At 33.4% G+C, this 72,089-nt stretch overlaps 2 protein-coding genes and 1 long non-coding RNA gene across 5 annotated transcripts; 1 reads left to right on the forward strand and 2 right to left on the reverse strand.

Annotated features, from left to right (window-relative positions):
• Positions 1 to 2,202: 2,202 nt before the first annotated feature.
• LOC143057626 (monocarboxylate transporter 12-like) lies at positions 2,203 to 17,813 on the reverse strand. Of its 2 annotated transcripts, none has more exons than XM_076230969.1 (5): positions 17,383 to 17,813; positions 6,584 to 6,727; positions 4,654 to 5,421; positions 2,606 to 2,656; positions 2,203 to 2,464 (listed from the first exon to the last, which is right to left on the reverse strand). In XM_076230969.1, the coding sequence occupies exons 1-5, from the start codon at positions 17,570 to 17,572 to the stop codon at positions 2,244 to 2,246; spliced, it is 1,374 nt and encodes a 457-aa protein (XP_076087084.1). In that variant the 5' UTR covers positions 17,573 to 17,813; the 3' UTR covers positions 2,203 to 2,243. The 2 variants fall into 2 exon arrangements, with proteins under 2 accessions (XP_076087084.1, XP_076087085.1); XM_076230970.1 differs by lacking the exon at positions 17,383 to 17,813 and adding an exon at positions 16,929 to 17,188.
• A 5,184-nt stretch (positions 17,814 to 22,997) lies between these two features.
• LOC143057627 (monocarboxylate transporter 12-like) lies at positions 22,998 to 43,858 on the reverse strand. Of its 2 annotated transcripts, XM_076230971.1 has the most exons (6): positions 43,719 to 43,858; positions 35,967 to 36,202; positions 30,358 to 30,501; positions 26,174 to 26,941; positions 23,731 to 23,781; positions 22,998 to 23,191 (listed from the first exon to the last, which is right to left on the reverse strand). In XM_076230971.1, exons 2-6 carry the CDS (start codon positions 36,157 to 36,159, stop codon positions 23,013 to 23,015), a joined length of 1,335 nt encoding a protein of 444 aa, XP_076087086.1. In that variant the 5' UTR covers positions 36,160 to 36,202; positions 43,719 to 43,858; the 3' UTR covers positions 22,998 to 23,012. The 2 variants fall into 2 exon arrangements, with proteins under 2 accessions (XP_076087086.1, XP_076087087.1); XM_076230972.1 differs by lacking the exons at positions 35,967 to 36,202; positions 43,719 to 43,858 and adding an exon at positions 33,165 to 33,425.
• On the forward strand, positions 42,390 to 56,368 carry LOC143057628 (uncharacterized). The gene is made up of 3 exons (XR_012972758.1): positions 42,390 to 42,639; positions 43,159 to 43,209; positions 56,047 to 56,368. It is a non-coding gene; the product is annotated as an uncharacterized LOC143057628 (long non-coding RNA).
• The last annotated feature ends 15,721 nt before the right edge of the window (positions 56,369 to 72,089 follow it).

Here is a 72,089-nt window from a genome sequence, read left to right on the forward strand (position 1 = left end):
AAATAAGTCAACATGACCAAAATAGTCAATTACCCCTTAATGGGTTATTGTCATTAAAACGTGTTTTTTGTACATTTTTTGTGACAGTCTTAATAACTTTTTCAGGAATCTTCTGTGAAACTCCTAGGCCAAATGCTTAAAACATTTCTTTAATGTTTCTTATGGTTTGTAGATTGTATTCGGAGATTACATCCAATCAAAATCATGGCGACAGTTTCTAAAAATCGAGCAAAGGGGTAAAAGTAAGGTTTTCGATTTCGTCTCAAAAACTAAAGCTGTAAGAGCAAAACTGACATAGGGGTGAAATTGTTCAACAGATATATAACCTGTCAAGTTAAGTTCAGACCAATAGGACAAGTAATTATTTTGGTAACTGTCCAAAAATAGTAATGTTTTTGGAAAGGAGTAGGTCCGGTAAGGGGTGATTTTGGCCTCACATTTCAGGCTCATCTAACGAAAGGTTTTGGACACTTTATAAATACTTAAGCTGGGGTCACACATACACGATTTTTACTGCACCTTGACAGGACCATTCTCGATTAAAATTTGTCAAAAGTCTGACCAAGATCCTGTGAATCGTGGATAGAAATTCAAACTTTAATTAAAATTTGTAAAACAAAAAATTATCTAATCACGACAACAATCAGATATTGTCCAGGAAACGTCGATATTCAACCGTTTCCAAGCGAATTCATCCTGATAATCCCGTTCTCAATCCGCTTCTTATCCAATTTGTATATTTCGTCTGGTAAAATTCGACCGAGTCTGTCACGACTGCGTCCCGATTCTACCGAATGAATCCGACAGATATCAGACAGTGACCATATAGTTAACCGACGCTGACGGAAGTTATCCGTTCGAAAACTGTCGGCAAACTTGGGATGATCAGGTACTGTCGGAACGTAATCCTATCACAGTCCGCTCTATCGCATGGCAAACGGCTTTGTCTGGTCTCAGTCGCATTGTATTCTGTAATTGTCGAGACTCTGACGTGGGTATCATTGACGAATATCGTATTAATAACGGGACTGTTCCGGAACGGTTTCGGCAAAAAAGGTTCGCAATTGACAAGATCTGGATGCAATCTGGACTCAATCGGCAGAAAAACCGCAATGAAAAATTTCTCCAGATCATTCCCGTTCCACAGGACACCGTCGAGAATACACAGAACTTTGTTAGGATTTTGATCCAACAGCAGAATCTATCACGACATAGGCCCGATTGTAATCCGACTAGACAAAATCGGCTGAGTTTCCCCGAATGTTACGGGACGCACCTAACTGTCGGGGTACTTCGCCGAACTATTCGGATTCTTCCCGACCCGTAGGAATCTGTTACGAACTCAAACGACTGCGGTCAGACAATGATAGGACATTCCAGATAATTGAGGATAATAATACGACTTTTTAACTTTTCGTGTCGTATCTGTCTGATCTCAAACGGGAACAACAATCGACAATGTGTGAACCCCGCATTAAGTATCTATTTCAGTTGAGTCAATAAGTTTATGTGAAAGATTTTAACCGATTTAGTCATTACAAAACGCTCCGATGCAAGCTTAAATATGAGAAATCATCAAATATGGCAAAAAATGTCATTTATCAGATGTGTTTTTGTCAAAAATGAAAGTGGCCACATCCGTGTTCGTCCCCAACCTTTATATATGATATGTATTATCATCATATACAACTTACATTTTAATATTATGAATGAACGCAAATGCGGCCACTTTCATTTAAGACAAAAACCGTCTTAAATATAACTAAAATGCTAAAATTGTGAAGATTTCAGTAATTTAGCATGACTTTATGATGCTAGTACTCGATTATGTGCATTGTATTGTCAAAAACAGCCCATATTTATGTAACAGAAGCTCTCTACTTGCCAATAAATAACTAAAAGTTTACATTTTAACAATTTTGTAAAAATGGTATAGTTGGGGCCAAAAAAGAGTCTTACTGGACCTACTCCTTTTACAGTTTTTGGTTATGTATAATCGTTAACATTATTAAAGGAAGTGAGAAAGTATAAGATCTACAAATGAGTCGAATGCCTAAAACAGCAGGATAACAATACCAAGCTTTAATGTTCCTCTTGTTTTTGTGTGTGGACTATAGATATGACATATATGCAGAAGTAAAAATTAACCTATAGCCACAATCTAGAACCGTTGAATTTACAATAAAGTTTCATAACGTTAAGAGCAGTAAAATATTCTTTATTATGTAATTCTATATTATGTTTTACTGTTTGTTTATAAACCTAATACCGAAATTCACATTTTTTATTTCTTCAATCAAAAAACTATCATTTTCATCTGTTTTATTACTAGCTAGAATAGTTTGCGTATTTTCATCAGCTGTTACAGTAAATTCAAAGTCATCAAAACTTTCTTTGGTGTCCACTGATCCTTGGCACATTGTACAACAAAGACAACTAAATCCTCCCATAATTAATAAAATACCTGAAATACATAAAAATATCATATACAAGTCATGTAAAAACTTCAAAAACAAAGATTACATCTGAAATTTACAGTTGTGTAAAAAAGATTTATAAGCCTTATTTTTCTTTGCTCTCATTAAAAATTGTAAGTTGTACATACCTGCCACTATGAATGAATCTCCATAAGTACCGCCATAGTTAATGATAACACCTTACAAATAAAAAAAAACAGATACTTATTATTCGTTCAAAATATCTTATCGCTGTCATTTGGAATATTATATGAACATGTCCTTCGAAAATCAGGTAATGTCTATTACTTGGCAAGACTGAGAACAAATTCATATTTATCAAACTGCAAATGAAATGAGCAGAAAACAATTTCTAACGCTTTATGCATATCTAAAGTCATTTGAAATTTGTAACCAGCATTCTCGTTTTATTATTTTTAGCAAAATTACTTCGATGACGCTAGTTTTCATATCTCTTATCACCAACCTTTCTAATTGAAAGCATATATTGAACAACTTAAAACATTTTTAATATTTGTATTTTTAACTTATTTACCTTTTCGTGGCTAACTGGCTTTGCGTAGCTTAATCACATCTTTAACCAACTTAAATGACAACAAGGGAATATATTTGACTGGTATTAAAATGATTTGAAATGGATTAAAATAAATTGAAAACAGTTTTAAATTTCGATTTGATTTAATTTAGGAATCTTTTTTTTAAATAGGGTTAATATATTTTTGCCGGTCTATCTAAATTATTGTTGCTAGTGTATGCTGATGATACTGAGTGTGCTTATGACAGAATCACCAGTAGATCTCTAAAAGCAACATCGTTTTTTTTTTTTAATTATTTTTCAGGATAGAAATTAAAAGTTATTGCCGATAAAAGTCATGCTATATTTTGTTTTCTAGAGGAACTCTTCCGAGAAACCTTTTTTTAATTTTTTACCTTGAACGGAATAGAACTAGAATGGGTAAATACTTTATTTATTTAGGGTTAGAATTGACCCGGAAAGTGATCTTTACGAGAGCGAAACAGTCCATATATATATAAGAAAACAAGGCTTTCTCTGAGGTCCTGAAATTAGGCAGAGCTGCATGGCATTGTAATCAAAACAGAATACGAGTTATTAGATAAAATGATATATAACCAATTTACTGAATGGGTGCTAAGTTATCGAAGTCCACTTTAAATTTGGTAAATTGATGTTTCATTTATAAACTTCTACACCATCGTTTATCATTGGGAGATATCCTGTAGACATTTACATGCAAAATAGAATGATATCATTCCGGGCTGAACTTCTTTGTAGAGAAGAGTCTATAATTGTTTATAACTTATGATTTCAGTTGTCAGATGCATTTAAACGGTGATCGGTATTTACGGTTACATGTAGATCACATACAAACACGCTAAGTGAATGCGGCTTTACATATAGTTGGAGCACACAAACTTTTATGAATTTGAAATGGCAATGTCTGGCAGATAAAAGAAATCTTTAAGATACATTTGAGCAGAATTGGCATTTATTGTAAGAGGGTTCACACACAGCTATAAATAACTATAATAGAGGAACGAAAGATACCAGGGACAATCAAACTCCGAGATAGAAAATAAACTGACAACGCCATGGCTAAAAATAAAAATATAGAGTATTTCAAGATAATTTTAAATTGTAGTTTTATTAGACTTTTAAATAACAAAAATATTGTAGAATTTTAAAGATTTCAAACAACAAATAAAAATATCCTCTTGAAGCCAGTACTCGTTATCAAAAAAGATTTCTTACGCTATTCGTTAACGGGAATACAGAAAATACAAAGTCATATTGTAAACAAAAATATACATGATGTAATTATATCTACCTAGTTTTTGGTGGGGTTCGTGTTGTTTATTCTTTAGTTTTCTATGTTGTGTCATGTGTACTATTGTTTGTCTTTTGTCCTTTTGTCATTTTAGCCATGGCGTTGTCAGTTTTATTTTCGATTTATGAGTTTGACTGTCCCTCTGGTATCTTACGTCCCTCTTTTACACCCGATCAAATAATTTTAATTAAACACCATTGATGTCTGCCAAAAAAGAACGAAAGATTATTTAACTTTGCAAATTTATTAAATTCAGAAACTTATTAGTCTTAGCATGCTTAATCTAGTGTAAAATTATGTATGAAAAAAATATAAAAGATAAAACTCACCTGCTAGAGGTGGTCCTATGAATGTTCCAACTCCACAATATATCATGAGATAACCAACACCATGTGCGAGTCTCTCATGTCCTAAAATATTTATAACTATAGAATTCACAACTGCCCAACAACAACCAGAATATCCGCCAAGTAGGCAGGCAAACATCACTTTGGCCGTTGTATATGAACTAAATAAAGGGAAGATTATGGTACCAAACCCTAACAAACTAAACACTCCAAAAAGCATTAGTAACTCGTTTATGTTATGACTGTTATTAGCCATACCAAATAATACCCTTGTTACACAACCAGATATACCGGCTATTGATAAAAATATAGACACGTCCATTTTCGTTGATTTTGTATGGAGACAATATTCAGGATAATGTATGTAGAGTAGATAGATACTAATATTGGCCAGGAAGAATCCTAAACATACACACAGCATTGAGCCACTCCGAACAATCTCCATATAAGACGACACCGAATCACTGAAACTTTCCGTACGATTTGAATTGGCAGTTTTCATTGCAAGTTCTGTTTTAGATGGTCGAAATATGGCACCGAACACACAGTTTTGTAATGCAAGGCCTCCTAGTAATAGAAAATATCCGGAATAATTATATTCCTCATATATTAATTGGAAAACAGGAGTTAAAATAAAAGGTCCAATTCCACCACCTGATATAGCTATGCCAGACGCCATGTTACGTTTCTTTTCAAAATTAAACGCTATCACTATCAATCCAGTGTTATAGCATAACCCAAATCCTATTCCTGAAAAAAAATATTCAGATGTTTAATGTCATGTTCAGTACTATTTGATAAAATGTTGCGGTAAGGTTTAATTGCTTGAGGAAATGGGAGTGCATGAAAAGAATCACAAATCTTGGAACGACCGAAAATCTGACCATTATTGTCAATTAAAATTAGAGTAGAACTTGCGGGGTTCGAATTAATAACTTCAGTGTCAACAGAATTAGTATACAGTAGATTGGCAATAAAGACCATTTTGACAACTAGGCGCCTTCTTGTTTCTACAGAACTTCTAAATGATGCTTAAATGAAAAATGAAATAAGTTTTTAACTCTCAAATACTAGTATTTCTTACAGACGAATATATGAGTTTTCGTATGCAGATGCTGCACATCTGTTCTTAATCAGTATGCTATTAAAGATTTCTGTTGAGTTCGGTCGCAGTTAGTGATACCTTCAAATGTGCTTGAATACGTTTCATATTCATATATTTTGAAAGATTTCATACTGCTTTTTAAAAATATTGAGATTCTGTTTTTTCGTTTCGTTACGATTTTTTATCTAAACTAACATTCTCTGTATTAAGGTGCCAAGATTTAAAAGACCCCTGAATTCTGATGTGTCACACCACTTTCACGTCCCAATATTAACCTGTACTCTGCAATATAATAATAAAAGCATATAACTTTAGTGCGGTTTATTTTCTGTCTTTATAGTGTTTGATGTTGCTTTTGAATACAGGTTCCAATTTTTCAGAATTAAAAGAGTTATCGTATTCATACCAAAAAATAAAAATGAATGATAGTAGCTAACATGACTAAGAAACACGACGATAGTTTCCGGGTGTAAAACGCATATTTCTTTTTATTTGTGATAAGTTTCCATGGTACTTGCGAATGTTTGTTATCCATTCGTTTTGTAAGTTAACCTTAGTCGTACTTGGCACATTTTTTTGGATTTTTGGGTCATCAATGCTCTTCACCTTGGTACTTGTTTGGCTACGTAACTATTTTGATCTTAGCGTCACTGATGAGTCTTATATAGACGAAAAGTACATCTGACGTATTAGATTATACACCTAGTACCTTTAAGAGCCAATTAATATATTCTAGCATTTTATTTTGTCAGGTGTTATTGACTCATTCTATTGAATCTACCTTGGAATTCGATTTTCTAATTTTACCTGCAAGAATTCCAAATGTAAAAAATGTCCATTTGATATCCTCTACAAAGCCTGTTAAGACAAGTCCTGTGGATAACATGAGTGACCCTAGTATCATAGCCACTCTACAACTATATCGGTTGATGATGGTACTGGCAATAGGTCCTGAAAACATAACAATAAGCAATTGCGAAACACTAGGCTCAAGCTTGCTTTTTATAACAGAAATATCACAATACGTTCTAAGCTGGCAGGAAGTTGACATTATCCAAACATACAAACTATATTTGTACCATGGAGTTTCAGTTTTTGCTAATCCGTTCTCGTCTTAACGAAATATTAACATTTAGAGGTTAAGCAAACACCAATCAATCAATCAATCAATCAATGTGATTCCATATTAAATTTGATAATGAAAGCCATACATCTGCAAATTTACCATAAAGAACAGAAAACGACCAATTGCTAATAATTAACAATTAATAATTCGTAACAATTTACATTAATTCCTTATATTGTTCTTTTTTGAGTTTCTTGACGATGCTGTGTTCTCTATGACTATATTACTATGAATTTAGTGTATTTCGTTTTGTCGTGGTTGAGAGGGTATACGTACTAGTTATAGGGAAAAAAGTTGTATTCAATTTAGTATTGTACGACTTTAATATAAAATACGAAAATATATATATTGGGTGATGGTGTTGTAAAGGTAAATAGTTAATATAATTAGAAAAGTACATACCCCCCCTTTTTTTATGGAGCATGGATATGAATAGTAATTTGAGATAATGCTGAAAGTGAAGAAATGATGATACCGACGTTTATATTTCAATTAAAAAAGACAGAAAATATGTAAATAAGAAACAAATCTCATCAAAAGATAAAATCCCTATCAACTCATCGATGCACGATTGATCCTATAAATAAAAAGTGTTCGTGTAATACATGTCCAAATAAGCAGCAACTCTTGAAGAGCATGATTTTATTTTTTTTTAAGTATTTGTCTTAATATATACAATAACAGAACAAAATCCTTTTTTATATAACATTTCACTCAATAATGAAGTAGAAAATTCATTCTTTTGATACATTTATATTGTTATTGAATTTAATTATAAGTTGAATTCAAATCTATCAGGGGCGGATCCAGTCATTTTAAGAAAGGGGTTCCCACCCCAGGAAAAAGGGGGTTTCCACTATTTGTCCACATTCACATGCATTGATCGTCCAAAAAAAGAGATTCCAACCCCCGGCACCCCTCACCCCACTGAATATTAAATTCATGTATTTGACAGCAAACGTGCGATTTTCACGAAATGTTTAAAGGGGGAATGGGGAAATGAAATGGCACATCCTGCATTTTTTCATCAAAGTAAAGATCACAGCCTGTTTATTTCAAATCCATTAAGGCCCCCTCCCGCTTTCCGTTTCACCCATAAAATTAAACGTTAGCTTACTTACCACTAAAATATTTCTTAAATATATTACATTTCAAAGAAGTTGCATTTTAAAAAAGTCTCAAACTTGATAACATAAATCTTATACTTGAAATGGTTTCTTTTGTTTTTATCAAATTATTAGATTCCTGATTTTTTTTTCTGGAAAAAAAACTCCGTTGAAGTAAAATAAAAACTAGAGGCTCTCAAGAGCCTGTATCGCTCACCTGACTCTACTTTAGTTTTTGAAATCATATAAAAACAGATAAAATTTGGTTATAAAGTAACAACACTTGGCCAGCACCTCTTAAGGAAAGGACTATTCATGCTTTGTTTGATTTCATTCAATTCCCTGGTTCTCTAGAAGAAGACTTTTGTATGCATTTCCCATAAGGTCCTATGTTCAACTAAGCCCCCCTGCCCGCTGGCAGCCATCTTGGATGATGGATCGGAGACAAAGTAACAACACTTGGTCAGCATCTCATAAGGAACATTCATGCCATGTTTGGTTTCATTCCATTCAGTGGTTCTCTAGAGAAGTCATTTGTATGAATTTCCAATAAGGTCCTATGTTAAACTAAGTCCCCCGCTGGCGGCCATCTTGGATGATGGATCGGCTACAAAGTAACAACACTTGGTCATCACCTCATAAGGAACATGCATGCCATATTTGGTTTCATTCCATTCAGTGGTTCTCTAGAAGAAGTCATTTGAATGCATATCCCTTAGGGTCCTATGTTAAACTAAGTCCCCCGCTGGCGGCCATCTTGGATGATGGATCGGTTACAAAGTAACAACACTTGGTCATCACCTCATAAGGAACATTCAAGCCATGTTTGGTTTCATTCCATTCACTGGTTCTCTAGAAGAAGTCATTTGTATGCATATCCCATAGGGTCCTATGTTAAACTAAGTCCCCCGCTGGCGGCCATCTTGGATCATGGATCGGCTACAAAGTAACAACACTTGGTCAGCACCTCATAAGGAACATTCATGCCATGTTTGGTTTCATTCCATTCAGTGGTTCTCTAGAAGAAGTCATTTGTATGCATTTCCCATAGGGTCCTATGTTAAACTAAGTCCTCCCGCTGGCGGCCATCTTGGATGATGGATCGGCTACAAAGTAACAACACTTGGTCATCACCTCATAAGGAACATTCATGCCATGTTTGATTTCATTCCATTCAGTGGTTCTCTAGAAGAAGTCATTTGTATGCATTTCCCATAGGGTCCTATGTTAAATTAAGTCCCCCGCTGGCGGCCATCTTGGATGATGGATCGGCTACAAAGTAACAACACTTGGTCATCACCTCATAAGGAACATTCATGCCATGTTTGATTTCATTCCATTCAGTGGTTCTCTAGAAGAAGTCATTTGTATGCATTTCCCATAGGGTCCTATGTTAAACTAAGTCCCCCGCTGGCGGCCATCTTGGATGATGGATCGGCTACAAAGTAACAACACTTGGTCAGCAACCAATAAGGAACATTCATGCCATGTTTGGTTTCATTCCATTCAGTGGTTCTCTAGAAGAAGTCATTTGTATGCATTTCCCATAGGGTCCTATGTTAAATTAAGTCCCCCGCTGGCGGCCATCTTGGATGATGGATCGGCTACAAAGTAACAACACTTGGTCAGCAACCCATAAGGAACATTCAAGCCATGTTTGGTTTCATTCTATTCAGTGGTTCTCTAGAAGAAGTCAGTTGTATGCATTTCCCATAGGGTCCTATGTGAAACTAAGTCCCCTGCTGGCAGCCATCTTGGATGATGGATCGGCTACAAAGTAACAACTCTTGGTCAGCAGCCCATAAGGAACATTCATGCAATGTTTGGTTTCATTCCATTCAGTGGTTCTCTAGAAGAAGTCATTTGTATGCATTTCCCATAGAGTCCTATGTTAAACTAAGTCCCCCGCTGGCGGCCATCTTGGATGATGGATCGGCTACAAAGTAACAACACTTGGTCAGCAACCCATAAGGAACATTCATGCCATGTTTGGTTTCATTCTATTCAGTGGTTCTCTAGAAGAAGACTTTTGTATGCATTTCCCATAAGGTCCTATGTTAAACTAAGCCCCCCTGCCCGCTGGCAGCCATCTTGGATGATGGATCGGAGACAAAGTAACAACACTTGGTCAGCATCTCATAAGGAACATTCATGCCATGTTTGGTTTCATTCCATTCAGTGGTTCTCTAGAGAAGTCATTTGTATGAATTTCCAATAAGGTCCTATGTTAAACTAAGTCCCCCGCTGGCGGCCATCTTGGATGATGGATCGGCTACAAAGTAACAACACTTGGTCATCACCTCATAAGGAACATGCATGCCATGTTTGGTTTCATTCCATTCAGTGGTTCTCTAGAAGAAGTCATTTGAATGCATATCCCTTAGGGTCCTATGTTAAACTAAGTCCCCCGCTGGCGGCCATCTTGGATGATGGATCGGCTACAAAGTAACAACACTTGGTCATCACCTCATAAGGAACATTCAAGCCATGTTTGGTTTCATTCCATTCACTGGTTCTCTAGAAGAAGTCATTTGTATGCATATCCCATAGGGTCCTATGTTAAACTAAGTCCCCCGCTGGCGGCCATCTTAGATCATGGATCGGCTACAAAGTAACAACACTTGGTCATCACCTCATAAGGAACATGCATGCCATGTTTGGTTTCATTCCATTCAGTGGTTCTCTAGAAGAAGTCATTTGAATGCATATCCCTTAGGGTCCTATGTTAAACTAAGTCCCCCGCTGGCGGCCATATTGGATGATGGATCGGCTACAAAGTAACAACACTTGGTCATCACCTCAAAAGGAACATTCATGCCATGTTTGATTTCATTCCATTCAGTGGTTCTCTAGAAGAAGTCATTTGTATGCATTTCCCATAGGGTCCTATGTTAAACTAAGTCCCCCGCTTGAGGCCATCTTGGATGATGGATCGGCTACAAAGTAACAACACTTGGTCATCACCTCATAAGGAACATGCATGCCATGTTTGGTTTCATTCCATTCAGTGGTTCTCTAGAAGAAGTCATTTGAATGCATATCCCTTAGGGTCCTATGTTAAACTAAGTCCCCCGCTGGCGGCCATCTTGGATGATGGATCGGCTACAAAGTAACAACACTTCGTCATCACCTCATAAGGAACATTCAAGCCATGTTTGGTTTCATTCCATTCACTGGTTCTCTAGAAGAAGTCATTTGTATGCATATCCCATAGGGTCCTATGTTAAACTAAGTCCCCCGCTGGCGGCCATCTTGGATCATGGATCGGCTACAAAGTAACAACACTTGGTCAGCACCTCATAAGGAACATTCATGCCATGTTTGGTTTCATTCCATTCAGTGGTTCTCTAGAAGAAGTCATTTGTATGCATTTCCCATAGGGTCCTATGTTAAACTAAGTCCTCCCGCTGGCGGCCATCTTGGATGATGGATCGGAGACAAAGTAACAACACTTGGTCATCACCTCATAAGGAACATTCATGCCATGTTTGATTTCATTCCATTCAGTGGTTCTCTAGAAGAAGTCATTTGTATGCATTTCCCATAGGGTCCTATGTTAAATTAAGTCCCCCGCTGGCGGCCATCTTGGATGATGGATCGGCTACAAAGTAACAACACTTGGTCAGCAACCAATAAGGAACATTCATGCCATGTTTGGTTCCATTCCATTCAGTGGTTCTCTAGAAGAAGTCATTTGTATGCATTTCCCATAGGGTCCTATGTTAAATTAAGTCCCCCGCTGGCGGCCATCTTGGATGATGGATCGGCTACAAAGTAACAACACTTGGTCAGCAACCCATAAGGAACATTCATGCCATGTTTGGTTTCATTCTATTCAGTGGTTCTCTAGAAGAAGACTTTTGTATGCATTTCCCATAAGGTCCTATGTTAAACTAAGCCCCCCTGCCCGCTGGCAGCCATCTTGGATGATGGATCGGAGACAAAGTAACAACACTTGGTCAGCATCTCATAAGGAACATTCATGCCATGTTTGGTTTCATTCCATTCAGTGGTTCTCTAGAGAAGTCATTTGTATGAATTTCCAATAAGGTCCTATGTTAAACTAAGTCCCCCGCTGGCGGCCATCTTGGATGATGGATCGGCTACAAAGTAACAACACTTTGTCATCACCTCATAAGGAACATGCATGCCATGTTTGGTTTCATTCCATTCAGTGGTTGTCTAGAAGAAGTCATTTGAATGCATATCCCTTAGGGTCCTATGTTAAACTAAGTCCCCCGCTGGCGGCCATCTTGGATCATGGATCGGCTACAAAGTAACAACACTTGATCATCACCTCATAAGGAACATTCAAGCCATGTTTGGTTTCATTCCATTCACTGGTTCTCTAGAAGAAGTCATTTGTATGCATATCCCATAGGGTCCTATGTTAAACTAAGTCCCCCGCTGGCGGCCATCTTAGATCATAGATCGGCTACAAAGTAACAACACTTGGTCAGCACTTCATAAGGAACATTCATACCATGTTTGGTTTCATTCCATTCAGTGGTTCTCTAGAAGAAGTCATTTGTATGCATTTCCCATAGGGTCCTATGTTAAACTAAGTCCTCCCGCTGGCGGCCATCTTGGATGATGGATCGACTACAAAGTAACAACACTTGGTCAGCACCTCATAAGGAACATTCATGCCATGTTTGATTTCATTCCATTCAGTGGTTCTCTAGAAGAAGTCATTTGTATGCATTTCCCATAGGGTCCTATGTTAAACTAAGTCCCCCGCTGGCGGCCATCTTGGATGATGGATCGGCTACAAAGTAACAACACTTGGTCAGCAACCAATAAGGAACATTCATGCCATGTTTGGTTTCATTCCATTCAGTGGTTCTCTAGAAGAAGTCATTTGTATGCATTTCCCATAGGGTCCTATGTTAAATTAAGTCCCCCGCTGGCGGCCATCTTGGATGATGGATCGGCTACAAAGTAACAACACTTGGTCAGCAACCCATAAGGAACATTCATGCCATGTTTGGTTTCATTCTATTCAGTGGTTCTCTAGAAGAAGTCATTTGTATGCATTTCCTATAGGGTCCTATGTGAAACTAAGTCCCCTGCTGGCAGCCATCTTGGATGATGGATCGGCTACAAAGTAACAACACTTGGTCAGCAGCCCATAAGGAACATTCATGCAATGTTTGGTTTCATTCCATTCAGTGGTTCTCTAGAAGAAGTCATTTGTATGCATTTCCCATAGAGTCCTATGTTAAACTAAGTCCCCCGCTGGCGGCCATCTTGGATGATGGATCGGCTACAAAGTAACAACACTTGGTCATCACCTCAAAAGGAACATTCATGCCATGTTTGATTTCATTCCATTCAGTGGTTCTCTAGAAGAAGTCATTTGTATGCATTTCCCATAGGGTCCTATGTTAAACTAAGTCCCCCGCTTGAGGCCATCTTGGATGATGGATCGGCTACAAAGTAACAACACTTGGTCATCACCTCATAAGGAACATGCATGCCATGTTTGGTTTCATTCCATTCAGTGGTTCTCTAGAAGAAGTCATTTGAATGCATATCCCTTAGGGTCCTATGTTAAACTAAGTCCCCCGCTGGCGGCCATCTTGGATGATGGATCGGCTACAAAGTAACAACACTTGGTCATCACCTCATAAGGAACATTCAAGCCATGTTTGGTTTCATTCCATTCACTGGTTCTCTAGAAGAAGTCATTTGTATGCATATCCCATAGGGTCCTATGTTAAACTAAGTCCCCCGCTGGCGGCCATCTTGGATCATGGATCGGCTACAAAGTAACAACACTTGGTCAGCACCTCATAAGGAACATTCATGCCATGTTTGGTTTCATTCCATTCAGTGGTTCTCTAGAAGAAGTCATTTGTATGCATTTCCCATAGGGTCCTATGTTAAACTAAGTCCTCCCGCTGGCGGCCATCTTGGATGATGGATCGGCTACAAAGTAACAACACTTGGTCATCACCTCATAAGGAACATTCATGCCATGTTTGATTTCATTCCATTCAGTGGTTCTCTAGAAGAAGTCATTTGTATGCATTTCCCATAGGGTCCTATGTTAAACTAAGTCCCCCGCTGGCGGCCATCTTGGATGATGGTTCGGCTACAAAGTAACAACACATGGTCAGCAACCAATAAGGAACATTCATGCCATGTTTGGTTTCATTCCATTCAGTGGTTCTCTAGAAGAAGTCATTTGTATGCATTTCCCATAGGGTCCTATGTTAAATTAAGTCCCCCGCTGGCGGCCATCTTGGATGATGGATCGGCTACAAAGTAACAACACTTGGTCAGCAACCCATAAGGAACATTCATGCCATGTTTGGTTTCATTCTATTCAGTGGTTTTCTAGAAGAAGACTTTTGTATGCATTTCCCATAAGGTCCTATGTTAAACTAAGCCCCCTGCCCGCTGGCAGCCATCTTGGATGATGGATCGGAGACAAAGTAACAACACTTGGTCAGCATCTCATAAGGAACATTCATGCCATGTTTGGTTTCATTCCATTCAGTGGTTCTCTAGAGAAGTCATTTGTATGAATTTCCAATAAGGTCCTATGTTAAACTAAGTCCCCCGCTGGCGGCCATCTTGGATGATGGATCGGCTACAAAGTAACAACACTTGGTCATCACCTCATAAGGAACATGCATGCCATGTTTGGTTTCATTCCATTCAGTGGTTCTCTAGAAGAAGTCATTTGAATGCATATCCCTTAGGGTCCTATGTTAAACTAAGTCCCCCGCTGGTGGCCATCTTGGATGATGGATCGGCTACAAAGTAACAACACTTGGTCATCACCTCATAAGGAACATTCAAGCCATGTTTGGTTTTATTCCATTCACTGGTTCTCTAGAAGAAGTCATTTGTATGCATATCCCATAGGGTCCTATGTTAAACTAAGTCCCCCGCTGGCGGCCATCTTAGATCATGGATCGGCTACAAAGTAACAACACTTGGTCAGCACTTCATAAGGAACATTCATACCATGTTTGGTTTCATTCCATTCAGTGGTTCTCTAGAAGAAGTCATTTGTATGCATTTCCCATAGGGTCCTATGTTAAACTAAGTCCTCCCGCTGGCGGCCATCTTGGATGATGGATCGACTACAAAGTAACAACACTTGGTCAGCACCTCATAAGGAACATTCATGCCATGTTTGATTTCATTCCATTCAGTGGTTCTCTAGAAGAAGTCATTTGTATGCATTTCCCATAGGGTCCTATGTTAAACTAAGTCCCCCGCTGGCGGCCATCTTGGATGATGGATCGGCTACAAAGTAACAACACTTGGTCATCACCTCATAAGGAACATTCATGCCATGTTTGATTTCATTCCATTCAGTGGTTCTCTAGAAGAAGTCATTTGTATGCATTTCCCATAGGGTCCTATGTTAAACTAAGTCCCCCGCTGGCGGCCATCTTGGATGATGGATCGGCTACAAAGTAACAACACTTGGTCAGCAACCAATAAGGAACATTCATGCCATGTTTGGTTTCATTCCATTCAGTGGTTCTCTAGTAGAAGTCATTTGTATGCATTTCCCATAGGGTCCTATGTTAAATTAAGTCCCCCGCTGGCGGCCATCTTGGATGATGGATCGGCTACAAAGTAACAACACTTGGTCAGCAACCCATAAGGAACATTCAGGCCATGTTTGGTTTCATTCTATTCAGTGGTTCTCTAGAAGAAGTCATTTGTATGCATTTCCCATAGGGTCCTATGTGAAACTAAGTCCCCTGCTGGCAGCCATCTTGGATGATGGATCGGCTACAAAGTAACAACACTTGGTCAGCAGCCCATAAGGAACATTCATGCAATGTTTGGTTTCATTCCATTCAGTGGTTCTCTAGAAGAAGTCATTTGTATGCATTTCCCATAGAGTCCTATGTTAAACTAAGTCCCCCGCTGGCGGCCATCTTGGATGATGGATCGGCTACAAAGTAACAACACTTGGTCATCACCTCAAAAGGAACATTCATGCCATGTTTGATTTCATTCCATTCAGTGGTTCTCTAGAAGAAGTCATTTGTATGCATTTCCCATAGGGTCCTATGTTAAACTAAGTCCCCCGCTTGAGGCCATCTTGGATGATGGATCGGCTACAAAGTAACAACACTTGGTCAGCAACCCATAAGGAACATTCATGCCATGTTTGGTTTCATTCCATTCAGTGGTTCTCTAGAAGAAGTCATTTGTATGCATTTCCCATAGGGTCCTATGTTAAACTAAGTCCCCCGCTGGCGGCCATCTTGGATGATGGATCGGCTACAAAGTAACAACACTTGGTCATCACCTCATAAGGAACATTCATGCCATGTTTGATTTCATTCCATTCAGTGGTTCTCTAGAAGAAGTCATTTGTATGCATTTCCCATAGGGTCCTATGTTAAACTCAGTCCCCCGCTGGCGGCCATCTTGGATGATGGATCGGCTACAAAGTAACAACACTTGGTCAGCAACCCATAAGGAACATTCATGCCATGATTGGTTTCATTCCATTCAGTGGTTCTCTAGAAGAAGTCATTTGTATGCATTTCCCATAGGGTCCTATGTTAAATTAAGTCCCCCGCTGGCGGCCATCTTGGATGATGGATCGGCTACAAAGTAACAACACTTGGTCAGCAACCCATAAGGAACATTCATGCCATGTTTGGTTTCATTCTATCCAGTGGTTCTCTAGAAGAAGTCATTTGTATGCATTTCCCATAGGGTCCTATGTTAAATTAAGTCCCCTGCTGGCGGCCATCTTGGATGATGGATCGGCTACAAAGTAACAACACTTGGTCAGCACCTCATAAGGAACATTCATGCCATGTTTGGTTTCATTCCATTCAGTGAGCTAAACATGTGTTTATTCTTTAACTTACATAATGATTTGAGGCCTTCGGGCCAGGTGAGCTATAAATGTGTTTATTCTTTAACTTACATTTACTGATTTGAGGCCATTTCAGTTTCTCAAATATTAAGCTTGCAAAATGTAATACTTCTTCCTTGAAACGTCGTACAAGTCAGATACAAAACAAAAGTAACAAAAAAACAGGCCGGAAACAACCTGCCGTATAGTTTTTGCGCTTGTAGTCAGGTCAAGGTCCTCGGCTAGCCCCTCGGACGTTGATCCTGACTATTCGTGCAGAAAAACTATCCGGCAACGGTTGTTACCGGACTGTTTCTTTGTTACCTTTGTATTGTATCTAATACATGACTTCCCGGATTCTCGTATAACACTAAAAAAACTAATATAAGTGTGTATTGATTTTTCTCTACGCGTTGTAATAATTCTATTTTAATGATGTACAAGATACACATGATGACGTAACTACAATTACAATACATGACAATATGTTTCATTTGCAAACTATAATGCAAAAAGGTTCATTTACCTGAGCCTGTCATTAAAGCTAAAAATAGTGCAGAAATCCATGTTGTTGTTAATACATCGGCATTGAAGTTTTCTAGTAGTGCGATATGTATCATTCCGCTGGCATACGCTAAATAGCCCATTACAATATGTTCTCCTACTGACCCTAAGAGGACGAGCCATGCCCAACCTCTGTCGGGGGAGGTTGACATTTGTAAATGCAAACACGATTACACTATAAACATTAAACATATGATTTGCTCTTGAGTTGATACGCATCCATGCAAGACTAATTCCTTCGATAATTAATTGTTCTCCTTATGTGAAAGTTTAACATAAACATGATAAAGTATAGGTTCAATATCTATCGTCACAACCGTTAAAACATTAAAATCCAACCTTAGTTTGTATTATTTAAATCTAGCGATTAATTATAGCGAACATTTAGTTTGCAAACAAATGAGAGTTATAACTAAAAACCACAATGTTACATAAGACGATCAGGATAAATTAGTGTATTGTTAAGAAAAATACCAGAATGGTTTATGTCCGAAAATCAAAGTTTTTTTTTTTTCGATATCAGTGTTGTTATGCAATCAGGAAATTGTCATAATTTCAAAAAATAAAATAACTGATTAAAGATCAACTTCTATCTTCCAATCGTTCGTGTATTCTCATTAGTATTCAATTATTTGAATATTATACTGTAACTTATCGCAACTAATTATTTGGATTAAACTGATTTAAGACCTATAATTTAAAATAAAATGATAATGTTGAGGTCATGTGTAACACATAGAAAAGTGTCCGCAACTTTTATTTAAAATGGACTCTATTCAATAATGAAGATTGGAATAGTTTCTTACTGAAGTCATAAAAATCGGTTTTTACTCGCTCTTAAATATTTTAGTTTAAAATCCCAACTAGTGTTTATTCCGAATTACCGTAGGCTCAATCCTAAATGATAATAGAACCTATTTACAGTATTCATTGTTAACATGATGTCGTTCAAATAACGAATAAAATATTTAGCAGTGGACGTTATGTTTATAGTTCGTGTGTCTTTAGTGATAATCAAAAATTTAAAACCGATTTATGATTTGATGAGCTTTTAAAATATCAGAACTGCTGAAAGCCCGCCGTCAAATAAATATTAAAAGCATCATTGAAGTTTATAATTTATTTGTTTTTCAAGTTCACGATTTAATCAAATGCACTATAATTATTTGTATGTTCGCCTTTAATGAACATAAAATAGTGACAACTGGACAATAAACAATTTCGGTCAAATGGTACAGATTTAATTTGCAATAATGCTAGTCATAAACAACCAGCATTGAACAAACTAATGCTTAAAATGACCAATTCATCAACTGCGTTCCCCATCATAGAATCGTCGTAAACGCTATTGATTTTATTTAGGATGTACATGTATTAGCGCTAAAAGACATGCGACGTTCTGGTGTTTAAAAATGGACACGTTTGAGGTTATAAAAACGGGACAAGTTTGGGCAATATTATTCATTATGGACACGATTGGGAAGAATATACTTATTAGTGGTAATCGGACACGTTTGGGAGTGTTACATATGTTGAACATATTTATAGCTTACATTATGCTATTCAAAAACATAGTCTTCTATATACTTTTGCTTCAAATAAAGGAAATAATTTGTTCTTTCGAGTCTACAAATAATTCATATGATTACTTTACACTGTTTTTAGGAAATATATGTTTTCTAAGTACTTTCATGCCAAATTATCGCTAAAGAATGGCTAATTCGGATGGATTTTGTCAGTCATACTTATTGTAACCTAAAACAAGAGTGTAATAGATTTAATATGAATCAGTAAGCATTAACATTAAAGGTCATACTCTTAAGAATTAATTCAACCTTTGATCTTGACCTAATTTTTAATTTTTATGGTCATATCAGGATTTTTACCAAAAAGAGCTGATCAAGTTGTCGATGTAGGATTAAGAAGATCAAACTGCCCCTGAATGGTGTACATTTCCCAAAAAAACGTGTATGGTGTAATGGTGCATGGCATATGGTGCAATGGTAGAAGGTGTATGGTGTATGGTGTAAGTGGAATAGTGTAATGGCGTACGAGAAATGGTATGATTGTGTATCGTGTATATAAAGTGTGTTTATCAAAGGTTAAAACAATGCAAAATATTGCTAAAAACTTATTTTTAATTTTATACATTAAATAACAAAATTGTGATAAAAATTCGTTTTTTAAATATTTAAGGAGATAACTATAAAAATAAACTCATTATAGATCGCACGATTAAAATCTTTGTTTGACAGATTACCTTTTTTTTAATTTCAAAAATAAAAATTAGAAGGATAATTTGACAGCCTTGTTAACACAATATACCAAGACAGCAATATATTATTTTTTTTAAATGCCTTACTTCGTTTCCATTAGCAACACGTTGACTAAAACTGGTGGAACAGGATGTGCTCACCCTTATGGAGCACATGAGTTCACCCTAGGAGATTGGGTCATATACTATGTCTTCCGTTTATGTGTAGTGAACTTCAATCTCTGTGTTAGTTATTTGACTTTCCGTCGCTTGTTTTAGGCCATGGTGTTATCAGTTTTTTCAATAAGGAAACTTTATGTTTTGTCTCTTAAATTCTTATATATTTCTATAATTGTGCTAGACTGCTTGTCTAAAACTCTCTGACTGATCTTCGTGGTTTTAGGTTGTATTTAGTTAATGGTTATCTAATTTAAAACTGAAACGGGAAGTTTATAAAAGTAGGAGATGTTATGTATTGTACACTTGTCATCATTTCTTGTGAAAAATAATCATAGCAAGTTTGTTAAATGACCACTATTTTTATATATGGCTATGTCAGTTATAATTTAAATATAAAAACAGAAATTAAGATGTATTGCTGATGTTCTTTCCATTAACAATCCCAATCTTTCTGATTGGGTTCCATTAATATATTCCTTTCATTTTTAGACTTATACCTCGAATTAGACATACACGGTCATCCCAGTACCAGAATCTATGACCCCACCGTTAGTAGAAATACACCAACTTCTCCTGCATATGGGATAAACGTTTACCAACTTATACTGTTTTCAAGAGCATGCAGTAAATACTCCAACCTTCTGGGACATCTCCGGTGTTTGAGTAGAAAGTTGATGAGCCAGGTGTATGTAAAAGAACGTCTCGTTTATCTGAAGTTACCAAGAATTTGTTGGTAAATATTCCGTATCAACTTCACTGGACTTGGTCTTACATATTGGGAAAATTCGGAGTTAGGTCTTTGTTTTCGAGGAGATTTGTGATTTACACTTATTGTGACTCTAGAATTAATAAGTATGTGTTTTTTATCCAGAAAATTGTTTTATATTTTTCGGAATTCAGGATGACACAACAACTACAAACTTTGTACATGTTTGACTTAATAACTATTTTGATCTGAGTGTCACCTGTTGACCAAACACTTACATAAGTGTGTAATTTTCACAAAACTTATTCGTCGCTCTTTTTTAAGAAAACATGATGAATTTATTTATGAGAGCAGATAGTTGTATAAACACAATTAGTTTATAGTTGTTTATCTATGATGTTCTTTTCTTTAACAATACCATTTTTTTCTGATTTGGTTCCATTAATATATCCCTTTCATTTTTAGACTTATACTTCGAATTAGACATACACGGTCATCCCAGTACCAGAATCTATGACAATAGTTATCAAAGGTACCAGGATTATAATTTAATACGCCAGACGATTTTAATTTTTAAATTATTAATTCCCCCCACCGTTAGTAGCAATATACCTGCATATGGGATAAACGTTTCCCAACTTATGCGGTTTTCAAGAGCATGCAGAAACTTCTTCAACTTTCGGGGAAATCACCGGTGTTTGAGCAGAAAGTTGATGAACCAGGGATACACGTATGTCAAAGAAGACTCGTCATTTTTCTAATATTCCGTATCAACTTCACAAATAATACACGACGGTTTTGAAGTATATATTCTGGGCACTGACGTTGTTTACCATCTTAATTACATGTAATAGTATTCGTTTGCTTGGCTTTATGAATATTATTTTTACTATTTATAGTCTGTTTTAGTGGTCTCCAGTTGACGTGACTTAGTACTTAAACATCCCGTCGTTGTGTTATTGTTCTATGATAAGTTTTCTATTCTAGTCTTTCATTTTTGCTAATATGCTTCAATGTTACAACCTCTGGTTTATATATTTCTTATAACCCCATTTAATCAATCACGATGTTACCATGGTTACGTAATAGAACTGATGTTCAATGGTTGTCGTTTGTTAGTGTGATTCATAAGTGTTTTCTTTTCTCGTTTTTTTTTTTATATAGATTAAACCGATAGTTTTCCCGTTTGAATAGTTTTACACTAATTATTCTTTGGACCCTTTATAGTTTGCTGTTCGGTGCGAGACAATGTTCCGTGTTGAAGACCGTACTTCGACTTATAATGGTTTACTTTTACAAATTGTGACTTGGATAGAGAATTGACTCATTGGCACTCATACCACATCTTCTATAGCTATTTGTTTATATGCCTTTTTGTGTTCTTTGTTGCATTTCACGTGGCTCAGTACTTTTACATCCCGTCATTGTGTTATTGTTCTTTGATAATTTATGTAATCAGATACATGTTGTTATTGTTTGCTAATATGCTTCAATGTTACAACCTCTCGTCTTTTTTATTTTTCCTATACCTTTTTTCTTTTATTTTTGAAAATATCTTTTGTTTAAAATTTGTGTCTTTTTATGTTTCTTTGTGAGATGAGGCAAGGCTTTGTGCTTATACTTCCGTAATTGTGATGGTGAACCATTGTAATTGCCGTACACCTCTTTTTGACATTTTTACTTATTATATAAAAAAGAAGATGTGGTATGATTGCCAATGAGACAGCTATCCACAAAAGACCAAAATGACACAGACATTAACAACTATAGGTCATCGTACGGCCTTCAACAATGAGCAAAGCCCATACCGCATAGTGAGCTATAAAAGGCCCCGATAAGATAATGTAAAACAATTCAAACGAGAAAACTAACGGCCTTATTTATGTAAAAAAAAAATGAACGAAAAACAAATATGCAACACATAAACAAACGACAACCACTGAATTACAGGCTGTTTTTTTTGTTCAAACATTGTGGTCAAGATAATTTTCTGCGACTGTCATACAAGTGAGAGATTTTACTAGCTATAACACTAAGTTAAATCCACATTTTTTTAACTTAAGAAAATACCTGAACCAAGTCAGAAATATGACAGTTGTCCATTCGTTTGATGTGTTTTGGCTTTTGATTTAGCCATTTGATTAGGGACTCTCTATTTTGAATTTTCCTCGTCGTTCAGTTTTTGTGCGATTTTACTTTTTATATATATGACATAAATGTAAAAGTTAAAATTAACCTATAGCTAGATGCTAGAACCAGAGACATACATGTATATACTCATGACAACGGCTTGATAGTATATTAATATGTCTCTTCTAGAACCTTTGAATTTCAAAGACTTTCCACCAATAGAGTTTCATAACACTAAGAATATTTAATTGTTCTTTGCTATGTAATTCTATATTATGTTTTACTGTTAGATTATAAACCCTATATCTATGCTCATATTTTTTTATTTCTTCAATAAAAAACTATCATTTTCTTCGTTACTATTATTAACTAGAATAGTTTGCTTATTTTCATCAGCTGTTACAGTAAATTCAAAGTCATCAAAACTTTCTTTGGTGTCCACTGCTCTTCGGCACAATGTACAACAAAGGCAACTTAATCCTCCAATAATTAATAAAATACCTGAAAAACGTATACATAATTTATTACAAGGTCACATAATTAAATATCGTTACAGAGAGCTTATGAATTTATGAGTTACATATCTTTTTTCATTTACTGAGGTGTGGCTAAGGTGAAGTTTTTTTTATTGGTTCACGCCAATTTACGGGAAGTGTATTGCTATAATTCCGTTATCATTACGTCCGTCTTACCGGGCGTCTGTCCATCATCGGAGGTCAGGTTGTTTGTTTTTGTGATTTTACTCCTCTTATGCTACAGTTACCTTTATTCGCCCTACGCCCATTATTAAATTAACCTCTATCCAAAATTGCAGTGACCAATCATATGCAAGCTCAGAACGTAAAATAATCAACAACCAGCTCATTCTTTTGTAAAGGTATATGATGCAAATGCGAATCAAGCAATGAATTGGACCGGTTTTGAATAAAACAAATTACCATCATATAATTTCATCAGGGTTTTTCATGGCTTAGTATTTGTATGAAATAAGGAATATTTACAGTTATTTTTCTTTTATCTTATTTTAAAGTTGTATATACCTGCTACTGTGAAGGAATCTCCGTAAGTTCCACCATAATTAATGATAAAACCTAAGAATAAAAAAATCAAATAAATAATATCATACAAAACATCTATCATTGTCTTTTGACATATTGTATTTACATTTCATTTCTATTGTAGCTATGTCATGGCAAGCATGTAGCTATATGTCATGGCAAGCATGCGCTCAGAGTCATATTGATCAAGTTGTAATTTAGTCGAAAATGATTTATAACGAAATTGAACCTGAACTTGAAACTAGTAGATTGTATATTATCAACCGACAAAATAGAAACTGCACTCTGTGTAGTCAAATGAAATCGGGGGCGAAATTCATTTTATCTTGGAATGTCTTGTATGTAAGGAGAAAAAATAGCATGGAGGAGTTACAGCAGACCAAATAATTCAAAGTATAAATTTTGATGTCTATAAAAATAAGCCTATTGAACTTTACAATTCATACAAATCATAAATTATCTGTTTGTACTCCAGACTGTATCTAGTGTGAAGCCATCGATATTTTTTGTTGTTCAAATGTCTTTAACTATTTGTATAATCTTAATTATTACGTATATTGTACATACGTAGTTTTATATACCTTGTTAAAATAATGGTTTATTGGAATAAAGATATATTAAAATGTACGAGTACACAACAAGGTAAGTGTAATGGATCAGTTAAATTAGTCTGAGAGTAGTATTCATTCAGTCCAAATCATAGATCAAAAATAAACTGACAACGCCATGGCTAAAACATAAAAGACAATAACAATCAAAACAAAGGAGTAAACAAAGACTAAAAAAAACAAAGGACATTTACATCAACAGTTATAAAAAATAAATAAGAAACAACACGAACTCCACTAAAAACCGGGAGTGAAATCAAGTGATCCGGAAGGGTAAGCATTTCCTGCACTATATACGGCACCTGCCCGTCCTGTTATTTTTTTGTTCAGTTCGGTAATGAATGATGGTTATTATGACTGAGGAAAAATATTGGATATGATTTCTGACACACTTTTGTCATAATAGTCAATCAGCTCAAGATGGCGACCGTAAAATTTCTTGAGTGATGACCTTAAGGGCATACGATACAGTTACAGTGGAGGTAATGACGTTGCTAACGTAAATAATTATTTTTGCGACTTCAAACTATGACATATCGGGAAAAGATTCAGATTTCGACTGATTTTTATCATTCAAACTTATTTTACTTGAAAACAATTTCATGGACCCATCTTTTTTAAAATACCATTCGGTTTGATTACGCGAGACGATTATGTGTGCCAATTTTCATGAAAACCTAAATAGTGCAATTTTTTTTATTTGATAAATGTACATAAAAAAATTATGTCTTTTTCTACATTCATGAACATTTGATGAATGAAAGTTATTTTTGAATAAAAAATGTATTAAAATTAAGGATACTTATAAAATACAGAAATTACAAATTATGTAACAAAAACAATTTGTGTTTATCTTTTAAAACAAAAAAAATATGTCTTTCTTTCCAAAGGGAAAATACGGCCACAAATCCGAATTTTCAGCAAATATACAAAATTTCGACCTTATTTTACTCAAAAGGGATAACTGTATTGTATTGGAAGCTTTAAGGACGTCCATCGGTAATTTTCCTGTCGCAAATTAAGTTTACCTGGCGACGCGTAGCGGAGACAGGTAAACGGGTATTTGCGACAGTAAAACTACCAATGGACGTCCGCAAAGCTTTAAATACAATGCAGGTATCTCTATTCTAATGCAAAACAAAATCATAATTAAATTTCAATCATTATTTCTGTATAAAATCTTCATTAAAGAAAATTCCGCGAATTTCCCTTCACTAGGTGACGTCATAGGTATGCATCCGGCCTCAAACATAAACACCGGGCGTTTTCTGGCTTCTGTGCCGCTTCAAAATGTAACACAATTTGATAAAAGGAAGATTTTTAGGTCAACATGCGAGTTTTTGGCTTATTATTGTAGAAATTACATGTCAATACATTCAGTAATTCAAAATGTCAGCTTCCTTAGTTACAGACAAGGAGATAGAGAATTTTACGCTAACTGTCATCCAATCAGAACCATTGATACAAAATGATTGCATTAGAATTTTTATTACATATTTGATTTAATCAGGTAAAAAATAGTCTACATTGAATTTTTTATCAAAATGTAAATACGGAATGAAAACTGTATCGTGTGCCCTTAATATGATTGATTCATAGCCCTGTCTTAGCAACTTTTGAGAAAGCAGTATTCCTCGTTCAACAAAATCAACGTACTTTGGGCTATCCCTAGAGTAACGTATCAATTGAGACACATTTAAAAATTTACTCCATATGCTGGTGCCGCTGGGATGTTGGACACACAGACAAATAATAGTAAAATAAATTGGCTTTTACTGTAAACATGTGTATGAAAAAATATAAAGAATAAAAATTACCTGCCAGAGGCGGTCCTATGAATGTTCCAGCTCCAACATATATCATGAGATAACCAACACCATGCGCGAGTTTCTTATGTCCTAAAATATTTATAACTATAGAATTCACAACTGCCCAACAACAACCAGAATATCCGCCAAGTAGGCAGGCAAACATCACTTTAGCTGTTGTATATGAACTGAATAAAGGAAAGATGATGGTGCCTAAACCTAATAAACTAAATACTCCAAATAACATTAATAACTCGTCAATGTTATGACTGTTATTAGCCATACCAAATAATACACGTGTGAAACAGCCAGATATACCGGCTATTGATAAAAATATAGACACTTCCATTTTCGATGATTTTGTTTGGAGACAATACTCAGGATAATGTATATAGAGTAGATAAATACTAATATTTGCAAGGAAGAATCCTAAACATACACACAACATTGAGCCACTCCGAACAATCTCCATATAAGACGATACCGAATCACAGAAACTTTCTGTACGATTTGAGTTCGCAGATTTCATTGCAAGTTCTGTTTTAGATGGTCGAAATAAGGCACCGAACACACAGTTTTGTAATGCAAGTCCTCCTAATAATAGAAAAAATCCGGAGTAATTGTATTTCTCATATATTAATTGGAAAACAGGAGTAAGAATGAAAGGTCCAATTCCACCACCTGATATAGCTATGCCACACGCCATGTTACGTTTCTTTTCAAAGTTAAACGCTATCACTATCAACCCAGTGTTGTAGCATAACCCAAGTCCTACTCCTGAAAATAAGCAATAATATTTAGATTGATTAATTGATGGATTGGTGGCGTTATATGTCCCTTTTATCACTATTTGATATATGTGTGCGCGGTTAGTTTTCACTGCTAAATGAAACCACAGTACCCTTAGAGAATCATGGAGCTTGAATTGTCAGAAAAACTGAAAATCCAAGTACGCAAATATTCGATTCGAACTTTCGGGGTTTGAACTAATGATGGCAGTGTTGACAGTCTTGTGATACAGAAGATGGAATACAAAGATCATTTTGGCCACCGAGGCTCATTTTCATTAGAATTGCTAAAGTGTAGCTTTAATGAAAAATTTAAACTAGTTCTTAAATTTCCATCGCAGTCAATAATACATTCAAAAGTGCTTGTATTCGTTTTATATTCTTCAAAATTAAAATATTTGTCAATTACGATGTATGTGTTGTAGCACTAATAGTATACATGCAATAGACTTTTATACATTAACGTCTTTCGACTCCGGATTATACAATTTTTCAACAGGCAACCCAATCTGTAAAACATCCTATTACTCTGTCAAGTTAGACGAAGCAAAACATAAGTAAAATCAAACACATGATTGGTGTAATTTGGGGTGAAAGATTACTGTTTTCCGATGATTTTGTCGTGTACAGAAAACATACAACAGTACACTCCCCCCTCTAAATTGTACCGTTTGTAAACTTGATTCTATCAATTTAAGTTGCTCTTACTTTACAGAGTATCAGGATATCCTACCACAGAAAAAGTAACCTGTCAGAATCAAAAGTCGGAAATATGAAAATAGTCTATTGTGCTGTTATACCACTGTCCTAGGTTGGGGCTAACATGTTTAACCCCGCCACATTATTTATGTATGTGCCTGTCCCAAGTCAGGAGCCTGTAATTCAGTGGTTGTCGTTTGTTTATGTGTTACATATTTGTTTTTCGTTCATTTTTTTATATAAATAAGGCCGTTAGTTTTATCGTTTGAATTGTTTTACATTGTTATATCGGGCCTTTTACAGCTGACTATGCGGTATGGGCTTTGCTCATTGATGAAGGCTGTACGGTTACCTATAGGTGTTAATGTATGTGTCATTTTTGGTCTCTTGTGGACAGTTGTCTCATTGGCAATCATACCACATCTTCTTTTTTATATTGGAGTTATCAATTCAGATAATGCTTAATTGACATATTTACGCTGCAAATATTTAATTTTATTACAGTATTTTCATTTGTATGTTACAACAATTAACTTAGTTATCTGTGTATTTGCTACCTAGAAAACAAACTCGTGTCATGTTATAAAACCTTACGCAAAAGCATACATATGTATTCACTAATTAACATATGAATAGCACACTAATCATCAATCTGAAATTTCAATGATTCAGTCATTTCCTCTTTGTGTTAAAAAAAACACTTATACATGACCTCTTGCGCTTGATAAGACACTCTTTTAACGTAATAATTATAATTATTGTCACAACGGTGTGTTAGAATCTCAAATGGTTTCGCCTTTTAAACAGCTTTCTTATCTTCTTTTCATAAACAGAATTAGGTCAGCGTTAATACTTATATATACATATATATACCAATTTATTATTGATTCGTGTCAATATATTAGCAAGTTGGAATACACCTACTATGTCCCACGCAGATATACTGTTGGTGTTATTATTAGTAGGGATGGCAACGAGTACTCGAGTACTCGGGTACTCGATCGGAAGACCGAGTACTCGAGTACAGTTTAAGTACTCGGATACTCGTTTGCCTGTTATACATCTTGAAATATTTTCTCTTCACATTTCCACTCACTTTAGTTCCGTTGAAATATCACCTTCGTAATACTAAATAGAATCAATTAAGAACATAAATATGTTTATCCTGATGTTTAGTAGTACCAGCAACGTTCTTTCCTTCCGAAAGAAATTTTTAATGTGCACTACTTGTAACAAAAAATAGAAAGTCAAACAGTCTTTCGTCTGAAATTGTTGACCAGATCATATTTCTAAACAATAACAAAATCAAAGTGACCTGCGGTGAACCCTACACAACTGATGCGAGACATTTTAACGGTGTTTGTACAGGGATCAACACTTTCATGGATTAATAATTAACTCATCACAAGCCGTAAAACTTACCTTTGTTTGTTTATCAAGATTGGTATGAGATGTCCTTTTTAATTAATTTATTTACTCAGCATTTGAAATTTAACTGTAATTGAAAAATAGGCGAAAGTACGAGAGCGACATTCAAACCGAAAAGTCGAAAATAAACTGACAACGTCATGGCTAAAAAAAAAAGAAAACCAGACAAACGATGGTGAGAAAAAACCAAAAAAAACACAGAACAAATAAGACTGATCAACACGAAAAAGCACAAGTAATTTGAAGTCCAATATTCTTGTTGACAAATTAATAGACAAGTCGTATCATAATAAATACCAACTCCTCAGGAACAGGTGATACATATATTGTCTAATAACTTAGTCGGACTTTATATTCGAATATTTTTGATTTTATTGGAATTTGGTTCATAAACACGTACACAAACAATAATTGGTATTATCATTATGATATGTTATTTGTAGAAACGGCGGTCGGTAATTCATTGTTTAATTGATACCAAAAAAATCAGAGGAGCAAGCTATGTTTGTAGTACATTTGTCTTATGTTTATAAAAAGTTGTAACAAAAATACTGCATCCCACCTAAAATCTAAACTTTTCAATAGACGTTAAAGATTCATCCGAGTACTCCCGAGTATCTTGACCGAGTATCCGAGTATTAAATTTCAAATCTTTTGACATCCCTAATTATTAGTCATTAAGAGCGTCTCTGATGAGTTTTTTTTTTCAATATGAACTATAGATTTGATTATGTTGATATTGAAATCATTATGGTTTTAGAAATTATGATTTACCTATTTTTGTTTCGTTTAAATCTAGGTACATCAAAACTAGTACACTCTGTATTAAAGTGCCAAGATTTAAATACCCCAACATATTGATGTGTCACACATCCTTAACCTTAATTGTCAACTTTTGTTCTGCAAAGCTATAATAGAGACAATTCTCTTCAAAACGATTTATTTTCTGTTTTTATAGTGTTAATGAATATGGGTTTCATTTTTGAATAATTAAAGTTTCTATTATGATCGCATACATTCCAGGGACTTAATTGAATGAAAGTTGCTATGACGGACAACGATCGTTTCTTTGAACGAAACGCATTATTCGTACCTCTTGTGCTTCTATCGTACTTGCGAATATCTTTTTTTTTCTATTCGTTCCGATGGTTTATAAATTCTAACCTTTTGTTTTGTCCGGGTTTATGGACCCCTCCCCACTTTTGAATTACTTTGGAGTTGTGCGAATTACTTTTTTTGGGGGTTATACTTTTTATCTTGACTGTTACTTTTTTTTACCTGAAAGAATTCCAAATGTAAGAAATGTCCATTTGATATCCTCTACAAACCCTGTTAAGACAAGTCCTGTGGATACCATGAGTGACCCTAGTATCATAGCCACTCTACAACTATATCGATTGATGATAGTACTGGCAATTGGTCCTGAAAACATAACAATGAGATAATGGCTTGCTTTTATATATCTTATACAATAGAAATATTCAAATAACTAGTAGGCTGGCAGCAACTTTATATTTCCCTGCAAACAAAATATTAAGTGATTGTCAAATAGCAGCTTGCCGTTTAGTATGTTTGTGATTTAACTTTTTTATAGATCTTTTACGGGTCATTTTTTAAAAATGTCGAATTTTCAGTACACCCATGCTAAAAAATTTATTTCTAATGGGAATTTCAGTTGTAATGGTTTAAATGAAAGCTTGTCGGAATTGTGATTCATAACATTAATAATAAACACACCTTACATCTATTTTGATAAGATTAAACTGCATTTAAGGCCGATTTTGGGGGTATTTGTGTGCGTACAGTGTCAGAAACACACATTTCAAATGATTTTTTCCTGATTTTCTGATCGCCTTTATATCTTCAATAGAGACTTTTTAAGAACGTTTATTATTACTCTAACGAAAAATCGTAGCTTCTTTATCATTGTATGTAACGTATTATCTACAAACTAAATTCAATCAGCGAACGGGAGGTTGATGTTCATCCTGTTACCGCTACTTAAATCAGCCGTTAAATTATTCTCCCTATGAATATTGAATCAGTCAGTGTTGATTTCAAAAGAACAAAGTAATCTTTACATTTAAAACGCCTCGTTTCTTGAACAATACTGTAGAGAAAAGTAATTTCAAGACATTTAGTGAAAAAAAATAGAGTATACTTTTTTTCATGTCTATGCTGTTACCAACAATTTTGATTAATTACACCAACAGTATGCTTGTAAAAAGTGCAATAACGTGCTCAAACCAAATGCACAATAGAAAACTATAATCATTTCACCAAAGGGAGAAGTTATTTCACAGTAATCAAAAACGAAGAAATTTGTCTATCCTGTTATGTCTATCATGTTACTATGGTTGCTATGGTTACAGTAACAGGATAGACAATTGTAGACAAAAACGTCGTTAAATTTTTTATCTTAACATATAGGTGCAAAACGAATGAAATATTTCGTTGTTTGAACTCATCTTAAGGTTATAACGTCTTAATCTTCCCAATTAAGCATTTGCAGGTGCAATACTGATATCGGTAACAGGATAGACTTTTATATAGTGATATATCAGAAACGTACATTCCTGTTACCAATGAAATAAAGAGAAAAGTAAACTAACTTATGATGGATTTGCTTGATGTTGGGTTTATTTGAAAGGGTGAAAAAATGCCGAACAATATAAATTGCTATCTTAGACTTGCATTACTGGTGGTAATTTTTACAACTTTTAAAAACCAATTTTTAAGGCATTTTTCAGTACAACCTGGAAAATTGGAAAACAATCTATTATTTTACAGAATGAATATATATAGAAGTTTATTCTCTTGAAAACCATCTAATTGACTACGTAAAACAAGCTTAACATTTTATCTAAACCTTTTCTTAATAACCCAAAATTTCTTTTGAAAATGGTAACAGGATAGACAAAGTATTGTACCACCGATCAAAAAATGTTTCAAGATATTCTTGTATAACATCATTAAGATTGCATCTTTTAATATGTTGTTCTTAAAGTACTGTTTGTTTTGATTTGCTTATGTAGAGGGTTGTTTGAATAAGTAACTTTAATAATTTTTTCAATTTCAAAATTCGACATGTTTTGAAAATGACCCATACAACAGTTATATCCAAATATCTACTAGGCTGTGAGTAGGTGATTATTTCCAAGTCTTCGTCTCCGTCGAACACAATTGTAGAATTTACATTTGTACCATTTTGTATTTCTTGTTAATCTGTTCTCGTCGTTATTAAATTCATGAAACATAAGCAAATAACAATCAATAAATCAATATAATTCCATATCTTTTAGACATGTTATCAATACATCTGCAACTATAAACCTTCCAATTACTGCTCATAGAGGAAAACAGAATTCATAGTAATATAAGTTTCTTTTGCATCTGGTTTTCGTCACTCTGTATCCTTTTTTGTAAGGAGGGCGGAATGATTTCAGTCTCGTCAACATGAAAATATTGGGATCGTTGTACAAGGTTCATGACCAGTCGTAAGATAAACTCTCTGGACGAACTTGAACCATGCAGCTACTATTTCAAAGGTCATCCGTTTGAATTGACAAGGTATTGATATAGCAATTGAGTGGAAGAATACACCGCCAGTATTCCCATTGACTAGAAATATGTATTTGGAACTTAAATCATCGTAGAGTAGAACAGATTATAAGATTTGCACACTGCAAAATCTGGCTCGAACAACCAATTTCGTTCTAGATACCTTGTACCAAGTCAGAACTACGACAGTCAATTGATATTTAACAACGTTTTAATAAGTTAAATACCTTAACCTTGCTCTATTTTGAGTTCCATGACTTTGATATACGCTCTATTGCAAGTCATTAAGTGTGTGCCAGTTTGGCAAGAATGTGAGAGTACAATAATACGCAAACAAAATTGTATCCAGTTTAGCAAGGACGTCCTGGACTCTCGCACATCCAATAATTCTAGTTTTGTCCCTACATGTTTAATTAATTCAATATTAACTTTAAAATGATGATATAACTTCAATTACATTAAAAGACTGAAATCTAGTAATTACATTATAAATCGTAGAGAAACAATATTGATTCTTGATTTACCTGAGCCTGACATAAAAGCTAGAAATAGTGCAGATATCCATGTTGTTGTCAATAAATCGGCATTAAAGTTTTCTAGTAGAGCTATATGTATCATTCCGCTAGCATACGCACAATAGCCCATTACAATGTGTTCTCCTACTGACCCTACGAGGACAAGCCATGCCCAACCTCTGTCGGGTGAAGTTAACATTTTAAAATGACATACACGGTTACACAATAATCATTAAAAAAGTAATTCTCACTTGACTTGATACGAATCCATGCGAGAAGAATCCCACTGTGTGTCAATGCTGTTAGTTTTGTTATGTTTATATGTGAATGTTTAACATAGCGTAAATGTTTCGCAATTTGTTTTCAAATATTGTTCATATTGTATAGTAACTGTATCCATATTTTTGTATAAGAATATTAGCTATAACCTGTGATTATTGTGATACAATTCTACTTTTAGTTCGTTTAATAAATTCCTTCATGTGTATTTCTAAATTAACTTTATTTCACCGGATAACAATTAATAGGCTTCCTGTTCTATATTTTATATTTTAAACAATTTTGTTGTTAAAGTCTTTCAAATGTTTTATGAACATTACAGAAGTAGATTTTCATATTAGCAGTCACTTGTTTTTTCAATCAGGTTACCTTTTAAAAGGAAATTGTCTATGTGCCTTTTGTGCTTTTTGTTACATATTTGTTTGTTTTTTGCGGTAATTCAAAACGAATAGATTTCAACTGTCATATTCATGACGTGGTACAGGCCATGTTATATGTATCAAATCAACTCAAAAAGGCTTATAGATAAAGTGAAACTGATCTTGCATCATTTTCATTGGAAAGAAGTTTCAAATTTTAAAATTCCACATTTTACGTTCATTTAAAGATTGAGAAACTTACAATGATATCTTGTTTTACACGCGTTCAGCTATTTTTTATGATTAACAAAACAACCAAAATGAAGTAAACAATTATGCAAGGTCCCTCCAAATACATGTCATCATATATGTTCTTTTCCATTTTGTGTAGTAAGATACCATAAATGACATATATAAGTTAAAATCATAGTACACTTAAAACACAGCACAAGTTAATAATAAGATTGTACAAATCACAGAGTTACACAAACATGAAAATAAAATAAACACAGACATAAACACACAATGCATGCACTGCACTGGCATGAGCTCTTCCGTCTTTTGTAAGTTTGAACGACCTCCCAACTTATTCAGACCATGCCTAGAGTATTTACGTTACTAGTATTTAGAATCTCAGCAGGTCAGTTGAAATTGATAATATAGTAGATTTTAGTACCAAGTCAAGAATATTGCAATTAATACTAGTATCAAAAGGTCCGTTTTTATGTTTGTTGGCGTTTGGTTTTTTTTTTTACAGATCAGTGTTTCTGTTGTTCCGTTGTTTACACCTTTCCTTTGCTTTCAGTTTATAACCTGAATTTGTTTCTCGCTTAATCAATTAATGGCTATTGAATAGCGGTATACTGCTGTTACCTTTATTTTTGTAAACTAGAAAAAGCTTTCATAAGGCATCATTTTTGCAGATGTAGCAGTATAAAGTTTAACCAGTTAAAATGATTGGTTAGTATATCGTTTTTATCATCGTCAATTATATCGGAGGGTGAAGTTGTTGGTTTGCATATTGTGCCCGTTTTAGTTATACGTTGTAATTAAGTCAGCTGATTTGTATTCAATCATTCAATTAAAATAACTTCACTAATTTTATTGTTTTATTGCTTTTTTCGCCATGTTTAATAAGAAATTTATTATGTTATGATGGTTAAAGTAATGTATGAAAGACACAAAATGTTTTGAATGAAAATTCTTTGATAGCTAAGTTCCAACAGCGTGTTATTTTTAGAATTATAGATTTTTATCTGAAGCAATGCTAATTTTTCAGGTAACCTTCCCCTTTATGTCAATTTTACAAATACAACTATGACAGTCTTTGTTTACAGTTTTATCTTGGTACATCTGTTAATTTTAGACTCAATTCAGTCATAAGCAAGTACCGTTTACATGCACATGACTTGCACATTGAAATTGATTAATATCAGAAATGCATTAGATTTAAAACTGTATAAAACATTATTTCAGTAGAAATCTATCAGTATTTAATATAAGTGTTATGTGACTAAACCTGTTCGTAAAATATAAAATAACTTTATTATTTTGGAAAGTATGTATATATCGCCAAAGGAAATCGTAAATGTTAAATTATATTTTTTAAAAGCATGCTCCTAGATATGTTTTAATTTGTATCGATTGAATTGCTTACTTGACAATAGTGTACTATGTGATGCTATCTATATTTAATGTTATATTTATTGTACCTGATACATATACTTAAGCTGTATATATTAATCGATTTTAGATAACATTTCTCATCCTAATCGTCTCTGACCACCTATTGTCCACTCAAGAAGATATGGACATTAATTTAGATTATTTTACCTGGTTTACCTGTATTTCACATATTAATACTTATATACATGTATTTATGTTAAGCATATAATTATTTACCATTCCGTTGATATTCAGCTTAAATCATTAAATAACAAAGATGCTTTCAGATTTTTAATTAAAACATAATAAATGCAATGGAAATTAATCATATATATAATTATCACCTGGAAAATCTTTAACACAAAAAGTTCTTTCTAGCTTATTTATCGCTAGCTTGGAACTTCATTATTTGCACAAATGTTTTATACTTTCTATTATTATCTACTGAAACGCGTCAGTGATTTATCATATTTAATAAATCAGTAGAGATACTACCTGTAATACTCACCTGCAAAAAGAATAAGTGATAGAAATACACCTGCAATCCATGATGTCTCAAGTATACTACTTTCAAACTTTTCGATTATGATCATTTGTATCAGACCAATTGTATAAAAGAAATATCCAGATAAACAGTGAGCTCCAAAATCTCCTACTACCACAGTCCATGCCCATCCACGATCAGGGGTCGTTATGATCATTTGAAAACTAGCTCCAGATGAAATTCAGTACACACTATACCTACTAGTAAAACAAATACATAAAGCCTTATTCTGATATACGTTATTAAACATGTATGGTAGAAGGTAAACCGGTCGGATAATGAACGTCAATGATATAACTAAGAATATTAGATATTAAAAATCTCGCCATGTTTACTAGTTTTAGTTGAATTTATATATATGTAGATTTTAAACAAAGGTAACTTTACAATCAATTTGTATAATATTATTTTCTCTCAGCTGTCAAATTTATTTTCACCAATTTGATTCAAATTTTCATATTTGATGTATAACCATGTAAATCATTCATCCAAATTATTAAAAGTCTTAAATAAAATATTTACAGCGCATGGTTCCCATAATGTGTAGCTTCGTTTCGTGTGTATCTTAGTATATATAATTCATATATCAAATTAAAAACAAAAAGGTATTATGCAGTTTTCAGAAATGAATTTTTTAACACATTCGAAATTAATTAATGCTAAAGAATAGCAACAGTTTAAATAATGTTAAAAAGTACATATGATTATGAATAGCCAGATATACTACTTTCATGTATAGAAAAAAATTGTAAAATTTTATAATGTATAACATCGATGCATTCAAATTTATTATCAAAACAAAATAGATACAATGGAGATTTATTTTGGATGCATTTCTTTTCTAACACAAACTATACAAACGACTAAGAGCGCACATGTCTTGATCATTTGTTTCTAACATATGTTTGCAAAGTATACATCAACTTTGACAAACTATTCAATCGCTAAAGATGCGTCTACAGTTTGTCGTTCGTCGTTTGTTAGTTCAAACGCTACATTTGTTTCACTTGAACTTGATGAAACGATATATTTTTTCTACGTTTGTAAACAATCTGTTGCATGCATAATTGAAAATTCAAACAGGGTCAGTAAAGACTTATTAAACGTTGTATTTGTTTCTACTTTCGTAGCGTTTAGAAAACAACAACCAACGCCACACGACGTTTACAAAGTTTTTGTTAGAAAGAAATACAGCCCAAGTCTTTAAATTATCATATGGAAAATCTTTATCAACAAAATGCTTTCTAGCTTATTAGACATTTGAGGAAACTGTCATACACCTACGATTAGACCTTTTCAACAACACTCGATACCGACTATTGATACCTACGGATTAAACATGTTAAAGTAGAACTAGAGGGGTCGTATCAAAGATAAAAATCATTCATGTATAACATGCATGTACAAAACAAAGTACTAATGTAAGTACAGATGTGGTTGTAACGATGTTATCAAAAATAAAAAGAACGAATATTTTGCATATAGCTTTTGTGGATATTTTATTCTTCTCTGTTCTTTCATTTAGTACTTAATCATGTTAATATCATAAGTTTATAAGTTAAAAAAAATCATCTCTCTTACAAATCTTTAAAACAAATGGTCAATCTTTTTTTAATTTGAAACTGTTGCATTTTCGGTAATGTGATTATTGATATCTAATCAAGTTGTCCGATTCTTCCTTGGAAGTTTGCTTCGTTTGTAAACCATCATTTTCTATTTTTTGGAATGTTATTGATGACTCTACATTTTAGCAACCCCATAGCAACACAGTTACAGATAGCAATGGCGGATCAAGAAATGTGGGGCCCACTAACTACCTAGGAGGATGCCTGCTCCAGTCATGCTTCAGTGATTCCCTATATAACCAACCAAATGTTTCCCACAAAATTGGGGGGGGGGGCGGCCACATGCCCCCTTAAATCCGCGTCTGCATAGGATATTGTAGCTGGACCATATACCTGTCCGTAACGTGTCCGAAGCATGCGTACCTATGGTTTTTTGTTTTACCCCCCGAATATAGCATGCCACTTTTTACAACCCTGGAATATGTTGGCCAAAGCTATATATATTCTTTTCAAGGTAGATTTAATTGTTAACGATATTATTTATCCCTTTGCTTTGTCGGAGCCTTTCAGATTTGGCGACTTTGTACTGATTTTTGGAGCCTTTCAGATCTGGCGACTTGGTACTGATTTTCGAAGCCTTTGAGATTTGGCGACTTAGTACTGACGACAGGATGAAGATCATATAGTACCTTTAATTGTTTAGGTGTTGCATTATGGGATGGTATGCTTCATTCGTGCCATGTCCATTGTCCGTGCCTGCCTTTTTCTCCTTATTGTCAAAGTCTGTTTTGTGATATTTCAATAAAAAACAATATAAATTAAATACAAAATAAGACATTTGACTTTTTCAAATGTTCTGTAAATATTGCCATTGAATACACACCTAAGTTCAACAAAACATGGATGAAGTTAAAAAAAAGTAGATTTAAAAGTCATCCGAGGCAAGAAAAAAACAGACCGTGTATAGTGATGTGCAGCCCTTTTCAAACGACATAAAATAATTATCTGTTTACATATTCACAACTTTTCACAGACTGTTATTCATACTCAATCCAAAAATATAATTAAAGATATAAATCACTAAATGGTTTATAACCAGAAGAAGAAAACTATCGTTGTTGTAATTGAATATAAAAAACAACTTTTTTTCACCTTTTAATTCAATCACGGACCAGTAACAATTAAATACAACCATTACTACTTTTGAGACGACCACTTACATTTTACCTTTCGTAGTCGTTGTCAACTTTACGTGTAGGAAGTTGTTGAAAAGGTCTATTAGGACTACAATTACACTTACAGGTAACACTTAAATCATGGGTCGTCTCAAAGTGTAAACATAACTGCCGTTCCAAAACAAAATCTAACTCCTATGAAGTTTTTATTATTGTTGAACATCGGGGTTTTCAAAACATGTATGTAGCAATGTGTACATATATGCATTCATTATCATACGAGTATCAAGGTTAGACATAATGCAAATGTATGGAGCATAATAGAACGGTTAAATATAATTTGATAAATTTAACACAATTTATTGAATTAACAGTAAATTCATTTTAGTAACAATACTGTTCACTTTCATACCACTATTGTTTGCTGCATGATGTTTTTGAAGTTGTATGGCACCCTGCCCCTTTCCGTCGTAATTTACAACGCCCCGCCGTAATTTGATATCGGTTCTGTAATTCATATTTAGAAAAACCATTTCGAGTTAATATCATTGGAATGAAAATCAAAATGTTAATGGCCGACATTTATTGAACGTAATTGAACAGTTTTGAAGCGAAAAAGTGCAAATACGTTTAAAGAATTTAAATATAAATAAAGGCAACAGTAGTATACAGCTGTTCGAAATTAATAAATCGATTGAGAAAAAAAACAAATCCGGGTTACAAACTAAAACTGAGGGAAACGCATCAAATATAAGATAACTACTACACAAAAGAAACACAACATTAAAATGTAACACACACAGAAACGAACTATAATATAACAATGGTCATTTTCCTGACTTGGTACAGGACATTTTAAAAAAAAATGGTGGGTTGAACCTGTTTTTTTGGCATGCCAAACCTCCCACTTTAATAGTTAGGGTAATAACATCGAATTGTACCTCTACGAATTTGAAATGTAGACAATTTAAAAAGGGAACCAGACGATTTTTTTAGTAATAGGCACTTCTTTAGTGCATCTATGAAGCAAAGGATTGGCCGTTGCATATGTTCTTGGTTGTACAAAGTCCACTTTCACAACACATCCTTTAACAATCAGTCTCAGTGATCCAGTATTAAGATTTATCAATATTGAAAACTGTCAACAAAATCGAAAGGACTACCAAAAGCACGTAATTTATCTCAAACATCCAAAGAATTGTTTACTCTAAAAAAAAATTAGGTAGTACCACCATTTCCATATATTTCATTGCAAAAGTTATCATCTGTTCAGTAGTCAGTACTTCGGTACTGACAGTGACATGATTTATAACAAACCTTTCTAAATTTGGCCGTTTATAAATTTTGAAATTCAGAAGAAAGTAAGGTTTCAACTCTCTCAGGCAAGATGACCTAAGATGGATTTGGGTTTTTTTTTTTTTTTTTTTTTTTTTTTTTTTATCATATATCTCTTTAACTGTTTCGGTACTTATACATCCTCGGCTTTCAAATCTTTGGCTTTGAGTGTTCCTAAGGAAGATAAATCCAGAAAAGCGCTTCGGACCGAAAAATTATAAATATGTGTTGTTTTCAATTTTTTATTGATAGGTTCTTTTATTATAGTTAAAAGCACTAAAAGATAAGTTTTAGTTTGCCGAGATGAAACGATCTTTTTTCTGTGTGTATTACATTCTAGTGTTGTATTTCTGTTGTGTCATAGTGCTCCTCTTATATTTGATGTGTTTCCCTCAGTTTTAGTTTGTAACCCGGATTTATTTGTTCATATCGATTAATGAAGTTCGACAAACGGTATACTACTGTTGAAACTATTGATGAAAAAGTAATTCTAAAGCTGCCTATTATCTGGTAATAAGATAAGAAATAATGATGTATCGTGTTGATCCAAAAAAATATATAATACAATCCATAAAAGACTGAAAAGGAGTTTGTAACATAAATGTGTTGAAATAAGCCTATCAAACGCCTATGCTTTGTATATTGAATATGATAGCTATAGTTGTTATCAAATATTTAGTTTCAATGTAAGTTGTCGTTTGTTTTTGATGTACTTCAGTGTTTCTGTTGTTACTGTGTTTTCCTATTATAGGTGATGTGTTTCCCTCGGTTTTGGTTTGTGACACGGATTTGTTTTCTCTCAATTATTCATGGCACCGATATTCTACTGTTCATTTATATATATGTTTTGTTACTGTACCTTATATGTATTCGACAAAACCTTACGAATTTCGGGTCCTCAACTTTTAACTTGGTATGATATTGAAACTTTTGTTTTATTTTAACGTCTATAATGAGTCTTAAACATATAAAAAGCGCATCAACGTACAAAATGATAAGCCTGGTATTATCATTATCAAAGGTCAAATGCAGTCATTCAGTTTGTTTTCGAACTTAATGAATAAATAAGGATCAAGCAGTATAAATATCGTAGATCTCTATTCTCAACATCAGTAATTAATCAGATACAATAGATCTATAGCAACGTGTTGCATTCAGTGTAATTTCAAAAATAAATTTGTATTCTTAAAAACTACCAAGGATGCATTAAGCTCCTGATAGTCACGACGATGATCATGATAATCACGACGATGCTCATGATAGTCATGACGATCATCATGATATTCACAAAGATGATAATGATAGTCACGACGATGATCATGATGGTCATGACGATGATCATGATAGGCACGAAGATGATCATGATAGTCACGGAGATGCTCATGATAGTCACGACGATGATCATGATAGTCACTACGATCATCATGATAATTACTACGATCATCATGATAGTCACGACAATTATCATGATAGTCACTACGATGAACATGATAATTACGCCGATGATCATGATAGTCACGACGATGATCATCAAAGTCACTTTTATGATGACGAAGATCACCATCATGATAATCATCAAAGCTATCAAGATAAGTAACAGCATCATAACTTTATCGCAATCACTTACATTCTATACTCCCAGCATTTAAGATATCGTTAATGACTTCGCCTGTTATATGGTTTTGAATTTGTTTTGATTTGGGTGTCACTGGTGAGTCTGACTTAGGCCAAACACAGTCTAAATCATATGCTTTATTTCTTTCACGAGATTGATGTATGTCGTATAGCTTTGAAGATATCATGTTATTGTTAAGTAATGTAGCAACATGTACTTATTTTTTTTATATAAAAATGAAATGATTTGAGTCAAAGGTTACAATAAAGTTTTCTTATCCTTACTGCACGTTTGTTATACCATAACAAATGTGTAAGGGACAACTTCTTATTAATTGTTCTTGACGTCAATTGTCTATTTGACCTGCAAAGCATATTCTTTTATTTTTTCAACGTAAATGTACAATTGCCAACTGTAATTCTTTTTAAACCTTATGTTTCGTTTCATTCACCAAATATTTAAAACCATTGCTTCAAAATTTTCATATCTAATCGACATGTCTGATCTATGGTCGGGTTGTTGTTTAATGAACACATTCCCCACTTCCATTCTCAATTTTAAATTCTATTTTTGTTTAATGTTATTTAAGTGGGTAAACCTCAGCAAATGATCCCTATAAAAATCAGCTTAAAAATATCAGACTTTGATAGAAATAATCCCGACAACTATTAAAATGCATACATCAAAATTGATGCAATTATGGTACAGTCATTTATTTTATATTCCAGAAGAGATATTGATATGGGTCTATAAAAGCAACGTTAAGATGCAAAAATAGATTAGGCCTCTTAAGGAAAACATACAATTTACAAAAAATAAAAATCTTCTAAATATAAAAAAGAAACACATTGTATTGCACCAGTCAACAAGCCTAAGAAATGTTTTGAGAGATGACATGTTAATACCAGAATTTGATCAGGAATGCAAGGAACATTCTCATGAACCAGGTAAATGTCTTTTGTTATTACGTATCTCATGTTTCGTTTTCGGAAAATTTTATTCCACAATTATATTTTAATTCAAAATTTAATTTATTCTATGAACAACAAAAATATATAAATCTTGTCACCGTTCTAAAACAACTTGTTTGGAACTCGTACAAATTATACAATCACCATTATAAGATATTGAAAAAAACTTTTTAAGTTTAATGTATTATTCACTGCACTAAAGTCCTCTTCTTACTGCCCTTGATCTCTTATTATAAACAAAACAATTCGATACATTCAATATTGCTTGTTTTAAATTTTGATTCATCATTCTTGATTGGAACTAGAAAAGTTAACAGATTTTAATCAATTTCATATGTTTTGCAACAATATATTTTGATAATGAACTCGCTAAAAAGATTATTTTCCATGAACTAATTGCTGTTTTAAATCAAAATAAACCCAAATATACACGAGAAAAAATCAACAGAGATTTTATAATAAATCAAGTGATTAGTTCGCCCATTGATTTTTCAGGATTTATTGAAGCAGGATTTACCATGGAAGGATGCATGCAGCAGTGTGGTGGTAAGTGAATTAGCCTTTTATGTAGAAATAAGAAGATGTGGCATGAGAGTGTTGTGCCGGCCAGAAATTAGTTCCTTTTTATGTCCTTTTTATGATCCATAAATAAGTTAAAAAGGGTCTCAAATGTTATATTGTTATTAATATTGTTGTTAAGATATTTCGTTATTCACACCCCTGTCAAATCTCATCCGGTTTCATTGTTATTTATCCGTTTGTTTACATCTGATGTTAAAGTACATTTCTGGAATGTCACCGGAAATTGATTGTTTACATATCGTTTATACATGTTGAAGGGACCCCAAAATTAGTAGTTTACGCTTGTTATGCAATAAATATGACTTGATGTTGTAGAAATCATAGAATTGTGTACTTCTATATTGTTTAATTACTTATTCATGTGATTATTAGCTCTCATATTGTAGTTTTTAGTCTACTTTCACTTTTAACTTGCAGTCAGAATGTCCATTTTTGCCGGGACACGAACCACTTCCATTGGGAATTTCACTTACATTATATTATGTCACGACTTTTATCCTGCATTACTAACTTTATAATACATTTATTTATCCATCTAGTTAGGTGTGGATCCATTGTAAGTCTGAATTATTTGTAATATTGTGCATAAGTGCTCGGAGGATACATAGAACCACCATCTCCTTCTTCTCTGTATTAGCTTCCTTTAAATAGGAACACCTCTAATATATATATTATTAGAGTATTTGGGGTAAATTTTGAAAGATTTTTTTCTGGTTGTATGTAGATAACTATGTACAGCACACTATGTAGGAGGTTTTCTTTCATTTATAGGTTGTTTTTATATATATATACAGACTGTTTTATTTTGTATCTTTTTATTTTATTTTTATTATAATAAAGGAAACGTGCACCATAGCAGTATTTACATGTGAGGGTCTTATATACATGTTTTTGTTTTTGTTTTAAAACTTAACCATACAATATTTAAAAGTTGTACAAAAACAAAATAAGTGTCTATAGTGATAGTAGTTATATATATATAATTCTATTTTTTATAAAAGGATAGAGTTATAGATTAATTTTCTAAAATGAGGTTACTTAATTATTTTAAAAGGAACAAGTATGTATTTTAAAAAGTAAAAATATATATTGCATCAATTTTAACATGATAAAATATCTCATAATAGTGAACATCAATTTTCTTGACTGGCGATGTGGAATTTCATTGATAAAAACTAGAATCTTTTATCTAATTAAAAAGCTAAAAAATAAAATAAAAATAAGACAGTCATTAAAAACAAAGTTCTTATTCTTAGTTTCAGTATCATGTAATAAATTTACTTTGTTTTAAGTGGAAAATGTGGTTAAAAATATTTTGGCATCATATAAAATTATCATTTATAATACAGGAGCTTGTCATTAATTTTAATTATTTTAATTATATGATAACATTTCTCATTTTATAGAGATTGTAAATTTAAATTATACTCATAATTTAGAGCTGAACTCGCATTCGGGTGATTATCAATTCAACTTGATGAATATCCTCCTTTTGTCTCCTTTACTAACACATTTATTTGAATCGTCTATCTCTAGTCCATGTAATGAGAATTTGAATATATTTGTTTCTCCATGTTTAACATTTTTTAATAAAACAGTTCTTATATGTATAAACATTTATCCGTTTTTGCTTCTTCACTATCCACTGAATATTGAATATTAATACACAGTATAATTGTTCATATACCTGTACACTTTGGTTTTACACAATATTATTTGATGTTCCGTGCATCTAATATTTCAATTCTCTTGATATGTAGTTGGAATAGTAGGTTTCTAGCTTTCTGCTCTAACTTTTCTGCCAGTTCCATTCCTATACTAAGGGATTCTTTAAAATTGCTCCAGTCTAATATCAGACGTGTAATTTCCATCTTATTGTTGCAGTATGTATTCCATTTTGCAGGACCACAGCTATCCAGAATGACTTTTTTTATATCTATAAAATATTTCTCTCTTATAGTGCTTAGTACAGGACAGGTGGTTATCATGTGTACTATGTCTTCACTTTCTGTATGGCACAGTTGACATGTTGCTTCTGTTGAGAAATGTGTGAACTTATGTTTGTCTGATTGCAATATATAAGTTCCAGTCATCATTCTGGATTTCACAATGGATTTTCTTATCTCAATTCTGGGTTGATTTTTTAGCTTCCATACATGTGCTGTTTTTCCTATTTCCAAATTATCTATGCAGACATATTTAAGACTGGTTTTATTGAAAGCATCAGATTTTAATTTATCATTCCAAAATTTGTGAATTTGTCTATTGATTTCTTCCTTCCATGCATTTTTTTTGGGTGTGCTATTTTGAAGTATGTTGATTGAAGGTAGACTGTATAACTCTAAAATGTTCAGTATTTTGCTGAAGAAACTTTTCTTGTTATCGAAATTGGTAGCTATCTGTCTGTTCATGACATCTTTGATTTTGGTATTGTCACATGTTATAATGGAATATAGTAGTGATAGTTGTCTCTTGTGTATTTCAGCTTCTATCGGCAAGGCTCCCAAAAACAGTAGGACAGCAGCATTTGATGTCCTTTCTGGTAAGGACTGTAGGTGTCTCAAATTCTTCCTGTGAAATTTCTCTAGATCTTCAAGATTAGATTTTGTTAATGGAAGTACCTCTAATCCATATATTAATCTTGGTATAACATATGTTCTATAAATTTGGTAGGAGATTTCTGGGTTGAGTCCATTGGTGCCATGTACTCCAGATCCCATAAGAGCATACCTTGTTCTTCTTGCTGTTTGAATTCTGTCTTTTACGTTGAAGTTATTTTCTGAACCATCTGTTCTTTTTACTCCTAGATGTTCACTGCAATCAGTGGTTTTTACTTTTTTACCATCCATAGTCCAGTTGTAATCAGTTTTAATTTTTGAGCAATCGATTATTTCAGTTTTTGTAGGATGTATTTTGTAATGATGTTCCTTTGCATACCTGTCTATAACATTCAACATTATTTGGAGCTCATGCTCATTATTTGAGATGAAGGCGATATCATCGGCACAGGTTGGTGCTCCTATATAGATGTCTCCTAGATGATAACCCAGGGAATTCTGCTCTAGCTCAACTAACAAATCCTGCACAAATATTTTATATAGATGAGTAGAGAGTATCCCACCTTGTCTAACTCCTTGTTTTATTGTGAAGGATTCGCTTACCCCATCTAGCCATTTTACTTTGGAGCTAAGCCCATTATATAGTTCTGTTAGGATCTTCCAATAGGTGGGATGAATATTCTGATCAATGGCCTTGTCCATAAGAATTATATGCTGGACAACATCAAATGCTGACTGAACATCTAGAACAGATATATAAAATTTTTCAGTTGACTTTTTGATTTCATAGCGGGCTTCAGATATAAGCAGACTTGACATTATTGGTGACAATCCTTCTGTAAATCCGAACTGTAGCAATGTTTTTGATTTTAGATTTAGTTTTTCTATAAAAGCATATTCAAAGGTTTTTCCAATAGTAGCTGTGACTGTTATACCACGATAGTTCCCCATGATAGTTGGATCTTTTTGTTTTTTCAGTACTGGAGTAAGTAGGCCAAAAGTAAATGCTGTTGGTACTGCTTTATTCAGTAGGATGTTGTTAAAAATTGATGTTAATGTAGGGGTAATAGTAGTTTTGGAGTACTTTAGATGTTCAGCTGATATCCCAAATTCATCAGCACTTTTTTTGGTATTAAGCTCATCTATTGCTTTCATGACTTCTGTATCTGTAAAGAGTTCTGGTTCCACAGTACTTTGGTCCATTGCTTGTTCATATAGCTGCTGTCTGATTTTACATAGGTTGAGATAGTTATTGTCAAATAACTCTTCCTTTGGGACACTCAGGTCCTCGTAGTAGGATGCAAAACTTCTTCTTTGATCTTCTGGTATGAAATTCAATTCCCCATTGATTTTTAAGCAGTTTGTAGAAGTTTGTTGGCTGCTACGGTTCCTATTGATTAGTCTATAGAAAAGTTGGGTATTTGGGTTGTCCATTATCTGTTGATATAAACTTTGTCTACTGACAGCTTGTTCCATTCTTACTTTGCTACGCAATTTTCTCTTCTCCAGCTTAAGTGTTGTAGCTAATTGATGTTCTTTCTGTTTACCAGCTTCTTGCCACTGTTTGTATATATTTCTGCAAGATTTTATAAGTATTTGAACTTCTGGGGATGCTTTCCATTTTGGACCCTTAAGTTGCAGGAGTTTTGTTGGAATTGTAATATTTCCTGCTCTTACAAGGCTATTTGTTAGAATATCAACCTGTGTGTTAATGTTATTTTCATCCACTATTGCAGTTATATCCTGTTGTATGAGCCTGTTGTATTGGTTTGTATCCATTTGGTCCCATTGTAACTTATACTTAGCTTTTCTGTTTTTATTTGCAGATTTCACTTTTGCTGGTATGTCTATTGTTGTAATGACTCTGACTGAGGTATGCGCTGACAGATTGATACTTGATTTTTCATCTATAGTGTAGTTTAGTACTAGTTTTTTGTCTTGGACTAGTATATAGTCAATTTGTGATGAAGATGACCAAGCATGATGGAAAAATGTGTGCTTTTCGCATATATCTTGTCCTGTTGATAAACCCATTTCTGCCACAAAGTTCTTCAGCATCTTGTCATGTTTGTTACTTCTCGTAGATAGGAGTGTCCCATTCAGATCTCCACAAAGTATAACTTTATGAGTCTCCTGATACTTTTGTATGATATCATATATTATATCCAAACATTCTGTATATTCAAATTGGGAGTCTGTATTGCAAGTTGGCATGTATGCATTTATAATACATAGTTCTTGTGAGGCTGTTATTAGTATTGCAATTACTCTTTCATTGCCATCTTTTAGCTTTTTAATGCTGTTAGTCCATGCATTTGGCCATAATATGGAGACTCCAGCTTTGCCTTTAGGAAGTTTAAAACTGTCTATTGGGTCATTGGTATCCGAACATCTTGTATGATTTTCCATATCTGGCAGTATGTTTTTAATTTCTCTAATTTGAAAATCCCATAAGAAGTGCTCTTGAAGACATACTATTGATTTTGACAGGTCTAAAGAATGTAAGAATGTAATATTTGTTTTTAATCCTTCAATGTTGTTTGTGATAATCTCTATTGTTGGATTAGAATCTTTACCTTTCCTGCAGCTTGTTCCTGATCTGGCGGGCGGCTTTCTTGGGCTAGTACACGAAAATTTCCCTGCTCTTTATCTGTTTCACTGGTGTCATTGATTGTCTGTACTTTTAGGTTGTCAGATGTTGGATGTGTACAAGACAAGTGTTCTGTCAGGGTATTTTGATGTTTTTCAATATCCTGTGATGGTATATTTATTTCATTATGTGTATCCATCCTCTGGCTTTGGTTGAGCGTGCCAGTTAATCCTTGATTGTGTGTTCTCTTGTCAAGGGTTTTTATTTTGCTTTTTATAGAGATATCCCTATCTCTCTCTCTTTGAGTATTGATGTTCTGCTGCTTTTGTATTGTGTTAGCTCTTACTGCATTTTTTTGGTTTTGTTGACCTGTATGATTCATATTCTTGTTGAAATTTTGAGGATGTGGCAGGAGTCCTGGTTTTGTTGTCTGTTGTATAGGCTCAGGATTCAATGGATGGCTTGTTGCATTCATTCTTCGTTGATTCTGTCGCCCTATGTTTGGATTGATATGTGTATTTGACAAGTTGTGGTGTTGATATTGCCCTTGTTGTCTTTGCAGTACTTCAAATGGAGCAGTTGGTATATAAACTCCTGATGTCTGTTGCTGATTTATATATGTTGGTATAGTATATGAACTTTGCATCTGCCTCCCAGTTGGTATAGTATATGGACCTTGCATCTGCCTCCCAGTTGGCATAGTATATGGACCTTGCATCTGCATCCCAGTTGGCATAGTATATGGATTATGCATCTCAGTTGGCATAGCAAATTGATTGTACATTCCAGTTGGCATATACATTGGTATGTTTGTCGTTGGCACATATTGGTTTGTGTATGCTGTATGTGTATATTGTGGTATCCCATGATTCATCAAGTGTGGGTGAGATGGAAAATTTCCTGTACACATATATGGATTTGTAGGAGGATGGTTTTTGACCTGTAGCGCAATTTGAGTTGTGAGTGCTGTTTGAATACACATATTTTGCGTCATTTGGGCTTCAATTGCTCTTAATCGATGTTCAAGCAGCATTTCTTTCATGTTGTTATGCGCCATCCATTCTTGTTGGTTATTATCAATCCTGGTTGTATTATCAGTTCTTGTCTGGTTTTGATTTGGTTGATCATTTTGCGTTTTGATTGTCTCTATAACAGTTCTCATGTGTTTAATATCGTTTTCAAGATTCAGTATCCTGGTCTTTTGGGAGACTATAATTTCATCTTTATCTGATCTTTTTGTCCCAGTTGATGATTTGGACCCCTTTTTCTTGTCTGTGGATTGCATTGATGTTTTGTCGATGTTCTGACTATTCTCATATGATTGTCCTGATGCTTTCTTCTCTTGGGATTTTGTATCCATTTTTATTATGGGTTGAATTGGTGATATTACCCTTTTGACCAGAGTCTCATCTTCTGTTGCTTCTGGAAGCATTTTCTGATCTTCATTTTGGTCATCAGGATTCAAAGTTTTTATGGCTTCCTTTTCCTCTATCAATATTTCCTTGATGTTCTCTGTATTATTATTTTCTAGGCTCTGATCTTGAATTTCCTGTATACTCTCTATATTATGTATTTGATAAGTCTCTACATCTGTGCTTGAATCTTCTGGAGGATTATGTTGTTCTTCATCGCACTCCATGTAATTTCTGCTCTCATATAGCATGTCGTCATTGCAGAATCTGCATATGTATTCTATATGTTTTAGCTCTTCACAGCCTATATTCTTCGAGATGTTTTCACACTCATAATGGTACCAGTAGTCACACCTATCGCAGCCTATCCCATCTTCTACATATTTTCTGCAGGATGGACATATACTTGTGTCTGATTCAGCTCCTTGTAATTCTACATTCTGGTTGTTTCTATTGTATATATTCAGACTAGTTTCATTGTCTTTTTGATGACTACCCTGCCTATTGTCGCTGTTTGTTATAGACTTTTGTATCACTTTTGAAGAGTACTTCTTCATTTGAGATATGCAGGTATGAATACTGTTGTTAAGTAATTGTACCTCGCAATATTCCTTTCTAATTTTTTCACATAGTTTATCAAAAATGTCATTGATAAATATATCTACTCTCTTTCCATTAACGTTTATTGAACAGCTGGTATGGTATAGATTAATGGAGAATTTCAATACGCTGCCGGCTTGTCCATTTTGTTTCCTGTTATATACTCGGTAGCATGAGTCAACTGTTAAACCTGCCTCCTCGACTCCATCTTGTTTTTGTACTACAGCGAGGCTGTTTTCATCTGTAGAGTTCAGTATTTTGTGTATTTCTCCTTTTAGTATTTCATATGCTCCTGCACTCATTTCTACAACGAAATTATTTCCTGCCTTAAGTTCGTATTTTAAATGTTGTCTCTGGCAGGCATCTGATTTTTTTTGGAGGGCTTTCTCTTTATTTAAGGTATACAGCCTGGTGTTGATTGTTGATGGTTGAAGATCTCCTGTTGAGGCTGTTTTCCTAAATTTCCTTAATTCCATACTTTCTGATATTTTTTTTTTGTCTATTTTATCAATATATTGTTTTGTTGTTGGATATATATTGGATTTTTTTTTTTTTTTTATTCTCTTTAACTAATCAGTAAATCATAGAATTCAGTCTACTTTTAATATCTATATATGGTTATCCACAGGGGTATAGTGGTGTAGCGCGGAATCCTACGCTGACCTAACCCTGATTGTGGATGGTAAGCTACTATGTATGGTGTAGCAGATTTTTAAATATTGTTATGTTCTCTGAATCCTATATCCTGACTTTTTAAATATATATTCGGATAAGCTGGTTATTGCTATGGACTTTTTATTATATGTTTCAGGACAGAGATCTAAACAAAGTTATCCAGTTGAGCCAAATGGTATAGCGCGGAGTCCCACACTGACCTGATACTCAGTATCTGAAAAACTGTAATTAGTGGTATAGTGCGGAGTCCCACGCTGACCTTAAATTTTGTTGTCCTGATCACTATAATAAAATGTTATGATTTTGTTGTTTTTTTGTTGTTTTTTTTTATCCTCTAGTTGTTATTCAGATCCTTTTCTTTTTCTTCCCCTTGTTTTTCTGTTATCCAGCAATCTTTGATAGTCTGAAGAGTGAACTTCATTAACCAAGCACGGGCTAGATGGTCGTTAGGATGAATCCCGTCATATAACAAACTGATGTTGTAAAGGCGCCTGCTTTTGACGTCGCCGGCGTGTCTGCTACTTTCTCCTTCACCTTTATATTTTCTGGCTTGCCTGTTAGACGTTCTATACAGGTCACTGTTAAGACTAGAAGGATGATGTTGACTTTCTAAATTTATATTTTTGATGGCTTTGTTGACCTCTATGATTTGATGTTCTAATGTATGGTCTTCGTCTTGTTGTTCTTTTTCCTCTGTATCTTTCAATTTGTAATTTTGGTCCTTTTTCTTTGACTTCTGAATTTTATTCCACTCAACAATGGAAAAGAATGGGATTTCAAGGATAGTATATTTACTATGTGGAGAGAGCTTTTCGAGTTGTTTTATTATTTCCCTGTATTTTGTAGTAAGATGTTCAACAATATCCTGTGTATCTTGGTACCGTATTTTGATCTGTCTTGTTCTTTTATTCAGTTCAGTAAAATCACAGGTACCAATAAGAATGTATAACCAGATATTCCTATCTATGAGTTGTAGCTCTGTTTCTATGTTGTCATCTAGCCAAGACACTGCTGAGTTAACGTTGCGACCTCCTTCACACCAAAAACTAATTTCTCTATGCTGCTGATGAAATTTTTGTTTTTGTATTTTGGCCCCAATGCTATCACTCAAAAGAACTGGTTTGTACTTTTGTGGCCCTTCTGGTGTTGGAATTGGCCTGCTAGCGCTCTTTTTCAGCTTTATCAATGACATACAGGTAGGTTGTTTTCTTTTAAAGACTTTGTAATAATAATAAGCTTCCGGATTATCACCCGAAATGCGAGCCCAAACGTTTATTTTATAAATATGAAACAAGACAAAGGAAAAAATATTAATATGAACAACGGGGAAAATAAATAAGACAGAAAAAAAAAAAATTCAAGACAAAAATCAAAAATGGCGGTCAATATGAAATATATTTATGTTTTTTTTTGTGTTTTGGGAAAAACTGGATTAATACAAGTTTTGTTTTGTTTGTCTCAATGTGTATGTATATGTGCTGTACAAGTTTTATACAATGTGCATTAAATAAGATGCCAAACTTAAAACAATTTCTCTAAATTTCTCTCGTAAAATTTTTCACTTCCACTTCTTTCAAGCCTCCCATCTTTGCGCAAATGAGCACGTTTGCCCGGAGATCGCAAACCGAATTATTTGATTAGTTAATATTATTCTATATATAAAGCGACGTCAGCGTACTCGTGACGTCATTTTTTCTCAGTTCACTTTCTTGAGACACGTTAATTTTAGTCGCATAAAGTTTAACTTGATTATTTCTTTATAATGTCGCAGCAGAATATTTCTTCACATGTAGCGATGCAAACTCCATACAGCGTTATCGTTCGGGTCATACTTCCCTTTCTCTACAAAGAAGCGTAGCAAGATGTCACCACTGTTTCGGAGTTTGGTAGCGATGGTACTTTTGCGTGATAGTTCAATATAATTGTGCCTTTTTAGGTATCTTTATTTGAGTGTTTCTATTAAAAGAAACCATTCTTTTACTTTGTTGGCACCGGGAGTCAAACTGTAAATTGCACCGGGTGCATTAGTATTTATTTAATAGTTCCGTGAATTATTGATCCGTTAGAGAAAAGTTATGAATATAAATTACATTTTATATTTAGATGATTTTACCAATCAACTGGTTCGTTTACTGCATTTAAATCGTTTATAGCGGTATTCAAATTAAGCGGTGCTTTCAAGTTTGGATTTGGCGCACCACTTCTATTTTCGGTGTCTCTGCACCGTATACGGCAAAAATTATATACATTGCTAAGGCAATGCACCTGGATTAGAGATGACCATTTATTACTAAATTGTTAACTTTGGTGCAACAGCACCTCGTTTTTATATACTGTCACCTGAACCTTGGGTGCACAGAAACTTTGGGTGTAACTGAACCTTGGTGCAACCGCACCTCATTTATATACCTTAATTGATCCTTGGTGCAACCGCACCTCATTTTTATACCGTAACTTAACCCTTAGGTGCAATTGAACCTCAGGTGTTTACGCACCTCACCGTAAATATAGCAAGTTAACTATGAGATTGAAAAATCTCATACCTTTTTAAGTTTTATGTATCCTCTTGGGACTCCTTCTGTTTATATATAGATGTCATATAAGTTTATAGTATAATTATTTACTATCATTGTCAAACTGCATAAATTCATGTTGTGTCTTACTACCTGAATAAACAGGGTGTGAACTTTTATTAGTTTTATGTCTCTGTAAAGCCTAAACAGTTAAAGTTATAGCAACAGATCGAACCCCTTTTAGAAGTGTATATTCAATATGAGACAATATCTGAAAATGTCTAATTTCCATGTCCCGCACTTCACCAGCAATTATTTTTTTATTCAACCATCTTTTTTGAAAATTTTAAGTTTCAGTATAAACTAAATTATATAATGCATCATGGCCTGCCAATTAAACACTCATTCTTATATTTCTTCCAATAAAATATTGTAATTTAAATGTTCAACCTCCCCTAAAATCATGTTGTCCCCTGTGTTTTTTTGAAAACTAAATCATTCAAATTAATTAAACAGGCGTCCGATTCTCACATATATGATATATTATATAATAAACTTGCCCCTAATTTGTCTTTTTATATTATAACTATAGCATGTAATAAAATTTGGCAAATTTTAAGAGAAATAAAATTGTCCCCAGGGGTGATTTCCCTCCTGTTACCACTGGGTTTTTTTTACCTGTGGAAACGTTTACAAGACCAAGAGTTATTTTCCCATTATGTATTGTGAAGAGCATCATTTCCTGAATGCATTAGTACAAAGAAATAGTTGGAAAGGCGGCCAGGTTTGAAAATTCAAGCCCATCCAAGGTAAGAATTTATAGAAAAATACTTATTGGTGTTCTATCCTGTTACAGCCTTTTCTTACACTTTCTGAGAATATTTTTAAGTGTGCACCACAGCATTAAGTGTGTTTTTATATCATCTTTTTAAAAGTTATATGTCACAGGAAATACACTTACATTTAATGTGATAAAAAGGACAAAAACTATCGCGTAATTCCTTTCTGTTACGTTCTGTCATGTTACCTGATAAAAAGTAACAGCATAACCATCATCAGTAACAGGAAGGATGTTCAAGACAATTTCACTGAAGAATCGAAAAGTTAATCTACTATATGCCAACCATTTTATTTAATATAAGTTATCACCATCATATTAAATAAATTTCTAAATAATATACAGTATATTTAATAAAAAAAAAAAATAGGTTTTTTGCTTTTGGTAACAGCAGAGAACATTATGCAATTCTAGTTTAGTAGATAGTAACAGAAAGGAATTTATTTTAGAATTTTTCCTTACCTAGGCAGATTTTTCATCTTGCAAATACAGTTTCAAAGGATAAATGACATTGTTTGCTGTTATCTTCCAATTGTGACCAATTTAAAATGGTGTATTTTTCTTAAACTTTAAAATAAAGCAGAAAATCCTTTCTGTTACCAACTCTGTCCTGTTACCGTTGTGCTGTTACTCAAGATTCTTTCTTGTTACCGACATATCTGACTATATTTAAGTATATTTCTAAACCTTTTGTATTGCAAATGCTAAAATAAATAATTGGCATTTGATAAATTATTGCAGGATATACTAGTAAACCACAAATATTGTCTTAAACTTATTCCTTATTCCCATTAGAAACTTTTTAAAATTGATTCACTTTGGTAACAGGAAAGAACTGGATTTGTTATGTACCATTTTTAAAATAGCCATTGTTTCCTTATTAAACAATTGTTTGAATTACAGACAACAGTTCCTAGATCCCCAATGTGTGTTCTTCGATTTGTGCTATTAAAATACTGGGTCTAAATTTGTTTTTTCTTATTTCTAAAAATTAGACTTTTTCAGATATTGTCTCATATATATACACCTTGATATGTCGTCGTCCCATAAGTGGTCAATGCGCTGACTGGAGATACACACCTGTGGTGGCGACGCAACAAGAGCCACCTAGACAACGCCTTTATATGTGGAAATAGTAAGATGTGGTATGAGAGCCACCGAGACAGCGCCTTCATAGATAGAAATATGAATATCTGGTATAAGAGCCAACGAGACAACGCTTTTATATGTAGAAATAAGAAGATGAGGAACATGTATGAGAGCCAACGAGACAACTCTTTTGACCAAGTCACAATGAAAGTAAATCATTATAGGTCAATGTACGGCTTTCAACACAAAACCTTGAAATTCACCGAACAGCAAATTAGCAAGGGCCCCAAATTTACCTGTGCAAAACAGGAAAACCAACAGGCTAAGTTATATAAAAAATGAAGAAACAAGAATGTTTCTCGTTCTAAAATAATTACTGAATTTTGAAAAGAAAAGATGATCTATAGACACATTTTTTATCACGAAATGTTCGAAATGTTTAGTCTGATTGTAATGAATCCAAATGATATATATGTATTGTCCACAACTTAACAAATTAACCACATTCAAATCTCTTTTATTTCAGAATTCCACCCAGACGAATGAAATCGTGACCTTGCTGTAATCTTACCTGTTGTATACCTTTTATTGACAGATATATCTTAACTAGTACTTTACTAACCTTCAAATAATTTCATATAGATGTGCTAAGTGATGCAATGTTATGTTCCATGTGAACAACACATTTGATATTGTTTCAAACTTATTCGACTTATACATACAGAATTGATTAAGAATTGTCTACTTTTGCTATGAGTACCATAGCCAGTATAATTTTGTTTTGCACATGATTGTGCATATTTATGAACGGTACATTAAAAAATCGAATATCAAGTTTCAATCACTCATGCAGGGTTACATGTATATGTAGGAGATACTGCTCCACATGCAACACGCAAATAACCTCTTGAATACTCTTGGAACACCAAGTAAAATTTGTTTTGCGTAAAGTTTGTTACGGCTTACACGTACAGGTTTCACGTTTTGATAAATAATATTGCTCAAATAGAAAAAAAAATGTCATTTTTCTACATAAGAAAATGCCTGTACCAAGTCAGGAATATAACAGTTGTTATCCATTCGTGTGATGTGTTTGAGCGTTTGATTTTGCCAGTTGATTAGGGACAATCGTTTGGAATTTTCATCTGAAATCGCTATTTTTGTGTATATTTTCCTGGCTTGGTACAGGCATTTTCTTTTAATACAGATGGTGTATTAAAGCCAGGTTTTATAGCTAGCTTAACTACTCACTTGTATGACAGTTGCATAGAACTCCATTATGTTTGCAACAATGTGTAAGCAAAACAAACAGAGAGAATAGGTAAACAATTTAAAACTGGGGTACAGCAGTTAACATTGTGTTACAATCTTCATCACTGGAAAAACAAATAAATATTTCGACAAAGAACATAAAATGGAAGGACAATAAAACAAATATAACTGTAGCATAACAAAGTATATTATTACTTTTATAGTGACTAGAGCACACCCGCGAAATCGCGGGCATATACAGCTGGTGGACTGTTGTAGGATGATTTTTTGTAAAAGATATTATGTATGGAGAATTTAATAAAAGGTATCGAAAGCCCTCTCCCTTTTCCAAAGTCCGATATTTGTTTCCTTTCTGTTAAATTCAATTATTTCTCTTGTGTCTGGCCTCAGACCACAATTATTTTTCTCCTTTGCTACAATGCTTCTTTTGGTAAAAGTTAAACAAATTAACCATGTTAACAATTTGCACCATTTCAAACATGAAATAAATGGAACTGCTTATATATAGACCATTATTAGTATAATAAAATATGCATCTAGGACAATCCATCAGTGTTTTTTTCTTTTGAGAGCCTTCTTAACATGCCAATGGTAGGATATGAATCATGTATAAATGACTAAGGATAATTTGAGGGGTGATCGGAGGGGTCCTGATCTCGAAATCCCGGGCTTAAAGCCATGAAATCCCGAGATATTTAAAGAAATGCATATCCCAAAATCCCGAAATCGAACAATATATTCCTGGATCCCGTAAGGATCAATCCCCAAATCCCGAGCTTAAAACCACCCGATCCCGACGCCCCGAAAAAGGCCCTGCCTACTTCTAACCTCTACCTTACTTTCATTCTTTCCAAATCACTATTTTCCCTTTCAACAATAAATTTTTTATGCCCCAATTGTGGGCATTATGATTTCTAGTTTGTACATCCGTTCGTTCGTCCGTCCGTCCGTCTGTGTCTGTCCCTCTTCAGGTTAAAGTTTTTGGTCAAGGTAGTTTTAGATGAAGTTGAGCATTTTTTTCTTATTTTGATATATATGCAAGTGGTATGACCCCTTAATTAGTAAACATTTCAAAGAAAACAGTAGACAGAATCAGGGCCGACTTTCTATACTAACATAGAAAGTTCCTGACAGAATACAGAGAGTTTCTATATATTAAAGTAGTATAATCGTAGTTTACATGTAGATTAACGCGAAAATTAATTGTCTTCTCTAATGAGGTATAATAGTTGTGGTTCTTGCGTTCTAAACACCATGATATGAAACGCGAAAAATAATTGTCCTCTCTAAGGAGGTATAATAGTTGTGATTCTTGCGATCTAAACAACATGATATGGAGAACTGAAAGGCTTATTTTTTCCATTTTTGTTATCCATCATACGATTAATTGTACTTGACGTGTCAAATGTTTTACTTATTTTAATATATATATAACTGGTATGACCAACATTTCAAAGAAAACAGTAGACAGAATACAAAGAGTCTCTATATATTAACGTAGTATATTAATCGTAGTTTACATGTAGATAAACGCGAAAAAATAATTGTCCTCTATAAGGAGGTATACATATGGTATAATAGTTGTGGTTCTTGCGATCTAAACACCCATGATATGGAGAACGCTCTGATTGGCTTATTTATTTTTCATTTTTGTTATCTATCATACGATTGGTTGTATTTGTGCATCTTTCAAACAGGAAGTCTAGTCTATGACTAAAAGTCAATCCGATGACGGAATCATATCCGGACTCCTTTTTTGTCGTTTTTCTCACAAAATAACTCAAACTGAATGATCACAATAATGGATGACAAATGCGACTATGAATGTTACCTATAGGACACAGAGGCATGATGATTGATTTATTGTGGAAGGAAGAGAAGCGACACACAAAATGAGGTCTTCTCGTTTAATAGTATAGATATAACAACAAATCAGTATCAGTATTTACTGATTTGTATCACTACAATATAATAGTTACTACGCTGAAGTTCATCATCCACGCACGAACTTGGCTCTGAAAAAAATATATCTTTGCACATTAACCTCAGTTTCAGATAAAGAGATATGTGATTGTTATTCTCTGAGACAAGTGTTTTTGACCATCCACAAGGGTCATCCAATGTTCAGTATTTCTGATCAATACTATGATTATACTGAAAAACGACCTAGTGGTTGGATGTTCAAAATTTATATCTTATGCAGCTTTTTAGTAAGTTAACGATAAAAAATCAGCTAAATAATTCATAAATGTCTCTCTGATTTAAAAAAATATATTTTCAAATCAAAGAACATTACAGATCCAACAAAAAACTCTTTAAAAGATTGCAGAACTTTCATCTTTTTAAATTTGTTTTGTATTTTTTTAAGTTCTTTTTATTGAATCATGTATGACGAACATCGAATTCCCGCAGAAAATGTTACAGATTCAATATTATTAAAGAGTCACCACTTGCAATACATGTAATTCAATTATCATTATATATAACAGTTATCGTATAGATTAAGATACAAGTGCCATTCTATAAAGAATCATATATATATATATCATTGGAATCACTCGAAATCGAAAAATTACGTTTCGTGAACAGGAAGATACAATCAGGGTACGGGTAAAAACATTCCCCTCTCAGCAGACGACAACCAAATAATAAGAACACTAGAAAGAAACTCCTGTCAGTAAATATGAGGTACTTAGTTGTTATAGGGAGAGGCTCCGAATAGACAACAAGATTACAAATTGTAAAAATGGTGACCGCATATTGATATGCAAAACTTTTGAACAACCCTTACCTAAAACTATGCAGGTTGGGAAATACTGGGCCAACATAAATCATTATAGTCAGCCTCATACGACCAGGCCAAGTACAAAATGTAGCAAGTGCCTTGATGAAGGACATACAGCAAGAGAATGTACAAATGGCTGGAAATGTAAAAAATGTGGGCAATTTGGGCATAAACAATTTGAATGCACAGAAAATATGAATTCTGATAGTGAGGTAAATGATGATGGTGATGAAATGAATAACACTTTCAACAAAGAAAATCATGATGATGATGATGACGATGATGATGAAAGCAATGAAGATTTCAAAGATGAAAACAATCAGTCTCTTGAGGAAGGAAATTCCCAAAATATTACAAAGCCGTCAAAGAGTGTCGAGGAAAGGAAGAAGACAGATAACAATCCAGAACAGTCTCAGTCAATCCTTGATACTCAAAGTGTGTTGTCCAGGAAACAACAAAGTCGAACACCAAAGAACAACAAAAACACAGGCCATAAAGAGAGCATAACAAGATATTTATCAACAAAAGGCAGAGATCAAGACAGCGCTAACAATACTAATGATACTCCTAAACAGCTAAGAAATAAAAATCCAAACGTTGAAAAATCTCCTGTGACGCCAACTTTAAATCTTCATGACGCAACAAGAGATGCAAAGAAGCCAAAGAAGAAACGCTAAATTAATTATGATGATATTAACAATAAAAACTTTCGATAGAAATACTTTTAATAAAAATTATATATAAACATTAAAAAGAAATGCATTGCTATGTTAAAATGTCTCACAAAATAGTTTGTACAGCACTGTTTTTATTTATATCATCCAGTATTTACTATCTAAAATGTTTGATCTGTAAATTTGATGTAAGCTGTATACTAATGCAGCAGGTTGTAAACCTCGGAGAATAGAAGGTCTAGTTTCAACAGCCTCTTTAACTCTACTGAAGTTAATCCTGTTCGAAATGTTTAACCTGAAAAAGAAAAAGAAAAAAGTAAGAATAAAATATGAAGATTCTGATATAGAACAAACTTTAAGGTAATAAAGTACATTTAATAAATTTGAGTAAAACAAATCTTTTCTATTCAAAGCGAATTATCATTTGGCAAAGGATAATAATGTTAAATTTGTTTGTAAAATATATAAGAAGCACACATTCAATACTTAGATCAGCTTCAGAAAATGTTTTTAATATTTCACCTAAAAGTAAAAGTTCTAAAAATGCTATTTTTCAAAATGTGTACTTGAGAAAAACAGTGTACTATATATCACATGATTTTGTTATAAACATTTTATATGTATATGTATGCTATTATGTATGGACTTCTATATATCTATTAATACCAATGAAATACTTTCTAGTGATATGTATTGTGATCAAATTATCTTATCATATTTATGGTGAAAAGAGTACTGATAACTGCATATGGTGCCATAAAGTGCCTAAGTTTACATGCATTATTTTTATTTTGTGGGTAAAAAAGTGTGTCAACACGTGCTTGTGTTTACATACAGTGTCATATGGGCAAGTAAATATAGGTCATTCGACCTTGAACGGACTTTTAAATCAATTTCTAAATTCTTGGATCTTGCAATAAGATCTACTGACGAATGTCTTAAATGGTTGTCTATTAAATTTTATAACATAGTTTATAATGAGTGTAAATCATTAAAACATTGGAAACAATCATCAAAATACGATTCGGTCTTAAACATCAGACTCAACAGAAGAGTAATTAATAACAGCAGGTTAAAATCTAGAACATAAGGAAAGAGGCAAACAAATTTTAATTAATGAATGGCTGTTATTTATTTTGAATTTATTGAACCATAAAATTCAATAAATTCAAAATAAATTATTGCCATTCATTATAAATCTATCAAAAATAAGGCTCAAAGATATATATTAATACAAATAACAACGTACACAGATGTTTGCGTATGAATACACAACGTTAGAGTGGGCGTGTCGCCATAAAAATTGATAACATTGAAAATAAAGCTAATTCTTTTAACCAATCAGAAGACAGTAAATACACCAAATTTATTTATATACAAAATGTGTTACAAACTGAGATCGGAACACAGAATGTTCAGTTTTAAAAATAAAAATAAAACAAAATTTATGTCAGATTCTAAAGACACAATACCGAAAGTAAATCATTGTTTATATTTCTGTGAAAAGAAACCACTCAAACTAAGAAACAGCAATAAATGTAGGATAAACCGTAACAAAAAATCGCCGGTAGTAAACGCTAGACAATTGTTTAAAGGTACATGTACATCGTTAAAATTTAAATCTGTAAGAATCAGTGAAGCGTATTTTGTAATCAATCAGGAAATATACCTGTATATGAAAAGAAAAAGTCATTTAAAACCTTTCTGTAAACATACATTTATAAGCAATAAAAATGCTACATATATGGTAAAAGGTTTCTGCCAAAAAATGAATAAAAAACCAACTAAAAAAGCAAGGTATAAAAGTGATATACAAATGTATAGCAACAGCTGAATATTACATATGGAAAATATTTTTTAAAACTATGATTAGAAAATGGTACTTACTAACCCGAATAATGTCAGTCGTTATATTCCGCCGATCTCCGTCTAATCTCCGATTGCTACATTAAGGCTATAGGCCGCTAGAGGGCGGCGCAGAATTGTTCGAGTCCTAGGTACTTACCAGATAAAATGCTCAAATTTTGGTTTATAATCCAAAATGAAGAATAATCTACATATAAGCACGGTCAATGACAATGGCCTGCAACAACCTGAAAAAATAAGTAAAATTATAAGCTGGTCAAATCAACAAAAAAATGATATTCTATTCATACAGGAAACCCATTTTACAAATAGGATGAAGTTCACATTAGAAAAAGAATTTGGTGAAAATCTTTTTAGAAGCGACGGGACAAGCAATTCACGTGGGGTAGCGATATGGATAAAAGATAAAACCAAATTTAAATACATAGATGAACATAAAGACTTAGAAGGGAGAATCATTATGATTAATATTGAAATAGATGAAAATATTTACACATTTGTTAATAACTTAATATCTATGCTCCGAACAGATTGAGAGAAACAAATAGTTTTTTTAAAACAATAAAAGTGTTTATTAATAAATACGGACTCGGGCAAGTCATTCTAGGAGGTGATTTTAATTACATTTGGTCACTGCTAGATACAAAAGATAAAAATAAATCTTCCAAATAATTTGATAAACCTGTAAAAAGTTTAAAAAATCATGTAAACTAATTGATATTTGGAGAAACATAAATAAAAATATTAGACAATTTACTTGGTGTAGGAAAGATAGAACAAAAGCTACCAGAATTGATTATTTTTTTGTTTCTAAAGAAGTACAAAAAAAACTGCAAAAGTTGTGATATTAACCTATTGTCCAAAAAATAACTGACCATAACGCAGTGTCACTCAAAATAAATACTGAAAGAGGAAATAAAGGGCGGGGGTATTGGAAGTTAAATGGTAGTATAATGAACAATGAAGAATATGTTTATGTTATTAAAAAGCTAATATCTAATTAATATGAAAAAGATTTAACCAACTGTGATGATTTGGGGATTCTTTGGGATAATTTGAAAATAGAAGAAAGGGATGCAAGTTTAGACTATTGTAAAAGAAAAGCTAAAGTAAGAAAAGAGGAGATAAATGTTCTAGAAACAAAGTTGAATAACCTAAATAATGAAATAAATGATAGTACTGATATAAATAAAGCATTACAAAAAGAAATAGAGAATGTAGACCATGTATCTGTATCAATATAGATTCTGCCAATTTAGGCACACCTCCGAAGGAGTTGAATAAGTAATCCTCCACCACACAATGTTATAATACACAATGAATGTCTAATCAATCAGGAATACACAATAATATAACGGTAAAAAGTGACTTCTATAATGCCACCGTTATGTACATTTAATATTTAATTTGACAATAAAAAGATAAAATTTATCTTTAATTTTGATCTGTATGCACCCATATATAATAACCAAAATTTATTAAGGTTGATTTAACTGTCTATTTGATTTGATAAAAACTGATGATACCTGTGGAGATTCCCACCCTGATCATCAGCATAATATCACATGCTACTTAACATTCACTCCTCATGAAAGATTGCTTTTCTTTTCAAACTTTTGTTGTTAAGTTAGCAGATCATATCGCTTCATATGTAGATTATTAATTAGCTGTCTACACACTCTTTCTAGTTGTCCAGCAATATTTTGAACATTTTCATTGTTACATTTATTCACAGTATAGTAGAAGGGATTAGCTATTAGTTGAACTAAGTTTATTTCCTCTGTAAAGTAAGATTTTGCTAAAAGTTCACTACCCATATCAATTATTATATATACCAATCTTTTCCTGACCATTTCAAGCGACTCACATGTCAATAGAAAATGTGACAAGGTTTCAGGACTCTTATTACAAAGTTTACATGCTGGATTGACTTTGTTTTTATTGAACGATGCTCGATTTGATTGAAATATATAAGTTCCTGTAGCAATTTTAGTTCTTGTAGGAATCCTTACAATGTCTCTATTATTTGCTGTTTTTGTAGTAATCAGTGGGTGTATTTTCCCGATAGTATATTGACAGTTCATATACTGAAGAGTTGAGTACATCTTTGAGTCATCAAGAACTTTGTTAGTCCAGTAGCTTTGCACTTTATTGTCTATAAATGATTTCCATTTTGTTTTTGTAAGTGGATTATCTAGATATTTCTTTATATTTTCTATATCATATAACAAGCAGATTTTTTTTATATCAATGAACCAGCTGTTACTATTAAAGGATTTCAATTAAAGCTGTCTTTCTGCTATTCGCCACTCATTTGAAGTTTTTTCTGATCTAGAGATGGTTCCAAATAATGTTAAAATTTTGATATGTAACTCAGCTTCAATTGGTATCATGCCAGAGAGTATATAAATGGCTGGGTCTGCTGTATTTGTAGATAATGATAATAGCTGTTTTAATAATTTCTTGTGGTATAGATTTAAAGTTGTTAGCGATTTTCCTTTTGGATCAAAATTTCTAGTCCATAAGTTAGAATTGGTATTACATAAGTTTTAACTAGAGTGAGTATTGTTTCTGGGTCTAATCCGTTGGTTCCGTGTAGACCGGATCCCATTAAACTATATAAAGTACGCCTTGCTTTTTAACCGGATTTTTGTGTCAAAAATGTCGGTTATTGATTTGGGGATGTACGGCGGGCGGCCGGGCGGGCGGCAACCAAATGTTGTCCGTGCATTTACTCATGAAGCGTTCAACCAAACCTTTTAAAATTTTAATATGTTGTTACTGACAACAAAATGGAGGTCAAGTTCAATAATGACGATTTTGACTTTTACCGTTCAGGAGTTACGGTTCTTAAAGTTTAAAAAATGTTGTGTCCGTGCATTTACTCATGAACCGTTCAACCAAACCTTTTAAAATTTTAATATGTTGTTACTGACAACAAAATGAAGGTCAAGTTCAATAATGACGATTTTGACTTTTACCGTTCAAGAGTTACGGTTCTTTTCTATCTAGTTTATATGTTGTTATTGTTGACAACATGGAAGTCAAGTTTGATATTGATAATCATAAATTTTACCTATTAGGAGTTTTGGTCCTTGTAATATTGATAAATGCCAGAACACAAATAAATGTTAAAGAATCCGGTTTACTGTCATTTTGACAGCTCTTGTTTGATGTTTTCGTCGACTGTTAAAAGGACTGAGTTTTTTTTTCTGATTTATGTATTCCAATGTGTTTTGCTGTTTTAACTACTGGCATAGGCTTATCATCCATATTCCAAAATCCTTCTTCAGTTTCTATTGTTTTTGTGGTTGTTCTTACTGGCAGTATGACACTTTTAGTTGGTTGTAATAGATATCCTTCTCTTCTACTGAAGTCTACTGCAATATCGACCAAAGACTGTATCTCAAGTGGATTAGCTGCTATAATAGCGACATCATCAGCGCAGGTAGGTGCATAACAGTTTATGTTGCCAATTTGTTCGCCTAGTCCTGTGTCACACAAGAGGTTCAATAAAGGGTTAACATATACTTTATACAAGTCAGCAGATATAGTACCACCTTGACGTACTCCTTGTTCTACTAGAAAAGGTTCTGAAAGGTGACCATTCCATTTAATACATGTAGAAGCATTTTGGTACAGATTTTGTATCATTAGTAGAGATTGGTCAGATATTCCAATTTGGTCTTCTAATGAGATTTGCATGGACTACAACATCAAAGGCTGATTTCCCATCAAGCATAGCTAAGTAAGTTGGTCTTTTTAGGTCTTTATTTTCTCTCTCAAATTCCTCTATGATGAGTTCACACATTAATGGGGTGGTATCTTCTGTGAATCCACTTTGTAATGGGTTTTGAGATTCTATAATTTTCACATTTTCTCTTAATTTCAAAATCTTTTCTATTATTTTCGATAAGGTTGGAGTGACAGTTATTCCACGATAGTTAATAGCATCCTTAATATTTCCTTTGTTTTTAAATATTGGAAATAATGTGCCTATTTTTAGTAGGTCTGGAACATAGCAGTATTTAAATGACATATTTATGAGTTAACGTATATAAGCTCTCAGGTCTTCACCACCATATATAATATTTTCTGCTGCGATTCCATAAATATCTGCTGCTTTATTTTTGTTCAAACTTGATATTGCCTTTTCTACTTCTTCATCAGTCACTTGCATATGGATATATCATTCTTGGCAAATATCAGATATAACTTTAACTTCTTTTTCGACATTTTCCAAATATTTATGATCAAACTTTGTATTGACAGACTTTTTAGCTAGTTCTCCAAAATGTATATACCAGCCGTTAGTTATTTGATTGTCGCTGTTATAAATTTGACCGTCAACATTGAGCTCATCTATATGTTTGGACATTTTTCCTCTTTGATTTCCGATCATTCTAAAAAAAGTTTTAGTATCGGAAACTTTTGATTCAATTAGTTTTTGTCTCTCATTTATTCTTCTTAGTGCTATTTCTAAACGACATTGCTTCCTCAGTTCGTAAGTTGTTAGTTTCTTTTGCTTCATATAGTAGTTGTGCTGATCATTGATGCTTCCGTTATTTTTCCAGTTATAGAACGCAACTTTCTTGTTACTGATTGCTTTACGGATTTCCTCATTCATCACTTGTCATTTTGGCTTCTTTTTTTCTTTATTTGATTTAGGAGCAAACACTTTTGTAGCATTAATTATGATATTATTTAAATTGCTAAAACCACTCACAATGTCTTCACGGTTTTGTATTTTGCATCTTGTTGAGCTAATTTCTGTCGAGATGTGACTTGCATATTTTCCTGTATCAATTTTGTCCCATTTAATTCTTTTGTTAAATGTTTTTGTTGAAGTTTGTGACTTTCCAGAAGTATTGTGCTTTTTCTGATGATGAAGAACAGACAATAATATAGGGTAATGGTCCGAGACATTTGAAGTTACGTTTAATTTCTTTATATCTATTATGTTCTCTGAATATTTGTTTTGATAAAGAATAAAGTCAATGGCCGTGGCATCTTTTCCATTTGAGTGTATAAAAGTAAGTCCAGTTTCTTTTGAAGATATCTCATGATCTTGCATAAAGTCATTGATACACTTTTTTCTTTGAGAGGAAGCACCATTAAATATGTCTTCATTGAAATCTCCTCCTATAATTATCTGATGAGTATGGGAGTATGTACATACAATTTCATTCAGTTGGTCTATACATTCTAGTAACTCTTGCGTACTATTAGTGGGTCCTTTACATGGTAAATATATAAAGAAATAATGATGATGTTGGGCTCACCTTCTATTTCAATGCATTGGATTCTACTATTTCCTGCTTTCACAGTCGATATAAGGTGGTCTAGTTCTTTTCGCCACAATATTGCCACTCCGCCATATTCTCTCGGCATTTGTATTGGTGGCAGAGGGTCATCAGTGTCAACCGACTTTCCTATTCCTATATATTTAGAGTGAATTGCATTCAACATGTTGAGTTGACAGTCAAACAACCAATGTTCCTGTAGTAAATAAATATCGACATCTTCCTTCATCTCCATGAAGAATGGTTTACAAGTTAAAATGATTTTACAATTAAAACTCAGAATTTTCATATTTTTCTGCTCACAATCATTACAATCTAAAACATTATTTGTACAGTTACTATTTACATTTGTAAGCAATTTGTCATCTAGTGCGGTGTCTGGTTGAGGGCAGGCTTGGGTGGTATAAAAAATTATCTGTGCGTCTTGTAGGTTGGTAGTACAATGCTTGTCCTATGTGTCTATACAGATTGTCTGTTGTTGGCTGATTGTTATGCTTCAATTGATATGTATTTTGATCATTTATTTTTGAATGTTGTGTTGTATTGTTTTGAACAGAAATGTGGTTTTGGAATTAATCTCGGTTTGTCCAATTTGGAACAACTTCTATTAGGTTATCCTTGCAGATGTTTCGAGTCTCTAGTTTTGTTTGATATGAGAATTGACTTGATGTTCTTTGATCATAATTCTGATAATTCCTGTCTTCATTTTCTGGGCGGTAACAGTATTGATTGGGTTCACTATACCGTGCTCCATACATACTATACTGACAATATGCTGATGGTTCACCATAGTTTTGACTATAGCTGCTTTGTCTATAGTGTAGTTGTTGGTTTGAAGGATACGCTTGCTGGTAATCATGTGTTTGATTTTGTCTATTGAAAGAATCATTGTTGGTAGTTTGATTTTCATTTTGAAGTTTATTAATTTCATCATCGACTTTACAAAGTACATATTTTGTTACTTTTTCATGTATACCAGTTACGATGTCATCAGTTGCCTTGCTAGCAGAGCTTTGGTGTTCAGGAAGATATTGATTTGGCTTGTTCTGAAGTGCCTCAATTTTGGTGTACAGAGTTTTAATTGTATTTTCCAGTTTTAGATTTCGAAATTCTGATTTATGTAATCTATCTAAGATGTTTGTTTTTTCCTTCATATTTTCATTAATCATGACTTCTTTCATTTTAATTTGTTCCTTTCTTTTTTTCAACTTTTGTTCTAATTGTTTCAATTCTTTCATACGAATTTTGTAATTTTCATCTAGCTTGTTTTTGTCAGCTATAACAGTATATGTTGAATCATCAGTAATCAGATTTGTAGAATTTGGAGAGTCAGTTGGTGTTGGTTGGTGTATTTCAGCTCTTTGAACAATGTCGACAGTAGGTCTAGATTCAGGTTGTATATTTTTTGGAGTTGTTTCAAAATATATGTTAATCTGTTCTGGTTCATTTAAGATAGTTGTTTCAGTCTCTATATCTATAGATTTTGGGATTGTTTCATGTGTTTGTTGTTGGGTTTTGTCACTGAGATCTCTCTGTTCAGATAATGCATGAATAGCATTTTTGAGTGTTATTATCTAGACAATTGTCATGAAATGGCATATCACATATTAAACATCTGTTTTCAACACTTTGTTCAAAATTATTACAGGCATAACATTGAATTTCTTCTTGTAACATCATGTCAGCTATTGCTAATTCTGAATTATTAATAGCACAGTTATTATCTAAAATTGCTAATTGTTCAAAGTTGTTTCTTGAATCAAACTCTTCATTTGTGCAAATTTTACACACATAACTATGTTCACTTTGTTCTATTACTTCAATTTCTTTTTCATCTAGTTTGTCACATTTATAATGGACCCAGTGATTGTTTTTACACATGACAGATCTTGTTCGACAATGACGTCTACATTGAAAACATTTTTCATCTTGTTTGAGCTCATTTTGCTTCTCTTGTTCTTTATCTAGATTTTTCCCAATTACTTTATTCTGTTGTAAGGAGTTTAGTGCTTCTTCAAGTTTTATTGCCAAATTTTGATTTAACATTTCTATATTGATTTTTGCTCCATTTATCTGTTTGTTACTCATAATTTTGTGAATTTCTTGAGCATTTTGATGTATGAATTGATGAGCATCTTTTCCATTTATCAGTAATGTACATTTTGTTAAGTAGGCGTTGATTGTGAAGCTCAAGTTTTTCGAGTCAGTGATTTGATAGGTATATTGTACCTTGTTGCCAGTTTTGTCCTTGGAAGTTGTTTTATTACATGTATCAAAGTATGTTTCACATGCGAATATGAATAACTCAAAGGAAACTGTATCTAGTTTAGCAGTTATACCCCGCCTGTAAATGAATATTCAATCTCAGACCTTTGTGTAGTCTCATATTTTTTCAATATTTAACACATATCTGTTCTCATAAGTTTTTCCAATATAGAGCTTACTGTCACTCATTGAATGCTTTAAATTCGGTTTTTTAACTAGAGCCATCTTGTATTATAAAATTTTAAGTATTAAAATTGTCTATAAGACCAGCGATACCTGTGGAGATTCCCACCCTGATCGCTAGTACATATAGGGCAATTTACCAACAGTCAAATATCACTAGTTTTGTAATCTTACGCAGCCACACTCTTGCTAGGGTCGTATCTGGATGTATTCCGTCACGGTACAAGTTAAAGTTATAGGGAAAACGGTAGCATTACATTTTCCTAGCATTAGGTTGGCCTTTTGTGTACCTAAGACAGGTGAAGGAAGTCAACTTAGGAGCGCCGTGATTGGATGTAAGGGTACAATATATTTTTTTATTTATCTATGAATAACTGCAGTGTTTATATTTACAATATAAATTTTAAAACGTATTGAAATATTTTCTAGAGAATTATTCGAAAAGGCTTTCAAAATTTTATAAATTTGCTGCAAAATAACGGTGGGCATGGATAACATAAACAAGCTCCGTTGGAAATTGGTCATGATACTATTTGGCCTCTATTTTTAAAATAGAATAATAAAGTACTAACACCACACATAACTGTTTTATTCAGGTTTTTATTATAAAAAGTGGTAAAATTAGAAAATGTTAGTATTGTCGCCTATGACAGAATAAATAGTACCGTTTTCCCTATATTGATCAGATGCTTTACGTTTGTTGTCGGATTTTTTCTTGTTTAATTTGTGATAGATATATGTTCAACATGTATCCTTTCATTTCTGTACAACAAAGATGTACATTTTCATATGTTTAATGGTGTTTTTCTTCCTTTATGTGAAACTATAGGAACATATTATAGATAAGAATAATAAGGATAATTCTAATGTTTACAATATAAAGGTCACAAACAGGTCACAGACAGGTCACAGACTCCTCACAGGTAACAAAATTGGGGTCAAATTTGTAAAATCAAAATTCATGACAAAAGCTTATAAGAAACAAAAAAAAATCATATTTTACTTAATACCATTCTTTAGTATTAACAAAACAATTCCAAAGAATTGTATAAATCCAAAGGTATTAACAAACAGTAACCACGCTGTATCTCATTCATATTTTCATATGGCCCAAGACCACAATTAATGACCCCGGTTTTCGTTGTTTCCTTTAATTATAGTGTATTTTTTCTTTATTTTTTTTCTTTCCCTTTCTCATACATTTCTTAGCTTTTCTGGGGTGGAAATGAAAGAAGAGAGCTGAAATAAACTTTTGGATGTTTTATTTTAACTGATTTTGATCAGGAAAGAGTTAATAGGCCAGGTGCAAAAAGGTAATATTTACACGTTTCGGAACATCTCTTGACTTGCCTATAGGGGGGTATGGATGTGTATTGGCCAAATTTGAATGATGTAAACATGCAATTTTTCTAAAAATTGCATATATTTTTGGACTTGTACTGTACATTACACACACAAAAAATTAGACGAAAAGAATAGGCAAAATTTTTTTAATGCGACAAAACGTTATATTAAAGAAATGATAGAGGAATTAATTGTGGTCTCGGGCCATATGTTTCAAAATTCTATTAAAAGAACCGATAACGGATTTTTCTTCGTAAATTTCACGACACATCGTCTGTAACATCTTTAAGTATTTCGATAAGATTTTATTTGATATTATGTTTATTTATAAATTAATTATAGAAAATAGAAATGTATTAAATGACTATGTATAAAATAAGATAAGTTTTACTGTATATTCTCCCTGGATATCAGTTATAATTGTATGTAACAGGGATACTTGATGGAATGCTGTACATTAAGTAATTTGTTAAAACAGCAAGTAGTGCAATAAAGAATTTATGAATGTTAAAAAAAAAAAAGAATCCTATAACTTCGTAAAATAAACTGTCACGCAAAACTGCATTTAAAGCATGTTTCTCATTTTCAATTTTATAATTTAACTCAAAGCAAACTCTTTCATTTACGGAATTTTTTTTATAGCGACCTTTTTCTATGCAAGGGGGCAATAACACACCTTAATATACCAAATGCACTTCTGCATCATATTGAAATTTTCTTTTAACAATTTATAAGTACATATTTTTTTCCAACATTTTATGACAATATTCTATTATGCCAATTAACCTAATTATTTTCAAATATTTTTTTTCTATCTGAATTATGTAATTACATTTTTATGCAACACCGTATCTAACTTAGTGTATAAATCTACATT

The sequence above is a fragment of the Mytilus galloprovincialis genome, chromosome 13 (assembly GCF_965363235.1).
Source record: "Mytilus galloprovincialis chromosome 13, xbMytGall1.hap1.1, whole genome shotgun sequence".
NCBI lineage: Eukaryota > Metazoa > Mollusca > Bivalvia > Mytilida > Mytilidae > Mytilus > Mytilus galloprovincialis.

Coding starts and splice junctions, on each gene's coding strand:
- LOC143057626 (XM_076230969.1), bottom strand. CDS start 17,572: ATGTCAACCTCCCCCGACAGAGGTTGGGCATGGCTCGTCCTCTTAGGG. Junction 6,728..17,382: donor AGCTTTAATGACAGGCTCAG/GTAAATGAACCT, acceptor TTATGTTTTCAG/GACCTATTGCCAGTACCATC. Junction 5,422..6,583: donor TACATTTGGAATTCTTGCAG/GTAAAATTAGAA, acceptor ATTTTTTTTCAG/GAATAGGATTTGGGTTATGC.
- LOC143057627 (XM_076230971.1), bottom strand. CDS start 36,159: ATGATCATAACGACCCCTGATCGTGGATGGGCATGGACTGTGGTAGTA. Junction 26,942..30,357: donor TACATTTGGAATTCTTTCAG/GTAAAAAAAAGT, acceptor GCTTATTTTCAG/GAGTAGGACTTGGGTTATGC. Junction 23,782..26,173: donor CATAGGACCGCCTCTGGCAG/GTAATTTTTATT, acceptor TTTTATTCTTAG/GTTTTATCATTAATTATGGT.